Below are 72,089 nucleotides of genomic sequence, written 5' to 3' on the forward strand. Positions count from 1 at the left end.
CTATAACTAATAGGATCTTAATTTTAAAATAAGCACATCTTATCAATTCAATTTCCTTCTTTAAAATCTTCAATGATTTCCTCTGTCCCTGTAATAATGTCAAATTTTCTAAGACGCTACATGGTCTACCCTTTTCCTACATCTCAAATCATCTGAAACTTCTTTCTTTGCCTTACTTACTTCTCCCTTAAAACACAACATGAGCTTCCCCCTTAAAACACAACATGAGCACACAATGAGCTTCCTTCACTTCTTCAACAGTGCTAATGTTTTCTTTCCTCATCTGAATCTTTAAACTTCCCTCTGTCTACGGAAGTTTTCTCCTCATCTTTCTTTACCTAGGTAATGACTACTCAACCTCAGATAGTCCACTTATTCATCACTCTCCAGGAAGCCTTCTGGAAACCAACCAGATTATGTGGCTCCTTTATTGCCTCCATAGCACTCCTTGTCTACCCTCGTAATAGCACTCAAATCTCTAAATCATAATTATCTTTCCTTTTGTGTTCCCTACTAGACTCAGTTCTTTGAGGGCATATCCTGTGTCTGATAAATTTGTCACTGCATCCTTAGGACCCATCTTAAAACAAGGCACAAATTAGAAGTTCAACACAGATTTTTTAAGTGTGTGCCTACATGAAAAAATCAAATCAGAACAGAAATGATTCATAAACAAAAACAAGGCAGTTTAAAGGGGTAAAACAGGAAACAATTTTAGATAAGGTAGTAAGAGAAGAAAACTTTAAGGTATTATTTGAGCAAAAAGACTTTAAAAGGAAAAATGAGCCAAGTGGATACTGAGGAACAGAGCCTTTCAGGCAGAAAGAATTAGGCAGAGTTTCTGAGGTTCAAGGGAATGATAAGGAGGCTAGTGTAGCTGGAGAACATTGAGCAGAGGGAAGAGTGGTAGTAGTTAGGTTTAGATCACATAGTAATTTGTAGGCCAAAATAGACTTGAGTTTTATTCTGAGTGTACACAAAATGATTGAAAGGTTTTAAGAATACCTGTACAGAAACTAACATTTGTTTCTTAACTATTAATCACAACAAAGGACATTGAAAAACTGTTCTGAGATTTTTAAGATAATTCACCTGGAGGAATGAAGTTTAGAGACATTAAAGCTGTAAAGTCACAGACTGTTTTACAGATACAGAATTTAATTCCAGGCAGGCTGATTACTTTGCTAAAAGTTATGCTGAAAATATATGGCCAGCAGAGATGAGAAGCCATGACTTTTGACTCCCTGCCTGGTTTACTTTTATAAGGATGAAGAAATACATGTATTACTTGGGACCATACACATACAAGCTCCTAATGGCCATCATAGGTGTGATAAGTAACTTCAGATGTTATTAAACTTTATTACATTTTAAATATCTATTCATAAGAATTTTCAAGGCAACAATAGAGTTGCACTTATTATTTCTGTTTCTCACAGCATGTGCCATAGACCACCAACACCGAATGTCAAAGTGCAATGAATGTGTAGTTCACTTCCTTTGAATTCTTTCTAAAGGGATCCAAAAATCATTAATTTTTCTATCAGGTATTTCTGAGCCTCTATTTTATGTAAGGTATCATGTTGGGTACTGGCATGGCAAAGATGAATATGCCATGGCATCTGTCCTCAAGGAACTTGCATCTTAGGGAGGATGACAGAAATGGAGGATAGTCATCATTAAACACAATGTAAAATGGGGAATAATTAAACAAGACATTTTAGAGTTTATCTAATGCTTTATAGTTTAACAAATATAAGTATTATAATAATTTTTATTTTTACTTTTCACTTTCTCTACAATCGTTGCGTCTAATATGCATGCTCTTATTTAATTATCTTATGATCCTCTTATTATCCTGTGGGCCATAAAATTTGCCCTTTTTTTTTTTTCATGAGAAAACTGACTGCAAGAAGGTTCAGTAGCTTGGTCAAGGTCAATCAGTTTGTAGTAAAGCTTAGAGTCAAACACTAGCAGTTTGACTTTAGAAGCTACACTTTCAAAAACTCACATATTTTTTGAGAGACACTGGCTTATTTTTAATTTAAAATCTATGAGTGGTTATTTATTTTCTCACCGTTTCATAGGCAAAAGTGTTGGCTCAAAGGGGTTCAGAAACTTTTCAAGGTCACCATTGAGCCCACATTAAACTCCATGTCTTTTGATTCCAAGTATCATCTTATTCCACTAAAAAATGCTTCCTCTAGTGTATGTTAGAGAACTGGATGAACATATTAATTTTGATTTGACTGGAGGTGAGGGACTTAATTAAGGAGGTGATACATCCTAAGTAGGACTACCTACTCTATTTTAAAATGTCACTGAAGAGGGATATTTTTCCACTATGAAATAGCAAGCTGCTTTTCCAGGTTAATTCTATTTCTAGAGAATGCAAATTCAGCTTTTCGTTGAAGCTATTACATTCCAGATAGTACATGCCAATTTATGTGATCATTATTTTCCCTATCATTGCCAGGCTAAACCTTCTCAAACAAAAATCTACTCCAATTCTCGTGCAAGCATAATTTTCTGACATTTACCTGAAAATCTAACTAAATATTGAATAAATGCAATTCTAGCTGAAACAGGCAAATGAAATTTCAATAAACTTACAGTAGTGTTTATCATTAAAAATAACAATAACAATATTATTAAATACATGTCCATTATTGCTGTATTTATTTTATATACATTAAAAATGCTAATCTTCATAAAACTCAAGAGATAGGTATCCCATTTTGCATAGGGCCTTAATGATTCCAGAAGTTAGATCACAGAGTTAAAAAGTGAATAGGGCAGAATAAATGGCAAGCAACATGGCAAAATAAAACATTTTAAGCCCTCTTCTCCCCACAGAAACACCAATTTAACAGCCAGCCACAGACAAAAATAACTTTATGAGAGCTCCAGAATCCAAGTGAAAGTCACAGCATACCAGTAAAGCACATAAAAAGAAAAGACACGTTGAAAAGAGTAAGAACACTTTACCCATGACGCCCCTTCCAAAAGCTGGCATGGCACAGTGCTAAGACAGATCTCCTTGGTTTGTGAATGATCTAATGGTGAATAAAGAGAATGAAGTGAGTATTTGGCTGCCTAACTTTTCAGGGCACTATCTGAGAGGCCTGTGTCTGTTGTACTTCAGCTAGAACACTGAAGAAATCTGCATGGCTACATCACCTAGAGGTAGATAAGAACAAAAATAAAGGGTTCAGGGGCTCTCAACAACCAGCACACAGATCTCAACAACAATCACACAGATCTCAACAGCAATCCCACAGACCCCAGCAGCAGACCCACCCAAGTATCTTACCAGCTGGCCTGCCCAGAATCCTTAACTGGGCTGACTGATGGAGGGCTTTTCCTGCCAAAAGCAATCTCCAAAGACAAGAAGAAGCCATTTCTTCTTCAAATGTGCAGACAATAATGCAATGCCACAAAGATAAAAAAAAAAAATCAGGAAAATATGTCACCACCAAAGGAAAAAAATGAAGTTCTAATAACTGATCCTAAAGAAATGAAAGTGATCCTATGAACTGCCTTACAAATAATTCAAAATTTTTTAAAAGATCAAGGAACATAAATAGAAAAATGCATGAAATCAGGAAAACAATACAGGAAACAAAAGAGAAATCAAAAAAATAAAGAGACCATAAAAAAGCAACAAAGTTCTGAAGCAGAATAATACAATATTTGAATAGAAAAATTTAATAGTGAGCTTCATCAGTAGATTGGATCAAGTAGAAGAAAGAAGCAGCAATCTCAGTGACAGATCAATTGAAAATATCCAGTCAAAGGAAAACAAAGGAAAGAAAATGAAAAAGACTAAACAAAGCCTATGAGACCTATGAGATACTATCAAACAAGCCAATTTGTGCATTATGAAAATTTAAGAGGGAGAAGATAAAGTGGGAGAAAATTTATTTAAAGAAATAATTGCTGAAAACTTCCCAAATCTGGAGAGGGAAGTAGATATTCTGGTTCATGAAGCCAAACATCACAAATAGATTGAATCTAAAGAGATATGTACTGAAACATTTTATAATTAAATTGTCAAAAGTCAGCAAAGAAGAGAATGATTAAAGCAGCAAGATAAAAGTGACCTGTAACGTAGAAGAGAATCTCAATAAAATTATCAGCAGATTTCTCAGAAGAAACCTTGTAGAGTAGGAAATATTGACATGATATATTTAATTGCTGAAAACATGTCAACTAAAATACTATAGTTGGCAAAACTGTCATTTAAAAGCAGAGAAAAGATATAAACTTTCCTAAGCAAACACAAACTGAGTGAGTTTGTAACCACTAGAACTCCCTTACAAGAAGTGCAAGGGGAAATTGTTCAAGTTGAAAAGAAAATACACTAAACAGCAACACAAAAGCATATGAAAACATAAATATCACTGGTAAAGGTAAATACAAAAAAAAAACACAGAATAATATAATACTGTAATGGTAGTGCATAAATCATTTTAAACCTAGTATAAAAGTTAAAAGTAAAGAGTATTAAGATGTTTATTGCGGCACTATTCACAATAGCAAAGAGTTGGAACCAACCCAAATGTCCAACAACGATAGACTGGATTAAGAAAATGTGGCACATATACACCATGGAATACTATGCAGCCATAAAAAATGATGAGCTCATGTCCTTTGTAGGGACATGGATGAAACTGGAAAACATCATTCTCAGTAAACTATTGCAAGGACAAAAAACCAAACACAGCATGTTCTCACTCATAGGTGGGAATTGAACAATGAGAACTCATGGACACAGGAAGGGGAACATCACACTCTGGGGACTGTTGTGGGATTGGGGGAGGGGGGAGGGACAGCATTAGGAGATATACCTAATGCTAAATGACGAGTTAATGGGTGCAGGAAATCAACATGGCACATGGATACATACGTAACAAACCTGCACATTGTGCACATGTACCCTAAAACCTAAAGTATAATAATAAAATAAAAATAAATTAAAAAAAAGAAAAGAGGCATCTAATAACCTTAAAAAAAGAATATCTATAACTACACAAATTTGTTAATGGATTCACAACATAAAATGAAGTAAATTCTGAAATTAATAACATAAAGTGTGGGAAGGAGAAGTAAAAGTATAGTTTTTATATATGACTGAAGTTAAGTTACTATACTAAGTTATCATTCTATAAAATAGAATATCATAACTCTAAGGAAGTTTTATCAATCATAACCCTAAGAAAGTTTTATCATGATAACCACAAAGACAAAGCCTGCAATAGATATTTAAAAAGATAAAGGAATCAAAGTACGTTGTTACAAAAGTAATTTAATCATAAAGGAAGACATGAGAGGAAAAGAGAAACAAAAGAATGACGAAACATTCAGAAAACATGTTTTAAAAATGCTACTAGTGAGACCTTACCTATCAATAGTTATTTTATTTTATTTTTTTATTATACTTTAAGTTCTAGGGTATGTGTCCGCAATGTGCAGGTTTGTTAGATACGTATACATGTGCCATGTTGGTTTGCTGCACCCATTAACTTGTCATTGACATTAGGTATTTCTCCTAACTCTATCCCTCCCCTAGCCCCCGACCCCATGACAGGTCCCAGTGGGTGATGTTCCCCTCCCTGTGTCCAAGTGTTCTCATCGTTCAATTCCCACCTATGAGTGAGAACATGCAGTGTTTGGTTTTCTGTCTCTGCGATAGTTTTCTCAAATGACGGTTTCCAGCTTCATCCACGTCCCTACAAAGGACATGAACTCATCCTTTTTTATGGCTGCATAGACTACACAGCAAAAGAAACTACCATCAGAGTAAACAGGCAACCTATAGAATGGGAGAAAATTTTTGCAATCTACCCAGCTGACAAAGGGCTAATATCCAGAATCTACAAAGAATTTAAAGAAATTTACAAGAAAAAAATCAAACAACCCCATCAAAAAGTGGGCAAAGGAATATGAACAGACACTTCTCAAAACAAGACATTTATGCAGCCAACAGACACATGAAAAAAAAATGCTTATTATCACTGGTCATCAGAGAAATGCAAATCAAAACCACAATGAGATACCATCTCATACCAGTTAGAAGGGCAATCATTAAAAAGCCAGGAAACAACAGGTGCTGGAGAGGATATGGAGAAATAGGAATGATTTTACACTGTTGGTGGGAGTGTAAACTGGTTCAACCATTGTGGAAGTCAGTGTGGCGATTTCTCAGGGATCTAGAACTAGAAATACCATTTGACCCAGCAATCCCATTACTGGGTATATATCCAAAGGATTATAAATCATGCTACTATAAGGACACATGCACATGTATGTTTATTGCGGCACTATTCACAATAGCAAAGATTTGGAACCAACTCAAATGTACATCAATGATAGACTGGATAAAGAAAATGTGGCACATATACACCAATAATTATTTTAAATGTAAATTGATTAATGTCCCTAGTCAAAAAATATAGAATAGCTGAACGGATAAAGCATATGAACCACCTATGTGCTATCCATGAAACTCACTCTGAATATAAGGACACACTTAGGCTGAAAGTGAAGTGATGAAAGAAGATATCCAACATAAGGGTAAGAAAAATAAGCTGGGGCTATGCTTATATCAGACAAAATACAATTTAAGTCAAAACTATCACACAAGATCAAATAAAGTCATTATATAATAAGTAAAGGGTCAATTCAATTGGAAGATGAAACAGTTACAAATATACTTTCTTTTTTGTAGTATTGTGTCTCTCAATTATTTCATTTTTTTAATTTCATTTCTAACTTTTAGGTTCAGGGGTACATGTGCAGGTTTGTTATAAAGTTTAACTCGTATCACAGGGGTTTGTGTACAGATTACTTCATCACCCAGGTACTAATCATAGTACTCAACAGTTATTTTTTCTGTTCCTCTCCCTCCTCCTGCTCTCCACTCTGGAAATATATTTTTCCAGCAAACATCAGAGCACCTAAATATACTAAGCAAACATTGGCAGATCAGAAGGGAGCAATGGACAGCAATACAATAATAGTAGGAGACCTCAATATCCCACTATCAATAAACAATAGATCATCCAGAAAGAAAATCAATACAAGAACAGCACATGAACACCACTATGGACCAAATGTTCTAGAATATATTACATGCTATGTTACAAAAGACAAAGGTCTTAACAAACTGAAGTAGACTGAAATCATTCCAAGTATCTTTTCTGAACAAAATAAAATGAACTAGAATTCAATAACAAAAGAAAAATGGGAAAATTTACAAACAGGTGAAAACTAAACAATATAATCTCGAATAAAGATGACTGTATTTCAAAAGACATGAAAATGAAAGATACCAAAACTTATTTGATGCAGTAAAAGCAGTTCTAAGTGGGAAGATTATAGCAATAAATACTTATACTTAGCAAAAAGAAAAATAATAAATATACAAATGAACTTTGCAGTTCTAGAAGGTAGAGAAGAACAAACTAAGCCTGAAGTTAGCAGAAAAAAAAATAATAAAGATTAGGGAAGAAATAAAATAGAAATTAAGAACAATAGAAAAAATGGCAAAGTTAAGAGGTGTTTTTTTTAATATAAATAAAATTGATAAACCCTTGGATAGGCTAACTGAATAAAGAGAGTGAAGACTCAAATAAAATTAGAAATATGAGAGAGACATTATAACTGATGCCATAGAAATATAATGACAATAAAGCATTACTATGAATAATTATATGCCAATAAATTGGGTAATCTGGAAGAAATAGATAAATTCCTAGAAACATACAATCTATCAAGACTGAATCTATAAGAAATAGAATCTACAAGAAATAGGAAAACCAATAACAAATAAGGAGATTGAATCAGTAATCCAAAAACTTCCAACAAAGTAAATATCAGGACAAGATGTCTTCACAGGTAAATTTTAAAAAACTTTTAAAAATTAAAACACATTCTTCTTAAACTCTTCTAAACAATAGAAGAAAGAACACTTCCAAACGTATTTTATGAAGGTAACATCATTCTGATACCAAAGTCAAAGACTAAACACACACACACACACACACACACACACACACACACTATGAGCCAATCAATGTCCCTGACGAACATAGATGTAAAAATTCTCAACAAAATTTTAACAAAATTTCACAGCACATTAAAAGTATTATACAGGGATTATACACTATGACCAAGTGGAATTTACCACTGGGATGCAAAAATGGTTGACCATATGTAAATCATATCAGTGTCATACAGAACATTAACAGAATGAAGAAAAAAAAATCACAAGATCATCTCAAAAGATATGGGAAAAACATTCACCAAAATTCAACACTCCTTATTAATAAGAACGCTCAACAAATTATATGCAGAAGAAACTTACCTCAACACAATAAATATCATATAGAAAAAGCCTACAGCCTATAATCATAATCAATGATGAAAAACTGAAATATTTTCCTCTAAGTTCTGGAAGAAGGCAAGGATATCCACTTTTACCACTACTACTAAACACAATACTGGAAGTCCTAGCTAGATCATTTAGGCAAGAAAAAGGGAAGAAAAGTCATCTAAATTGAAAAGGGAAAAAAATAACAGAGATAAATTTATGGTTGACATAATCTTTTAGGTAAAAAACCCTGAAGACACCACCAAAAAACTGTTAAGATTTAAGAAACAAGTTCAGGAAACGTGCAGAGTCAATATAGAAAAATCAAATGTGTTTCTTATAAGCTAACAATAAACTGAGAGAAAAAGAAATTTAAAAACCAATCCCATTTACAATAGTATAAAAATACTTAGGAATAAGTTTAAGCAAGGATTTAAAATAGTTATATGCTAAAAAACTGTAAAATATTGATGAAAAAATTGAAGAAGACACAAATAAATGAAAAGATAGTCCAAGTTAATAGATTAGAACTGATATTGTAAAATTTTCACACCACCCAAAGCAATCTACACTCTCAATAAAATGCCTATGAAAATGTCAAAGGCATTTTTCACAGAAATAGAGCTATTGTTAAAATATTCAAACTACACAAAGCAATCTACTTTTTCAGTATAATAGGTATCAAAATTTAAAGAGAATTTCTCACAGAAATAGAAAAAACCATTTTAAAAATCCTAAAATTTACATGGAATCATAAAAAAAAAAACTCTGAATAGCAAAGCAATCTTTAGCAAAAACAAAGCTGGAGGCATCATACTACCTGACTTCAAAATATACTACACAGCTATACTAACCAAAACAGCATGGTCCTGGCATAAAAACAGAACATATAGACCAATGGTACAGAGGATCCAGAAATATACCCATGCATTTAGAATCAAGCTATCATTGACAAAGGTGTCAAGAGCACACAATGGAAGAAAAATATCCTCATCAATAAACGGAGTTAGAAAAACTGTATATTCACTTGCACAGTAACAAAATTGGACCCTTATCTCACACTATATACAAAAATTAATTAAGGTAGATTAAAGACTTAAACTTAAAAACTAAAACCATATAACTGGAAAAAAACTTCTTGACATTGGTCTAGGCAATGATTTTTTGTAAATAATCCCAAAACTACTCTTAAGAAAAGCAAAAATTGACAAGTGGGATTATAACAAGCTCAAAAGCTTCTGCACAACAATGGAAACAATCAAAATGAAATGTTAACCTATAGAATGGGGGAAAATATTCACAAGCCATGTATCTAACAAAAGGCTAATATTTAAAATACATAAGGAACCCATACAACCCCAAAGCAAAAACAAAACAAAACCAACCAACCAAAAACGAAAACAGATAACCTGGTTTTAAAATAAGCAAAGGATTTGAATAGACATTTTTCCAAAGAACACATAGAACTGGTCTACAGGTGTATTAAAACAAAAAAAGCTCAACATCACTATTCGTCAGGGAAATGTAAATGAAATCCACAATAAGATATCACCTCACGCCTGTTATAATGGCCACTATAAAAATATATTTTTTAAAAAAGCAGAATATAACGAATGTTGGCCAGGATGTGGAGAAAAGAGAACTCTGTTGCACTGTTTGTGGTAATGTTAATTGGTGCAGCCACTGTGGAAAACAGTTTGAAGTTTCCTCAAAAAATTGAAAATAGAATTGCTGTATTATTTGCCAACCCCACTTCTAGATGTGTTGTTTTTATAAAAAAGAAATCAGAATCTCAAATAAATATCTGCACTCTCATAATCATTACAGCACTTTTGCAATAGCCGAGACATGGAAGCAATCTAAATGGTCATTGACAGAAGGGTGGATAATGAAAATATGGTAATACATACAATAAAATATTATTCAGTCTTAAAAAGAAGGTAATCCTGACATTCAGGACAATGTGGATGAACCCATAAGACATTATGCAAAGTGAAATAAGCCAGACACAGCAGGACAAATGCTACATGTTTCTGTATTTATGAGGAACCTAAGATAGTCAAAGTGGTAGAAGCAGAGAGTAGAGTGGTGGTTGCCAGGGGCCTGGGGAAGAGGGAAAGTGGGTAGGTATTAGTCTAAATGCAAAAAGTTTCATTTATACAAGATGAGTAAGTCCTAGAGAGCTACTATACAGCATAATGCCTATAGTTAGTAATACCGTATTGTATGCTTAAAATTTTTCTAAGAGGATAGGAAGTATATCCTAATATGTTATCACTAAAAATAATTATTGATAAAAACACAATATGTGTGTGTTTTCATACATATGTTGTATGTATAATAATAATTAATAAAGAATCCAGGAGGAAACTTTTTGAGGTGATGGATATGTTTATGGCATAGATTGTGGTGATGATTGCTTGGGTGCATACATACCTCCAAACTCATCAAGTTGTTGGATGTGTATTAGTGGCTGAACATATGATTAAATGAACATAGAGACTGTAAACTAGTTCAACCATTGTGGAAGTCAGCGTGGCAATTCCTCAGGGATCTAGAACTAGAAATACCATTTGACCCAGCCATCCCATTACTGGGTATATACCAAAAGGATTATAAATCATGCTGCTATAAAGACACATGCACACGTATATTTATTGTGGCACTATTCACAATAGCAAAGACTTGGAACCAACCCAAATGTCCAACAATGATAGACTGGATTAAGAAAATGTGGCACATATACATCATGGAATACTATGCAGCCATAAAAAAATGATGAGTTCGTGTCTTTTGTAAGGACATGGATGAAGCTGGAAACCATCATTCTCAGCAAACTATCACAAGGACAAAAAATCAAACACCGCATGTTCTCACTCATAGGTGGGAATTGAACAATGAGAACGCATGGACACAGGAAGGGGAACATCACACACTGGGGCCTGTTGTGGGGTGGGGGGATGGGGGAGGGATAGCATTAGGAGATATACCTAATGTTAAATGACTAGTTAATGGGTGCAGCACACCAACATGGCACATGGATACATATGTAACAAACCTGCACGTTGTGCACATGTACCCTAAAACTTAAAGTATAATAAATAAATACATAAATAAATAAACAAACATAGAGGTTCATTCAACCTCTAAACATAATTCTTTTTTTGAGATAGTCTTGAAAGCTAAACTAAAAACTACTTTTCTAAACTTCTTTGTAACTAGGGTTCTGAATGTAAAGTAGGTTTTATCTATCAGATGCATTTGCCTGAAATCTGAAGTCAGAGTTGAGACAGCATTTTTCTACTCTGTTTTGGCTGTGTCTGTGTAGGCACATGCGAGAAGAAGTTTCTCTGCAAAGGTGCTCCTTGCCTAGCTTCCTGGATTGTTGGGAGATGCCTCTTGACCTAATTTCTCTTTTCCTGGTCTGCAGATAAAGGCTTATGTGTTCCATAGTTTGGGTGTCTGCAATGGGGGAAGCAATGGTGGCAGGTTTTTGGGTATGGAACAGCTCCAGAGATAGCCCAGGATTGGTAGCTCCCTTACGGATCAGCTGGATTGTTTGAAAGCCTTTCCTGGAGGCCCAGGTTAGACTCCATTTCTATGTAATACATTTTTAAACCCCTGATTCCCTATGTTAAATCAATTCTTGCTTAAAATATCTAGAGTGTCACCTATTTTCTATATTTAATCTTGAGTGATACATTGAGTAATAATCTCTACTTGTGAAAACACATTTCTAAGAATCCATCTTGCAATTCTCTTTCAATGAGAGAGGGGAGTGTTGTCAAAATCGTACCCCATTCATCCACAGCAAAGATGTGGACCTGGGAGGCATGGGGACAGATCTATGGGAAGAATTCCACTACCACTGCACATAGTAGTCAGTGAACAAATTAGCAAATAAAAGATTTATGGCCAACAATGCTTTTGATTATTTTTGGCTTCTTTGGGTTTCCTTCTCACTTTAATTACTCATATAAAAAGCTCTTTTGGAGTACTTATTATATACCAGAAATGGTGATAGAAACTTTGATGAATTTTTTCCATTCCTCATGAGATCTTCGTAAGTATTTTTATCCCTTTAGTCATTTGTTTATTCACATGAAGAATCCCAGGTTCAGAGAGGTAAGTCTTATCTCAATTAACTCATTTTCATTCTCCTTTGCCTTTTATCGTAGAAAAACTTCGAAGGTTCCATCACCTTTACTGGCAGAAAAAAATGCACTTGAAATAAGAAGACTTGGTGCATGTACCGTTCCAAGATTTCCTAGCAGTGGAATGTGGCACAATCACCCACATTTTCTTAACCTCCATTCACTCACCAGTAAAATGGGCACACCAGCATCTTACCTGACTATTGATCAGGTTCCTGCACAACTCCATAGCTCTTTAAACATCCACTAGAATGTTGGAAAGATTTAAAAATATATACATTGTCCAAGAGTAAACATGAGGGCAAGTCATTTAACTCCTTACATCTATTTTCTCATCTAAATAATGGGTATGATGAGTGTAGCTCCCTCATTGTTGTGAATGTTAAACAGAATAACATAATTGAAGCGCTTAACATAGTTGCTGAATGCTAAGTACCAAATAATTTTAGCTTTTATTTTTATTATGAATAACAAATCATAAGTTTGTCTGAGGCATTTTATCCAAGTAGCTTCCTCTACATCCCTGTTCAACAGTTCGAGAGAATTTTAAAAGAAAAAAAATGTATTAGCTTTAGCAGTGCCCTGACTGTACTCACCTGCCAGGTATAACTTGTATCCTGAAGTGGAGATGCAAAGCCTCCTGCCAGTTGGCCCTATGCTCTGTTTGGAAAGCTGCTTTCTCCCTGTCCTCTTGGCTCCTGAGGTGGATAAGTAGATTTTCCATCCTTTGGTCAGTGCCAATGACTTGGGCCAAAGGAACAGATGTGAAGTGCAGCCCTCCAAGAGGGAAGTCTGATCAGATGAAAACTTTTCCTGGGACAGCTTTTTTCATGCCTGGCCTCACTGGCAAGCAGGAGAATGGATGAGAGACAGCAGCCATATGCCAGACCCATGGCAGACACTCGGCAATTACAAATGCTCTGCAAGGTAACTTTTTGTTTGCCTGTTTCTTTTAAGCCAGTAGGGGATATGAAGGCTATATAGAATCATAGTAAAACCCATGCCTAAGTGGGCATGAAATAGATCCCTGAGTGGGTATTTGAGAAGAATGTCTGATTCACTAATCCAGCAACCTAGTCTGAGAACCAGTCACTTATTTACAATGGAACAGGCTTTGTAGGTAGCTCTTGGCATAGAACTCATATTTTTTTCATGCCAACATCTCTCCCATCAACCAAACTACTGAGAAGAGACAGATCTGTTCTAGGAAGAGGCATTAGGCATGTCTGTGGGATACAAGAAGGATCCTCCTTGAGGCCAAGGGTTGCACAACAAGTAGGAACAAGTAAGCCACAGGAACAGCTAACACTGTAGAAATATGATCACTAAGGACTTTGTATCTCAAGTCTAAAGCTCAAGCAACTGTAGATAGAGAAATTCAGATTTTTTTTTTCAATCAGTTTGTCAACTTTAGTAAAGAAAGTCCAATGAGAGGTAAGGTAATACAGAATATAGTCAATGATCAGAGACGTTTAAGAAACAGTGCAAAAAAAGAAGGGCTTCTGTGCTGGAACAAGACAGTAATGTTTCCCTTAGATTATCTGGGCTATGGAATGCTCCAGTTCCCTTATGAGGGGATAGTGGAGTGAGGATACAAATCATAGTATTTGGTGATAGTAGTTTTTAAAATTGTTCTTTTTATGTATGTATATGTATACATGCTCAATTTGCTGTAAAATGCATCTAGTTATTCAGTAACATTATTATCAGGCCTTTGGAGGTTTTTTACGTAGTCCTAATGATGCCAGACAGGTGAGCCCCAAAGTGGGGCTTAGCCCATGTTGGTTCTTCACTTTGCCCAGAAAGGAATTCAAGGGCAAGACAGAGGAAGGAGAAACAGCTTTATTGAAGAGGCAGTGTTACACCTTTGTGACTGCTCCTGTAGAGCAGGGCTACCCCACAGGCAGAAGGTAGCATCTCAGGGATGTTTTGCAGTCATGTCATATTTAGATCTACTTTTAATGACATGTAGATTAAGGGGGTGGTTTACAAAGAAATTTCTAGGAAAGGGATAGTAACTTTTGGGCCATTTGGTTGTTGTCACGGAAAGGGGCAGGTGTTGCCTGCCAACTCCCAGGTGTTGCTGTGGCAATGGTAAACTGACATGGCAAAATGGTGGGTGTGTCTTATGGAAAGCTGCTTCTGCTCCATCCCTGTTTTAGCTAGTCCTCAATTTGGTATGGTGTCCAAGCCCCACCTCCAGGTTCTAGTCCCACCTCCACCTCCCACCTCACTAACATAAAATGATTCCTCCCACATTTCACAAAAAAAGTACATGAATCAGTTATACCCAAAGGGCAGTTTAGAATCAGGATTCTTATGCCCAGAGAGCAAGACCTTGCAGAACAAGCTTTTAAATTAGGCTCATTTTCTACTTGAGTGGTCTACAAGTTACAGAAATTTTCTGGTATCTAATTTTCCCTTGGGTTTCCTGGGTTCTTGAACGTCTCTGTGTACCTTCCTATGGCATTCTCCAAAGCCCCGGCTAAACAAGATTTTTATCAGTTTATTAAGTATATACACAGTTCTGAGTATTTTTAAAGAAACATTGAACTTAGTCATTCCAAAAAGCAAGTCATTCCTCATTGAGATGAAGTTAGTTCAAACCCAGCCTCAGTTCCCTGCTGCCCTCTTTTGATAAGGCAAAGAGCAAGTGGATCACAGCTGAATGATATAGGGGTCTAGAATTTTCCACTGAAGCAAACAAGGTAGGGAAAGAACATGATATACTGCTCCAAGGAGCACTCTGTTGGATGTGAAGAAGGAAATTGGGAATTAACACTTTTTGAGAGACTACACTATAATAGGACTATCTTAGTTAAACATGCCCTCTCATTGAAGTGTGAAAACAACACTGGAGCTACATATTTTTATTCTCATTTGACACAGGGAGGAGCTAGCACTCAAAGTGTGGAGTAATTTTCCCAAAGTCACATGGGCAGCAAATGGAAGAATAAGAACTTGATTCTTCCTGGATTTCAGAGTTCCCTAACTACTATGTCCTCCCAGGTCTGAAGTCAGATTTGTTTCTTCCATTTCTTGACCCTCTACCTAGTCAGCAACTCCAACAACGAAGAGTTGCCTATGTTGGATCTCTCCCGCTGACCTCTCATAATTGCTCTTATCTAGGTTTCCTTCCCCATTTCCTTTACTGTAGATCACCAACCATATCCTGAACTACTTGAGTCACCTCCTGCTCCCTCTTCCCACTGCTGGTTTTCACTAACAGCTACTATATATGGTGCTGCAAGATTAATCTTCCTAAGGTCAATTTGATACTTTCACTCTATAATGTAAAAAAGAAATCAGTGGTTCTTCATCGTATTTTTAATCAGGATTATACTCCATAACCTGGTATTTAAGGTCTTCTATAATATGGCCACAATATGTGCTCCAAGTCTAATCTTCAGCCAAGAGCTTACACCAAAGTATACATTATTCAAATAAGAGATGAATACTCGTTAAATAATCCTTGCATTTGGATTTTGCTCATGCTGTTATCTCCATAAAAGTTACTTTCCCCTATTTTCACCTATGTAAATAATAGTGCTCCTTTGAGGTCCATCTCAAATGCTACTTTCTCCGTAAGCAGTTCTTGATACTCTCAATCAAATAACACTTTGCTTTTATGGACCTATCCTCTTCTGTGCTGGACAGTGAAAGAAAAAACAAATTGAAGTTAACCGTGCACTAAATTTGTATTTGCAGCTTTACACATCTAATCTCATTTAATCATCTACATTAACTTAATAGAATCTGTAATAGTCTACATTCTACAGATGAGGAAACTGGTACCCAGAGACACTAATATTTTTCCCAGTTTCCTCAAGTTAATAAGCAATGGAGTGGAATAAAATCTAGGGCAACTAATTTCAGTGTTGTAAACTTTTCTCTATTCTACATGTGTTTACTAGAGGACCAAATGCTTAATCTGTTTTCAGATATATTTAGTTTGACCTATATGGTCTTTTGATATACCTATATTCGTATCTATATCTATCTATTGATTGAGCCATATAATTACTTTTCAACTTGAAAAAGGTTACATAAAACCTAGATTTTAGCTTCTCTTGAAAAAAGTTGGAAACTAGAGATACTTTGGGTTTACATTCCCCTATGACTCAGTTGGTTGGTTTGCTCTGTGCATTGATAACTCTCTTTATATGTCTAATGTCCTCCAGTTTGTGATGGTTCCCACTCCGCCTCACTCCAAGTTGTAGCATTCTGATGCCTGTACATTTGTTATAATTTCCCTGAGAGTTTATATTTTTAGGATGAGAATGTCTCTCTTGTTCAATTTTGTATTCTTTATCAGTACCTGGCACAGTGTCTCTATCAGGTAACAGTGAGAATAAAAGTAACATTTTAAAGCACAATTGTTTGGTTTCAGAGAGACTTTAGTTTGAGCCTCAACTTTATTCCACTAAATGTTGGTCCAATTCCTTAAAATCCCTTTATCTTAGTTGCCTCCCAGAGTTAGTGTGTGAATTAGATAATGTGCACAAAATAGTAATGTGGCTGGCACATAAAAGGTATTCAATAAATATTAACTCTTATTATGATGGCTATTATTTGTGAAACATAAGCAAAATGAAATTCTTTTCATTAGCATTAATAGAAGTAGCAAAATGAGAAAAACAACAATTAATGGTTTGCCCTCTTATTGAATGACTCATACAGAGCAATCTTTTTCTCTCCTTTTCCTCATTTTTCACAGGAGAAAAAGTCAATCAGAAGCTGCTAGAGCAGAGAAAAGCAAATCACTTTGGCACCTGAACAACAAAGCAATGTTAGTTTATTTTCTTTGTAAAAAGTCATCTGTTTGCAAACCTCTTTTATGAAATACCTGTCACAGTCCATTTTATTGAACGTTACTCACTCCACATTTTTTTGGCCTCAAGGTCATTCCATTATCAGTTCCTACTTCACCTTCAGTATTGGAAATGGACTGGGGGAGATGGAAAGGAAAACACACACACAAAAACACAACACACTCACCAGATGGACAGCTCAGATAATAAAGGTGATTTCAATCCATGGCAGGCGGAATTCAGATCTGCCCCTACTACAGATGAAACCAGCACCTGTGACACTTACTGACAGATCTGGAAAGACAGCTTGCTAGCTTGCTATCAAAGGTGCCTGAAGCAAGGAGCAGCTTTCAATCTGATCACCAGGTCTTACATGAGATAACCAAAATATGTTTTATGTGCTGTTTCTTTTTGTTAACCCATTTGTTCACTTCCTTTAAACAAAGAGAGAGAGAAATCAAACAACAGTGACCACAAAAATACTCAAATACCTCTCCACACCTCGAAGAATGACTCAAGATTCCCAGCACATTGTCCAAGTTTCCTGCCAAATTTTTGCTACTTTCTGCAATGGTCTTAATGGGGCTGGCCTGATTAACTTCTCCTGTGATAAACTGATCTTCACGTGGGACTGCCTAAAGGTAAATTTGGAGATAGATGGGTTTTATAATCTCCCTCTATTTCTGAACACTTCTTTTTCTCTCTTGCTGAACAACTAAGAAGTCTCCTTTCAAAGCATGCCCAAAGAACTAGTAGCTTGTTACAAATCAAATCTCTCATTCTGGCCTTCAAAATAAAGAAAAGTGTGCCAGCCAGCCTTCTGCATTTTAGGCAACAAATTTATACCGTACACATGTTCTTTCACTGAATTTGCAAGAAATCTTGTGATGTACAAATGATGATGATGACAACGACAGAGATGATGATGAAGATGATGAGAGGATCATGACGGTGATGACGATGGACTTTTTATAAATTAGGAAATTAGAGCTCACGAAGAATAAATAACTTCAGTCAAGATTATGCAGCTAGCAATTAGAGCTTCTGCACAATCACAGAGCTCCATTCACTGGTCTCCAAGCAACGTTTGTACTTTTCTATTTCTGCCTACCAAGCATCTCTGTTAGTTGAGATTTTTATCATAATCGTTTTTGGTCTTGTTTTTGTTTTTTTAGTGGTAAAGGGACTGTAATTGGTGCATACAAGTATAATTCAATTAAATTCAGAGGATAGGGAAGAGACTGACTTTCCAAGCTCTTTGACTATCTTCGATAAATGAAAGGACTATGCTTCAAGCTGCTCAAAAAGAGCCAGGTTATGGATACAGAATCTGCACCTTAAGGTTCCAGTTAGGTCTGGGATCTATAGGAATGATATTCTGAAAAAGTAGATTCACAGACTAAGACAGGTGTTATGTTTAGTTAATCCTTTCTTTTAAAGTTGTCATATTGACCTGATATAATAATTCTAAATGACTGAAATATATGTCCGCAGTCATAGAGAACCCAGAATGAAACTCTTTCATGTTGAAGATATTTATTGTTGCAAAATGAGTATCCTTCATATACAACTGATCCTGCTGTCTAATTAGTGCCGAAAAGAAGGGCTTTAGACCAACCATTCTGCAGTGAAAAGCTTCAGTTTGGGCAGGTATCTTAGTTAATAGGCTTGGCTAATAATCCTAACAACAAATCAACTGCTTTAGTTACCTGTGAGTACATTTTACGTGAAGGTGTCCAAGAATATGAATGTCTCCTATTCAATTACCAATCTTGTTACTGATTAAGAGAAAGCAAATTCCAGTTCTCTTATTATGTAAATATAAAACTATAGTCATTTTAAAAACAGAAGATGCCTGACTATGCCTGCAATGTTTGTTTTCACTTAAATAATAATACAACTTATTTAATTTTTAAAATCTTTTGTCTACTTTGTCCTGATTTGGCTGTAAAAACTGCTGCAGTAACCCAAAGTAATATTATTTTCATAAAGTTCCCAGCAATTCTCAGTGGGACACTGAGACTTGAGCAAGCACTTAGAAGGCTTTCTCCAATCAACTGCTAATGACAATGAAACTAATGTTATTTTATTTAAGGAACACTTTAAAGTTTACATATTACTTTCACACTCATTATGTAATTGGAATCTTACCAAAACTGTTTTGGCAAGTTAAGTCATGTTATTTTTCTCATTTAAAAGACGAAGTAATTAGTGTTCAGAAGGGTTAAGTGTTTTACTGAAATGAATACAACTAAAGTTCATTATATATATATATATATATATTCTTTAATTTTTGGCATAATATATTTTTGAAGTAGTTTTAATAATCTAAATAAGGATAACTTCCAACTCTATAATTCTAGCCCACATGTCTCTCTTAAGATTGAGATCTGATCCAATTGCCTTTCAAACATTTCCATCTGGACATGCCATAGCTTCCCACTCAGCCTGTCCATAATGAACTTATCACCTTGCAAATCTGCTGCTCCTCTTGGGTGCCCAGTTTCAGGGATAGGTACCTCCAAACACGAAGGTATTCAAGCCACTGTCTCTTCCCATGCACTCCCTACCACTCTCATTCTAATCAATCACTAAATTAAGCCAATTTTATATTCCAAATGTCTTTTGAATCTTTTCATCCCCCCCTGCTTTTCTAGTTTACATCACGATTTTCTCTTACCTGGACTAATACAATTACCTTCCAACTGGTTCCTGACTTCCAACCATGCTGCAATTTCCAAGTGCCTTACAAGTAAAGTGTAAATATTTTATTCTTTATTTATTTTATAAAATGAAAATAATAGGGTCTGTATCTCAGGGTTATTGTAAGGAAGTAATTAGATTACAGTTGTAAAAGTAGAAGGCATTTTAATCATTATTTGAGAAAAGGCAAGGATTGTCTGGACCACCTGAATCACTAACATCCTCCAACTTAGATGATATTGTGTCCACTTTAAGTGTTGGGAAACTGAAATTAAGAACAGTGATAAGATCTGCTCAAGGTCAATTGATAAGTGATATTCCAGAATTTTTTCCGTGTAACTATTTGACCCCACTCCTGTGAACTTTCCTTTACCATAGCTTGGACTTAATTCTGTGTGAACTTGGGAACCAGGGATGATTTTTGAGGATGACCCCAATACTCAGAAGAGGATTTGATACATATTTCCCAGTAATACAATACTTCTTGCCTTGTGGGAACGCTTTCTTGAAGCCTAGGGTAGGTAGAGAGACTGTGAAGCCATAAGCAGAATGAGGTGAATAGGATACTTGACCTATTGTGTGAAAAATAAAGAAAATGACATCTCAGGGCTGATGCGGGGGAGCATATCAGCTCCATCTTTGGCTCATATGGGTCATTCTGACCTAAGCCATGCATCCATAGATTGACACAGGTGACGTATTGCTTGTGTCTCTCATCCTTCACGCTACATGGGACATTTTCCCATCATGGCAATGGCAGAGGCATATAAGAATACAAACCTAACCACAGAAGTGTTTGGTTTTGTTTTTTTTTTTTTTTTTTTTTTTTAAGTCTTTGATGAAATCATGTCTGCTAACACCTCATTGGCCAAAGTATGTCACATGAAAGAGTCCAAACTGAAGGAGCAAGGAAGTGCACCATGACCATGGAGTTGGTCAGAACTGCTGAGTCACATGGTAAAGGCTATGGACACAAGAAGGGATAAAGAATTGGCACATTTAATGCAAATTACCAAATGATTGTGACAATGTTACACAGTTTGTAAAGAAGTTGTAGAAAATTACACTCCCACCAGCACTGTATAACAGTGGCTCTGTATTTTTGTCAGTGGTTCTATATCTTTGTCAACACTTGATACTATTTGCCTTATTCATTGTAGCCATTTAATCATTACAAATGGTATTGCATTGCTGTTCTTTGCATTTCTCTAATGAACTAATAATGATATCTTTTGTAAAGTGACTATTCCTGTCCTTTTCTTTAAGTTTGTTGGTATTTTTCTGAACGATTTAGAAGAATAGTTTGTATGTTTTTGATACAAGTTCTTTTTCCAGATCTACATATTGCAAATGTTCCTCATACTCTGTGGCATGCCTTTCTAGTCTATTAAGAGCTAAACTTCTTAATCCAAATAGAATCTAATTTGTCAATGTTTTCCTTATGGTTAGTTTTTTTTTTAATGTTCTGTTCAAAAATGTTTTGACTATTCCAAAGTTATGAAGATTCTTTTCCCTTTTTTTTTTCCTAGCTGCTTTTTTGTGAGTGGTTATTGGTTTATTATTCATATTCAGATCTATTATCCATTTAGAGTTGATTTTTATGTGGTTAGAGGTAGAGGGTTGAAATTTGTTTTTCCATAGGTATACAAAATACACAATACCACTTATAGAAAACACTGTGCTTATTCCACTGCACTGAAATGCTACTTATGTCATAAACCTAGTGATTTTAAATGTGTAGATTTGATTCCAGGCTCTCTAATCCTTCTATTGATCTGTTTGTTTATCCTTGCAATAATGTTGTACTCTCTTAATTACTCTAGCTTTATAGTAGGCCCTCATAGCTAGTAGTATGAGTCCTTCAGTCTTGTTTTATTTCAAGATTTTCTTGGCTATGTAAATTTTTGAAACACATAGTTGATTACATTAAATGTAATGAAACATTTAGATGATTTCCTATTACACTTTGGGTAGAGGCTGAAATTCTTACAGGGACCTATGAAATCCTATCTGACCTGGCCCTATCAACCTCCTAAACCTTATTTTGAACCCCTGTCCATCCTTGATCTCTATTGCCTGACACTGTGCCTTTGGAGTCTTCTAACATCAGTAATCTCTCCTGCTACAGTGCCTTTGTACATGCTTTTCTGTTTCCCTGGAATGTTTTTATGTCAATGTTTCCCCTTGCCTTTTGATCCTGCAGCTATTAGTCTAGTTTTTATTTCTTCAAGAAAGTCTTCCCTGACCAGTCTGATTAATTGTTCTCTATTACATGTTTCCATAGCTGAATGGACCTCCTCTTGCTACTGGTGAGTGAACTGTGTGGGTGATTAATTGGCTAATCTCTATCTTCTCCCTTGGCTTGAAATCTATTTTGATCATTATTTTATACCTAGCATTTAGCATAGTACCTGTTGCGTAGTAGGTACTCCATAAATATTTTACTGAATTAGGGAAACTGTGTAGTGTATCAAAGGCTGTATGGAAGGGTGTGGGAAAGCAACACAGCCTTTTAGTGTTAAACAGACAGGTGTTTGAAACAAAGTAAGAATATAACCAGCAGCATTACCTTGAACAGGTACTTTGAGTACTCTTTCTGTACCTCAATTTTCCTCTCTAGATATAGGACAGACACCCTGTAGAACCCAGCACAATATGTATAGTAAGTCAGTGACAGTTTTTAGAGGGCAGAGCGTGGGCCCTATCACTGGCCTCCTGATTCCCGGTTCACTGCTCTGACTATCCACGTTCTGATGATTACTCACATCAAGTTCTGTTACGTGAAAACAAGGCCTGGAAATTTTCAGATGTAGAAATTCCCATTTGGAGGAAATTGATCACTAGGTTCATGTTCCCATCCATTTCTCTTCGGCTATTTTATTTTAAACCTGAAACAGGGAGAACCACCTTCCTGGAGGACAGAATCATCCTGAACTAGAGAAGGCTCAAAGTCTATCTTACTAGATTTTGGGTATTAGTGAGAACAGGGGCTAAGCAAAACAACCATGGTGGAGGAAAATTTTGTAAGAAATTGTTAGCTTTGGCACTTCCCAAGTTTATATCCTGTAAAAGTGTTTGTTTCGATGAAGTAATAAGAGATGGGTTAAAATAAGAATTTATGGGCTGTCTTTAGAAGCAGCAAGGAGATTCATAGCCCTGAAAAGGTTGGCTTGGGATGACAGACACACAAGGTTAGACTGAATGGTGACAATGTTTACCCAGATTGTCAAACTGAGATGACCCAGAGGATGTGAGCCCAGTGTGGAAGGCAACACAGCCTTGGGTGGAACCTATGTAATTCGCTGAACATGACTTTACATAATAATATCACTTTCAGACACAAAAGTCTACTCTGCCCCATTATTATATCATTTAGTCTTCAAGTGTGTAAAAAATGACATTAAGGTAGGCAATGCTTTTTATCCTCCCTTTTTAAATGTTCTGGACTCTAAAGCCAGGATGAAGTCATGAATACTTTTTAAATCAGATGAATTTTTTATTTTATTTTTCTGCAGGTCTTGTATAGCAAAACTCCAAGTAAGTGAACCAATTGTGGAATGTTTTAGAGAGATCGTAGTGAGAGAAAATCCTATCCTATATGAAAATTCTCTCACCTCATACTATAGCCCCCCTTCCTCTGTAGAAAGCTCATGAGCTCCTCTATCAGAGAGACCCATAAACAAAATGCTGACTTCTCTAGCAAAAGATACATATGTAAAGCTTATCACTGGTCTAGGGTGCTGCTCAGTGAATATCAGGGCCAAGGCTAAATCCTGCTCTGTAGACTACTACTAAGACTAGTTCAATGTTCTTAGTAGACCATGATGCCTGTAATTAAAATCTGAAAACTCTAAGAATTGGACCAGAAAATTGACGGGAGACAGTATTGGTTAAGCTCTCTTGCTCAAATCAGATTGTCTGTATTTGAATCCTGGCCTCATCATGTACAATCAAGTGACGCTGGACCTCTCATATAGTATATATGTGCCTCAGTTTGCTGAACTATAACTATCTATCTATCTATCTATCTATCTATCTATCTATCTATCTATCATCTATCTATCTGCCTATCTATCTATCTGCCTATCTGCCTATCTATCTCTTGTCAGCTAAAGGGCTTGAGAAAATGATGACCCAAGCGTAAATACTTCATATACATAAAGTTAAATATATTGTATCACATATGGCAATAACATAGATGTCCTCAAATCATATATCTTTCTAGGGTCAGCTTGTTCCATTATATTTGAATTACTTACAAAATAAATAAAATATCTTGAGAACCTTACCTTTACTGATAGAAAATAGTGAATAGCTGTTATGGGTTACTGAATGGGAAATGGAAAAAGAAAACTTTCTAGTTGTTGAAAATATTTTATATATTCACCTGGGGGATGGTTGTATGAGTGTGTGTGTAAAAATTCATCAAACTGTATATTTTAAAAGTGTTCACTTGACTGTATGCATGTTATACATCTGGTAAAATAAAACTAAACTTCCCTGAGGCTCCATCTCTAGCTCAGTGGGAAATGCAAACTTCCCCAGTCCACTGACTCCATGATTTTCAGGAAACTCATGTTTTTTTAGTCACCTCTTATTTCATATTTATGCTTCTATTGAAATCCCTGACTTTATCAATTCTCCCTTCAAGATGGTATTCGCATCTCTCCACTCGATGTTTTTTCTGTCACTTAAACAAGAAACACAACGACTTTTCCTTAATTATCCCAAAGCAGGGCTCACAAGTGGTGAGGGGCCAAAAACAGGGAAGTATGAGGGTTATAATGCACGACAGTACACAATTTAAAATTGCACACTAGGTGTTTATGCTTACAAAGTCCCTTGTGCACATCTGCCCCACACCTTCCTTCATTTTTTCTATCTAAATCTCACTTTTCTTTACATTTCCTGGACTTCTCACCTCTGTGTGGCCTGACTTCAGAACTGAAAACTTGTCATAATTTATCCTTCAAGATACTTTAACCCTCTTTGTTTTTCTCTAACTGCAGGTCTTATGCTTAAGGACTGTTTATCCCCAAAACATTATGTCAGGTGTTTTGTCAGGAAAGCAACAGATAAATATTTTTAGAAACCAATTTAATTACCCCCCACTCACTTAGAATGCCCTTATTATGATTGTGCTATTTTTAGGGAATGATTTCCTACTCTGGATCTACAATGACATTAATGATACACAACCCCAAACACACTCATCTGATCACTGTTTATGCCACATCTAATATCAGCTATACAAGACTATGTAGACTACATATTTGCTGTGTGCATGTGTGGATATACATATATATATAGTATACATATATGTTATGTGTGTTTATGTAAATGTGTATATATAGACAGACACACAGAATACATATATGTATTCATATATATATATATATATATCATATAGTTCCTTGATTTAAAAATACATATTTTTTACATTTTAAGGTATTTGATATTGGAATATGTTTTATAATTTTTGTAAAAAAGAAAAATGCAGCCACTAAGCAGAAGAATGTGTGGCAACATAACTTCTCTTTACCTGTGGACATACATGTGCTCCTATCTGTGTTCATACTATGTTCATACTACTGTTACCTGATTTGGATTACTTTGTTAACATGATATAAAATTAAAGTTTGACTTAAATTTTGATCCCCAATTGTCATTTAAAATGTCTTCAGAAAGATTATACAGTGCTAAAAAGTCCATTGAAATGAACAGTTATTGTGTATGCCAAAGACTGTCTGTCATGCAGCAGGCATTGCAGTTAGAGTCAGTAGAAACTGTCACATTTCTGGGAATAGATAATGGTATTTTCAGCCCTAGAAGAGGTTAGTATGACCAATTTATTCATCATGAAGGACTACCACTCAGGAATATAACATCTATCTGTCAAAAGCCTTTGGCTGACTTGCAAACAGAGCTATTTCACTTACCGTAATATGTAATCCAGTTACAGAAAATTTCAAAATGCTAAGTTCATCCAAATGTGAAAAATTCCAGGTTTTCTTTCTTTGTCTCAAAATTATTATATCAGCCTAAAATATGGCAAAGCGGCCTTGATGACAAGCAGAGATTATCGGGAACAGAAAACTGTCACCGTGATATTTTGCACACTAATTGGTGGCTAAAAGAGATTCATGCATAAGACTTTCTAGGCTTAAAAAGAAGGTTTAGTCTAAAATGTTGATGGTCATACTAAAGAAGAGTATTGCTTCCGGTCATGCAGATAAATGTATACTACTGTTGCTCCATTTTATAAGAATCATGTTTATTATCTATTCAATGTTTTTCCCTCTTCCTCTCTTCTAACCTGTGGTTAAATTGATGGTGCATTATGTTATCACTGACATCTTAGAATTAAGTAAATGAAGTTTTCCATATTAATGCTGAATACATGTTACATGGATTGGCAGGTTGTTGAATGGGTAAATGGAAAGGAGGGGATGAGGGAAGAGTGCAAAGCTGCTCTTTTATCTCTCAAGTTTTGATCAAAATTGTTTTTAACCAGTCATAGCTCTACTGAAATAATTCATGTTATCAGTGACTTCAGCTAAATTCACAGATTTGATGAAGGGCCTACACTGCCATAAAAAGTACTGGAATACAAACAATGTGTGACACATGACACTTGCCCATAGGGGCTAGCACACTGCTTACTGCTTGATTAATGGGTGGAAATGCAAGATTATTACATGGAAATCATCTATAGGAGAGAAGAGATTCGCTGTTGGCTATTGAGGTAAAGTGTCTAGGAGGAAGCTCTATCCAGAGACTGAATTGAATTTGGACATAAAAGGAGCAGTGAAAAGATATGGAAAATGTAGAGTAGGTACTATTAGTATGTCCAGGGCAAGAGGCAACCATCATTATGGTTTAAACGATTTGAACAGACAATAATAGTAATAAACTTCACTGTAATTAATCTGGGTCTATGTTTTGTTATTCCTGGCCTTGGTTCATAATAACAGCTGTTAACATTTATTATATGACAATAAGCCATTTAAGTGGCAAAACAGCCCTATGAATATTTAATATACCCATTTTATTGGTAAAGACACTGAGACATATTAACTCAGCCTGGGAAAGATCCAACAGAGAGTAGAGTTGTTTTGTATATAGCCTTCAACCCTATTCTGCATTTTTTTCCAGGTTTTCTAGACAAGTGCTCAAAGTCTGTGGTCTCAGGATGCTTTTACACTTTTAAAAATTATTGAGGCCTCCGGAAAGCTGTGGTTTTTGTAGGTTATATCTTTCAATATTTGCTATGTTAGAAATTAAAGCTTAGAATTGTAAAATAATGTGTTTATTAATGTATTATTTTAAAAGTCAAAATAAATAACACAATTTTATGAGAAATAACTAACTTTTTCAAATGAAAACAAAATACTAAAGTTGCCTTTAACATTTTCATTTTTTTATTGTTAGACTTAATCGAAGACAACTGAATTCTCAAATCTGCTTCTGCATTCAATCTGTTTCGATATGCTGTTTTCATTGAAGTATAGAAAGACAATACAGCCTCACAAATATATGTAGTTGGAAAACTGAGGAATATTTTAATAGTTTTTACAGATAATTGGTACTGCACCAAATCTTGACAAGTAGAGTTTTTTAAATAATATTTGCATTGTGGAATCTGCAAACATGTCAATGAATTTTTTTGTGTTACATTAAAATCCACTGGTCTATTTTACACTTTGATAGATCTTTTACCCATGCATGGTTTTATGTTATGCATTAGACATTTAGAAAAAAAAATTGATTCATTGAGTTATCCAGATCTTGCAAATGTTCACCGTTCTTTTTTTAATAAAACATCACAAAATTACATTTGCTAGTATCACCAATGATCTCAACAGAAAAGTCTTTTAGTATTGGGAAGCTGTCAAGCTTAGAGTAGTGAATACAAGTTTCCCAAATTTCTAATTTTCACTTGGTAGCTTGAATTTTATCACTGGCAGCAAATATTGTCATTGTTTCCCTTGAAATAACAGGTTCACTTCCTTTATTTTCAAGAAAATCTCTACTATATAACCAAGCCCAAATAACCATAATTTTGTTTGTAAACTATTCTTTCAAGTAAAAATGATTCCCCTTGAAAAAGTGGTTAGTTCAGCTCATAACTCAATCATACCACTGCTTTTGTTACTGAGTCAACCATCATATTTCAATTTGCAGCAGAATTGCTTCATATGAATATCCATTTCATCATACAGAATAATAAAAAAGAGTCTTCTATTTAAAGATTTAATAAAATTGATAATTTCTACAACTTTATCAATGATACTCTTAAATAAAATTGGGTTTTAAAAAAGTGGTGCTGAAAAATGCAATGACACTCATATAAATTGGTGCCTTTGCCCTAATTCATGCAAAAGGTCAACAATTTTACCGATCATTGATTTTGCACCATCAGTACAAATGTCAACACAGCTTAAAAGGGAAATATTTTCTTAGTACTATTATGGAAATAGTCTTGATATTATGAACCCCCTGAGAAGGTCACAGGGACACCCACATGTCTGCAGACCACACTTTGAGATGTTCTGCCTTACTGTAAATGCATCCTGTATAGCTCTGTTTATAAATGTTTCTGTTTTAAAAACCTTAAACGGAAAAAAAAACCAACAAATTATTTTTACAGGATCATTAAATGGCAGAAGTGTGAACCAAAAGACAACTAATGTGTTATATATGTACTTTTTAAAACATTAATTAAAAGTAAATTTTATGAGAAAAAAGACTTCAAAGATTAGAAGTGAGCCATTAGTTAGAATATCCTACAAAATAGCACATTTATAATTTAAGAGGTTTTCCTTTTTACCTATGTCGCAAACTATACTTTGAATCCATCAATATGGATTTCATATCTGGTATATAATTTTACATAGTTCAGAAAACACTGAGAGAAGATGTGAAACATCTGAACTATGTTCAGAAAACATTGGGATAAGTATTTCTGGTAGCAAAAGAAATTAGTTTCTGTAATATATAAATAATAAATGATATTAAGAATGCTAACAGCTATTATTTATTGTTTTTAATATATTATATACTTTAATCCTGCAGCATGCTTGTGACTCAAGAACAGAAGTGAAAGGAAGTATCGGTCTTCTGCACTATGCCAGAGCAAGAAAAATATGAGCCCAAATCCACCAAGTCCGCCTGACTCAAAGCCTAACCCGAAACACAAAGAAATCACGTACACTCATGCCTTCTTCAAACTTCACTTTTCAGATCTAGAAGATAAAAGTCGCAGCAACAATGACTACATGAAAACTGCTTAAGACCTTTCTTAAAATAGGCAGTGAAGTGGTTCTTCTTTGTAATAAGAGGATGAAGTAAAATATTCCATATTTAATTAGCAATCTTAAGAAAGTGAATTAACACCTTCCTTCTGAGGTGTTGCCAAACACAGTTGGATTCCCATTTTTTGGAGGCTTGGAGGCCTGTTTGGGAGAGGTCAGGGACAGTAAATTGCTAGGACACATGATACAAGGCATCACACAAGGAAATGTGGTGGAAGCTGACATTTTTCCACAAAACGCAAGAGAGAAAACAGAAGCAGATTGAATAGCAATGGTACTTAGTGTTAGCCCCAGCTTATAAATTCCTTTTGGGCAGGAGTGCTATATAATTCATTTTTGAATTTCCCTAATGGCAGAATGCTCAGGCACATTGAAGGCATTCAATATCTGTTTGTTATTTTTTAACAAAATTGAATGGGAATTGAAATTTAGTGTTATAAGAAAAGTTAACCCATGTATTTGACTGTTTATATTTTGTAAACCTTGCTCTAATCGTGCATCAAGCTGTTAGTAATTAGTAAATGCTCAAAGAACTATTTGTTGTGAAATTAGTAAAATTATTCTCTGAAACAGCATCTGATACCATAAATACCTCTTAAGACTTTTCATCAGTGTGCTAAGCTATGCTTTTATGCTTGTAGATTGTAAAAAAAAAAAAAAAAAAAAATCTGCTTCTGAAGGCTTTTTGAATTCTTTCTTCACATCAGAGGTAATGTAACGTATTTTCAAGGTTACATTAGTTACTATATTTATACATGAATTTGTGTGTACATGTATGTGTGTATATACACTCATATATTATACATCATATATTTACATATAACTGTCACATATATAAACATTTTAAATACAAAAGCATAATCTATACTCTATGTAACACTTCCCCACTAACACACATACCAATATAAAGAGTCATTTTACTCATTGCTAAACAAACAAAACATAGTTCTTGAAACCAACATCCATAATGTATACTTCGTGTTTCTTTGGTTATGCTCATCTAGAAAAAGTCTCTCTAAGTGACTCACACAGCCACAAAGAATCATTGCCATTAAATTGGCAGCAGTTTTCTGAAATGTGGCATCATGATGACAAGGGAATGAATATTTTATCTAATTCCTGCCTAACAAACATAAACTTTCAAATTTAATTGAAGATAGAAAAGAAAACACTCTGGGCACTATTTTATAAACTTAATACCTCCTTTAATTACCTTGGCAATTCCCTGAGTAGTGACATGGGGACCTTAGCTGCTCCCATCCTATCACTAAGGCATCTTTATTGTGCCTTCCAAGGTTAACACAAAAAGTATAAAGATCTGAAGAATTTCATGGAGTTTTTCTAAGAATTCCTGGAATTTTTTCTGAATCTATCCCACTCATATCCCATCAGCCAGATGTCACATAGCCATATGCAAGGGAAGCTGGTAAATACAGTCTTCCTATGTGTGTCCCAGGAATGAGGCCACATGGTAAGCCAGATTTTATCAGCATTAAAGGTAGCACTGTCCCTGCCATAGTTACTATTATCATTACCCCTTAGAGTTACACCACATCAACATTATCTTTTATGTTTTAGCCAAATGATTAACTCTACAGTGAAACCTTCCAATAATGTGCCCCACAGAATAAAAACCCAGGCACAAGTCAGTCATTCATACCAACTGGCTAACTCTGGTCACCTCAAAAACTTCACAATAGTGCAACCCTATATTTTATGTGATTAATTGTTTTGGACACAAGCTATAATGCTATGGCTAGTTTCTACTATATTTATAATACCTTTTTGAATGTATTAATAGTTCCCAAGTACAGTCAAATCTCTCCTCTAGTGTGAGTCACTAAAAATGATTATTGATGAACCTCAAGTTGCTGGAGAAGCTGAATTATAGTGTATCAATTTGTGATGATATATAAAGAATGAGAATGAGATGAAGTAAAAATACAGAAATAACATTCTGATTCCACCCCTTATTAACTTTATAAGTCTCAGTGTCTCAGTTTCCTTATCTATAATTTATATCTGTATAAAATTAAAAAATAGGACAAATAATGCTAACATTTTGTCTAGTATTAAGGAATATATATAGTCATGTTTAATTATTAAAATAACTCTAAAATGAACACAATTTCTATTCCTATTTTATGTAAAAGGAAGCTAAAGTTATATAACTTGTCCAACGTCACACAGCTAGGAAGTGTTAGAAACAGGATTCAAACTCAGATCTATATGATTCCAAAGTCCAGAATCCATCATGCTACTTCTTAAAGAGCTCTGCCATTTTTGAAATCAGCAGCAATGTTGATATGCTTTGGTTCTGTGTCTTCATCCAAATCTCATGTGGAATTGTAATTCCCAGTGTTGAAAGAGGGCCCTGGTTGGGTGTGGTGTGATTGAATCAGGGGCAGATTTCTCTCTTGCTGTTCTCGTGATAGAGTGCTCACAAGATCTGATTATTGGCAAGCGTGTGACACTTCTCCCTTAGCTCTCTCCGCCGTGTGAAGAAGGAGCTTGCCTCCACTTTGCCCTTCGGCCATAATTGTAAGTTTCCTGAGGCTTCCTTAACCATACTTTCTGTACAGCCTCTAAAACTGTAAGTCAAGTAAACCTCTTTTCTTCATAAATTAACCAGTCTCAAGTAGTTCTTTATAGCAATGTGAGAACGGACTAATACAGATATTGTTGTTATGGTTATAATTATACCATCAATCTTAGCTTTTCTATTTTGTCCTAGGAAAACTTTCTTCTTTAATCATTTAAACAAAGTTTTGCTATAAACCACTTAGAAAATAAAAAAGCAGATAGCTGAAAACATTGATAGAGTTTAAAGAATCACCAGAGATAGAGAGAGCATTTAATTTGCAATTCAAATGGCACTTCTGGTGTTACATATGTGAGATACTAATAAATACTGACTGCAGGTAGGCCTCTGCCTTGATTCCAGGTAGGCCTCTGCCTTGATTCCACAAGTCTTCAGTTTCAGGTGGTCCAAAATTCAAGGCGAGATCATCTTCCTTAGGATGTTAAGTAGGTTTATACTGTTTCCTTTTCTCTGTAAATTTGTTTTTGAAAGTCTTAGTTTTTAAGTCTTACTTTTTAATATTTTTTTACCAACATTTTCTCTCTTATACAATACTCATTTTATTGAGGGGCGTGAGAATGTGTTATATAAAGCCACTGTTTAAAAAAATCTGGTTCTGTGACATTGTATATCAACTCATTTTTTATTATATAAACATAGTTTTAAGGGAGAGAGAATAAAGTGAGAGTGAAAGAGATGCAAGGAAGAGAGAGAAAACGAGAAAGAGAGAGAGAGAGATCAAAGTGCCCCAGTCTTTCCCCTGAATCTTACCAGTTCATCACTTTTGTCTGCCTCACTCTAGGTGACATGTGACAGGGCAGCAGATGGTCCTCAAATCCAAAAATTGACTATTTCTAGGGGTGAAAATTGGTATAGTGTATATCACAGTCTGGTAAGATATTAAACAGCTGTACTCTGACATTCCTAATAAAGATTATTATGTAAAATACTCAGGGAATCATGCAGACACAATTTTTTGACAATAATCTTGGGTACTGGTACATGATATCTAATCCTTAATGAAATGACACATTTAGAAATTTAGAAATTTCACTAGTCTATAGAACAAAAAGGCAGAGAGAAGCAGTTTAAGAAAACTTTTACATGCTAAAAATATGGGGCTTTGACAGTTAATGGAAATATACCTTGCTTTACATAATAGCACAGGAAAATGGGAATCTCAATGTAGCTGCTTCTCAGGTGATTAACTGAGACTCAGATAAGTTAAGTGCCCTCCGCAGAAGGGAACAGAATTTCCACTCCTGACTCCCCACCCACAGGCCCAGCACTTCTCCCACCCAACTTTCAGAGTAGCCTGATCCAGCCCTGCTGCTGCAGCAAGCTCAAAAAGTCCCCATCTTGAAAAGTTATTTCTCATTTCTCATTTATATTACTAATATTTTTAGCTTCCTTATCCTCACTTCTCATTATTCAAAATATTTTAACAAATACATTTGTAAGTGTGTGTGCACATATCTAAACATATATAAAATTTTGTCCAGAGGAAATGTGTTTATGTAATAAGCTGCATAGGATGACTACTTGCGTGGTATTTCATTAAGAAAAAAAAAAAATGGGGAAAGAGGAGTTAATCCTAACTGCACAGGATTTCATTTGGAAAAAAGTGGAAAAATGAGAGAATCTTATGGATTAAAAAAAGTTGAAAAAGAATATGGACAACCCATAATCCCTTATTTTATTACAACATATTAAAAACTAAAGAAAGCAGCGTTTATGGAATATAGCCCATGTGTAAGCACTGTGCACAGCACTTTGCAGACCTCTGTCATTCTGTCTTGGCAACAAGCCTATAAGCAAGTATTTATTATGCCCCTTTTTGTAAACAAGGACACTGTCAATTGTACACTTAAGCAATACTTACATGGTAGAGGTGGGATTGAAACTTAGGTGTGTCTGATGCTTTCCAGCATACTGTGCTGTCTCTTCTTTCCTACATTTTTAAACTGGTAACCTTGTGGGGATTAATGAGCTCCTTGACTTTATAACCTGCTAGGTGAAGCAGCACATTCATTTAACTACCCTCAATCCACTGCTTTTGTGTGGTATTTAGAATTCTCTCTTTGAAGCAAAAAGGTACTATTTATTTCATCTATTTACTTCATGCATTTATTAATTTCAACCTGCAAATATCTGTAGTACCTTGATTTGAACTTGAAAGAAAACTGAGTGTTTAAATATAATGTGTGAAGAATATATGGAATTTGTATTTCTGTTAGATGAATCCCGATTTCCTGGGCTAATATTGTCAAGTCTTGATAATCTATGGTTCTAGCAAACAATAAAAAACTATAAATTAGATCAATAAATGCCATGAGTTTCAGTGAAACATCCTGGTTTAGGGCACTCGAGAAACAGGATATTATGAACAGGGCAGTGAACTAATTATTTCTGTATTTTATGAATGAAGTTTATGTTTGTAATTTTCTCATTTTTATTAGAGAGACAGATTGCATTTCATGATTTTTTTGTTGCATCTACTGCTCACCTACTGAGCTGTGGAACACAGTTAAGTTGAACCAAGAATTTGCTACTGAGAAACTCAGGGGAGGTATCACTAGTTTTCAGTTGGTTTTATAACAATGTATAAACAAGTGGGAATCAGGGGGAAAGAACTAACTAAGCTGGCCCCTATTGTGGACCAGATACATGGAGTCTGTCAAAGTCATTTATTTAATCCTCATAATAATTGTGTTGAAATTATTATTCCCACTTAATGGGTTGGTTCACAGCTATTAAATGATGTGTTCGAGATCATTCACTTTGTAAATATGCTTGGTTCCAAAATCAAGAGAACCTATGCCTTTAAAGCAGAGCTTCTGAAATGTCTCCTTGAAAGCTTTCCATGTTGGAGAAGCACAGATGTCTATAGCTGAGGTTCTGCAGCCACAGCCCAAAGAGGCAAACTAAAAATTCAACATGACTTTATGGTCTTAGTACTTTTCAGAAGTTTATTCCAAAATGTGTGTTAGATTCCATGTTATATCCACGTGATATGGTTTTACTGTGTCCCCACCCAAATCTCATCTTGAATTCCCATGTGTTGTGGGAGAGACCTGGTGGGAGGTAACTGAATCATGGGGGCAGGTCTTTACCATGCTGTTCTCATGATAATGAATACGTCTCATGAGATCTGATGGTTTTAAAAACGGGAGTTTCCCTGCACAAGCTCTCTCTTTGTTACTGCCATCCATATAAGATGTAATTTGCTCCTCCTTGCCTTCCACTGTGATTGTGAGGCCTCCCCAGCCATGCGGAGGGCTGGCGTTTTCTTTTGTAAATTGTCCAGTCTTGGGTATGTCTTTATCAGCAGCATGAGAATGGACTAATACAGTAAATTGGTACCAGTAGAGTGGGGTACTGCTGAAGATACTCAAAAATTGGAAAGTGACTTTGGAACTGGGTAACAGGCAGAGGTTGGAACAATTTGGAGGGCTCAGAAGAAGACAGAAAAATGTGGGAAAGTTTGGAACTCCCTCAAGACTTGTTGAATGGCTTTGGCGAAAATTCAGACGATGATATGGACAATGAAATCCAGTCTGACTTGGTCACAGATGGTGATGAGAGAGATGATTTACGGTATCTGGAGGAAGAAATTTCTAAGCAGCAAAGTATTCGAGAGGTGACTTGGGTGCTGTTAAAGGCATTCAGTTTTAAAAGGGAAACAGAGCATAAAGGTTTTAAAAATTTGCCACCTGACAATGCAATAGAAAAGAAAATCCCATTTTCCAAGGAGAAATTCAAGCTGGCTGCAGATATTTGCATAAGTAAGGAGGAGCCGAATGTTAATCCCCAAGACAATGGGGAAAATGTCTCCTGGCCATGTCAGAGATCTTCACGGCAGCTCCTCCCACAGACTCTGAGGCCTAGAAGGAAAGAATGGTTTCACTGGCTAGGCCCAGGGTCCCCATGCTGTGTACAGCCTAGGAAATTGGTGCCCTGTGTCACAGCCACTCTAGCCATGGCTGAAAGGGGACAACGTAGAGCTTGAGCCATGGCTTCAGGGGGTATAAGCACCAAGCCTTGGCAATTTCCAAGTGGTGGTGAGCCTGCAGGTGCACAGAGGTCAATAATTGAGGTTTGGGAACCTCTGCCTAGATTTCAAAAGATGTATGGGAACACCTGGATGCCCAGCAGAAGTTTGCTGCAGGGGCGGGGCCCTCATGGAGAACCTCTTCTAGGGCAGTGCAGAAGGGAAATGTGGGGCCAGAGCCACCACACAAAGTCCCTACTGGGGCCCTGTCTAGTGAAGCTGTGATAAGGTGGCCGCTGTCCTCCAGCCCCCGAGTGATAGATTCACTGACAGCTTGCACTGTGCACCTGGAAAAGCTGCAGACACTGAACACCAGCCTGTGAAAACAGCCTGGAGGAATGCTGTACCTTGCAAACTCACAGAGGGTAAGCTGCCCAATTCCATGGGAATCCACCTCTTGCATCAGCATGCCCCAGATGTGAGACATGGAGTCAACGGACGTCATTTTGGAGCTTTAGGATTTGACTGCTCTGCTGAATTTCAAACTTGCGTGGTGCCTGTAGCCCCTTTATTTTCACTAATTTCTCCCATTAGGAATGGGTGCGTTTACCCAATACCTGTACCCTCACTGTATCTAGGAAGTAACTAACTTGCTTTTTATTTTACAGGCTCACAGGGGGAAGGGGTTTGCCTTGTCTCAGATGAAACTTTGGACTGTGGACTTTTGAGTTAAGGCTGAAATGAGTTAAGACTTTGGGGGACTGCTGTGAAGGCATAATTTAGTTTGAAATATGAGAACATGAGGTTTGGGAGGGGCCGAGGGTGGAATGGTATGGTGATATGGTTTGGCTGTGTGCCCCTCGACATTTCGTCTTGAATTCCTACATGTTGTGATAGGGACATGATGGGAAGTAATTGAATCATGGAGGCAGGTCTTTCCTGTGCTGTTTTTTGTGATAGTGAATAAATCTCATGAGATGTGATGGTTTTAAAAATGGGAGTTTCCCTGCACAACAAGCTCTCTCTTTGCCTGCTGCCATTCATGTTAGATGCGACTTGCTCCTCTTTGCCTTCCACCATGATTGTGAGGCCTCCCCAGCCACTTGGAACTGTAAGTCCATTAAACCTCTCTTTCTTTTGTAAATTGCCCAGTCTTGGGTATGTCTTTATTAGCAGCATGAGAACAAACTAATACACCAGGTTTATTTTAATGTATAAAATGTTTTAAATTACTTTTTCTCAGTAGACTCCACAGGAACGGTCATCTTGTTTTTTTATGAATTTTTAAACCTCCCTTCTACAGGCAATCTCCTTATCCTGGCTCTTTTCTCTTCTCTATGAAGGGGTTGTATCTGTAGAAAATTCCCCCCAACAGCAGCTTCCTTCTGGTGGCTTCCAGCTTTGCTCTTCTCACAACTTAGGATGTTACAAAAATTCCTCAATGTCAGTCTCCATCATGTCATTATTCTTTTAGGTTCCAGCTGAAGCTGCTTCATGGCTGTCTCAGTCCTATTAAAATCATCATGTCCCTCTTTCTTTTATTAAAAGTCATTAAGTCAGGGTTAACTCCAGGAGACTTAGCATTAGGTCAAACTTATATCTTGTACAACTCTGGCCTGGAAAACTATATTCTTTTTAGTAAAAACAACTATAACTGTGGCAGCTTTTAGATTGCTAAACACAATGAAGGGATTTTAATGTGTATTCATCACAAGAACTCTAAAATTGTCATCATTATCTCCATTGTCAGATTAGAAATCAAATAAAAACCAAAAGCTGTCACTTAGTAAGATTTATCACTTCCCAAGTTTACAGGCTAGAAATAATAAAAAAAAAAAAAATTAACAAGTGGTTCTTTATAAACACATGCCTACATACCTATCTGGATTTATATCCTGATACCCTGGCCAATAGCCACTGCTCATGCTAATCTCCATAAGTATGGAAGGAATTCTTAACTTGAACCCCAAGCTAATAGCTGAGCTTTCTTCTCTCTCTTTACCCATCCCCTCTTTACCTCTCCCTCCTTAACCACAACTCAGCCATCCAAGAGGCACCCTTAGATTTATTCTGTCCCAGAGGCTATCAGTGGTCTCGAATTCTGAGTTCTGGTTGCATAAAAAATCATTGGACATGATGATAATAACTAACAGGAACTCCTTTGAGATGTCAGTACAGAGGACTTTCACTCTTTTTTTTTTGAGTAGTTTTCAATGCCTATTATTCATGTAGTCATTCACTAATTCAATACACATTTATAAAGCACCTACAATATATTAGACTATACTAGTGGCATCATATTCTACTTTCAACCTGTGTTTTCTTCAGTAGATATTCCTAGGTATCCCCTCTACCTTGCTTTCTTTAGACAGCCTTCAATCCAACAGGGTGCGAAAGGTTTTGACCTCTATCTCTGAAAACACACCTTGCTTGCCCACTAACTGGAAGTAGAAATATCACAAACAAGAGGCTGGTGTGGTGGCTCATGCCTGTAATCCCAGCACTTTGGGAGGCTAAGGCAGGAGGATCACTTGAGCCCAGAGGCTTGAAACTAGCATGCACAATATGGCAAGACCCTGTTGCTACAAAACATAAATAAATAAAATAAAAATAAAAAAATTAGTCAGGTGGTGGTATACCTGTAGTCCTAGCTACTCAGGAGGTTAAGGTGAGAGGATCCCTTGAGCCCAGGAGATCAAGGTTGCAATGAGTTATGGTAATGCGACTGTACACCAGCCTGAGTGACAAAGCGAGACATTTTCTCAAAAAATAAAAAAAAAGAATATCATCAACAGCATTCCTCTCATTGACATCATTCAAAATGTCATAAAAAATTTTTAAAAATACACTTGTGATTCCATTTTAAATTTAAGTGATTTAACACAAATTGGGTTAATTCACACATTAATCCCATTTCACAAATGAAAAGAAAGCTTAACTTTAACTCTGCAAATCTGTGCTGAAACAGAGTTCCTAGTCCAATTCTAGTATTTTTCCCTTGCACCAAGCTATTATAAATAACATATAAACCAATTTTCCTTAAAAAGCACAAGAAATATATTAAATATATATACACACACACAAACACACAATGCATGCTAAAAGGGTAATAAAAATAAATAGTAGAAGGTAATAAAAATACTCTAAAAACAAATAGAATTACTGTAATTGATAATAAATTTTGCTCTGAGTTTTCAGCAGCCAAGATAAACACAATTAGAATTTAATGAAAAAAATATATAGTTTTAATTAATTATTTTAAATTGACAAATAAAAGTTGTATATATTTATCATGTACAACATGTTGTTTTGAAATATGTATTCATTGTGGAAGGGCTACATCAAGCTAATTAATACATGCATCACCTCATATATTTATCGAAAATATATATTTTAAGTCATTTAGGGAGTGCTGGTATTTCTAAAACACATTGGATAAAAATCTGTGAATTGATATTCTAGGAACCTATCAACAGTAAATCACATTTCCCAAGCTGTGGTCCCAGTCTCAGGCACTGAGAACATTTCATGAGATACCTGAGTGGGGCTCCCATTCAGAGCCCCAGTGAGAGGCACTCAATTCAGGGGACAGCTCACCCATAGCTTCAGAGACAGAATATATCAGACAAAGAACTAGAATACAGCAGCTAAAATTCTACTCAGAAAGGTTTAAGACAAGAAAATTTATTGAAGACAGTTTATAAAAATACTCAAGGTTCAAAAAGAAGCAATGGGGAAAAGATTCCCTATTCAGTAAATGGTGCTAGGATACTGGCTAGCCATAAGCAGAAGATTGAAACTGGACCCCTTTTTAACATCATATACAAAAATCAAGTCAAGATGGATTAAAGACTTAAATGTAAAACCCAAAAGTATAAAAACCCTCGAAGATAACCTGGGCAATACCATCCTGGACCTAGGAATGGGCAAAGATTTCGTGACAAAGACACCAAAAGCAATCACAACAACAGCAAAAATTGATAAATGGGATCTAATTAAACTTAAGAGCTTCTGCACAGCAAAAGAAACTATCAACAGAGTAAACAGACAACCTACAGAATGGGAGAAAATATTTGCAAACTATCCATCTCAAAATGGTCTAATATCCAGCATCTATAAGGAACTTAAATTTACAAGAGTAAAACAACCGCATTAAAAAGTGGGCAAAGGGCATAAACAGACACTTTCCAAAAAAAGACATACATGTGGCCAGCAAGCATACAAAAAAAAGCTCAATAGCACTGATCATGAGAGAAATGCAAATCAAAACCACAATGACACACCATCTCACACCAGTCAGAATGGCTATTATCAAAAAATAGCAAATTCTGGCAAAGCTGCAGAGAAAATGTAGTTGTTGGTGGGAGTGTAAATTAATGCAACCATGTGGAAAGCAGTATGGTTATTCCTTAGAGAGCTAAAAGCAGAACTACCATTTGACCCAGCAATCCCATTATTGAGTATATACCCAGAGGAATATAAAGCATTCTATCATAAAGACACATACACTCAAATGTTCATTGCAGCACTGTTCACAATAGCAAAGACATGGAATCAACCTAAGTGCCCATCAATGACAGACTGTATAAAGAAAATGTGGTACATATATACCATGGAATATTATGCAGCTATAAAAAAGAATGAGATCCTGTCTTTTGCGGGAACATGGATGAAGCTGGAGGCTATCATCCTTAGCAAACTAATATGAGAACAGAAAACCAAATACTGCACATTCTCACTTTTAAGTGGAAGCTAAATAATAAGAACTTATGGACACAAAGAAGCACTGGGGTCTACTTGAGATGGGAGGGGGAGAGGAGGGAAAGGAGCAGAAAAGATAACTATTGGGTACTCAGCTTAATACCTGGGTGATGTAATAATATGTATAATAAACCCCCGTGACACGTTTATTTATGTAACAAATCTTCACATGTACCCCCAAACCTAAAATAAAAATAAAAAACTGTCAAAGTTAAAGAGAACAAAGTTAAAGAGAACAAAATATTGAGGTACTCAGAGATGGGCAAGCAACAGCAAGAAAACTTCCCCACAATTATGCCTGAAAAGTCACAGGGAGAAAAGGGGGTCCTTAGGACCTGTGAGAGCCAGGGTCATGAAGGAAGTTGCACCTACCAGCAGCTATAGTCACAGAGAAAGAAGCTATTACCAAAAACCAGAAGGAAGGGGAGAGACATACTCCAACTTTTCTCTCCATTTACCAGCATGTTTCTTCTTGTCACCTCCCATCAGCCAAACCCTACCAGAGAGCAGAGGGCAAGGAACCCCTGAAGACATCAGGAGGGCCAGACTTCAGGTCACAGGACCGAACACTGAAGCAGGAGAAAGGTGGTAAAAGACTTCAACCAGCACACCAGTGTTTTCGAGTCTTGGCTTCTGTACTCACTATGTGAAACTGGGCAAGTTACTTGCCCTCTTCGAGTCTTCCTCTCCTTAAGGTGGGCTAAGTGAAATAATAGATAAGGATTTAACATCGCGATTATAAACATAATGGATGTTCTGTAAACATTTGCTGAATATAAACCTAAATGAAAATAGTAGTGCCTTGTGGCACTGGGTTGAAAGAATTTGATTTACAGTTTTGTAGGCAAGGTGAGAGCCATGAATGAAGCCCAATTTCCCAAAGAGCTAAGCTAAATATAGTTATGTTCCTTAGAAGCTAAATTATGGCTTCAGATCTAAAGATCAAGTCAAACCTCAACGTCTCTACAGCCTTAAGTGGTCATTTAGTTGGAATCTCAAACAACATTAAGGGTTTTAAAATATATTAACAGTTATATATTTAATATTTGGTGCTGAAAAGCCAAAGAAGGTATTTAAGTGACATACTGCTTACTGACTCATGTCAGGAGACTACAGGTTGGTGGTAGGCTGATCTTGGGAAAGCTGCATTTTTTAGAAATGGTCTCTAGCACAATAAGTGAGTCATACTCCACCAAGCACCCAGGCACAGTAGCCTGACCCAACCAGAATTAATCTAACTTCTTTTTTTCCTAGAGAGAGAAATTGAATTCTCTAGGCACTGAGTGAAACATGTTCATAGCAGCTTTCCAGAGAAGGAAGCCCAGGCATTTCTGTTACTGAGACTCCTAAACAGCCATCGACTCCTGAGTCTTGAGTTGTTTACTTCTCTTTCCATAACACAAGATACTACAATACTTTCTAATAACTTTTTTTTAAAAAAGTTTAAAGTAGTTACTAACAGTTTTTATTGTTAGCAACAACAAGAACTTAAGATAATATGATATTTTCTATCTTCATTTATTTAAGGTTTCTCCCTTGGACCTATTCACATTTTGGACAATTGTGTGTTGTAGGGGCCTGCCCTGTGTGTTGTAGGGGGATTGGCAGCATCCCTGCCCTCTACCCATTAGATGCTAGTAGCAACTCCCAACTGTCACAATCAAAAATGTTCCAAGGCAGTGCCAAATATCTTCTGGAGAGACACGATTGTCCCCAGTTGAGAGCGGCTGATGTGGGCTAACAGGAAGCTACAGGTGGATAAGAAACATTACTTATCTTTGTATACTGTTTTCAGGTAGGAAGGTCCTAGGTTTAAAATAGTGTTTTAAAGTTGATTCAAATCAACCTTATGTCTTAAATCCTAGTTCTACAACTTGCTATGTGACCTTATATAAATTATTTAACTTAAGTCACTGATTCCCCACTTTCAAAATGAAGATGATAATTAAACTGTGCTAATAATTGCACAGAGTTAATAGGATAGTGTATGAGTACAAAGGGTCTGACACATAGTAGGACTTCAACTAGAGCTAGTATAGGTCGCCTTTCCTCAGCATTAGTGCATTCCACTTAGAAATAATTCGGTCATTCTTTACTAAATAAAGAAATGGTTTAAAAGCCTGTAGCCGTGTATATGCATACATATATGGTCATTTCCAATACTTCTGCTTGCTTATAACAAAATTTCAATTAAGCAAGAGAGACAAAACTCTTGTTTGCTCACAAATATCAGGGTAATTAATAATGATGGGAAACAAATACCCTGGTGTTTAATAGGAAATTTAGCAAAGTATTATATTTTCCCTGTTTGCTATATGTAGACATGGTCTTCTAGGCAAACACAAAGTTGCATGCAAATCACTTATGTGCCGAGTTCTTAAAGTAACAAAGTCATAATCTTCCCAATGCCTGTGCAACTCCCAGCTAGTAGACTGCATACAGTGATGACTTTCAGGCTTCTTAGAGAGTAGAGATTCTACTGAATTGTTCTCCTAAATTAGACTTTTTTCCCCAATTTTACCAACAAATTTATTAGCACTAAAAGGGTCCCAAATGATAACATTGGTGGGAGGCATTTGGCATGTTGATGGGATGAACTTTAGTCAAATTTTGCAACGGAAAAAGCCCAGAGGGAAGGGTTTTGCTGGATTGTTAACCTGAAAAAGCAGCAGAAAATATTCTATTTCCTTATCTTTCTACTTTGCTCCCTCTGTTTTTCTTGAATCTTTGAGAAGAAAGGGAAACCATGATTGATATTTTGAAAAGAGGAGGAAAAAAGTCATTGTTCCATCACTTCAACATCCATTGTGTACCTGCTTTATGCTGGTCATTCTTTAGGTGTTGGGAATATAACAATCCTATCAGCTCTGATGTCCCAAAATCACATTACTATTAAACCAGTGCTACATGAATTTCTCTGGTAGTTGTATATTTCTCTGTCTCTTTCTCTAGGGATAGAGATTTCTCTTTTTTTCTATTTTAAAGTTTTTGGGGTAAGGAAGAGGTCTAACTTATAATTGTATGCCTACATCTGAACACAGTCTAGCACAGATCTGTGCTGGGATTTAAGGCATATTAAGGCTCTTCTGTTTAAATAAGTGAATACATATATTTGGTACTATTCCTGACACATGTGTATTTTAAACCCTTGTATATTAAGTAATCATTAGATAATTTAAACTTAATTTAATGCAATAAATATATGTTGTCCACTATTCTTCTCTATGTGGTATGAGGTAGGAAACAAAGATAAATTTAACAACTACCTTGACAACAACAAAAGACTGAAAAGAAAGAGCAGGCAGCAAAGCAGCTTTCTGAAAGCTTAGGGTTCCTGCAGGGACTCAAAGCTGTGAAATAGGCATTTAATTTACACTAATTTGGCTAGTTCTGCAGTATAATAGTATCTCTTAATTTTGGACAAAGCTGTCTTTGATATCAATAGCCATACCAGGGGAGACTCTATACAGCCTTCATTATCAGCTCCCAATATTGGGGCCATTGATTATGTCTTTCATTTTAAAAGCCATGAGGGAGAGAGATGTCTCATCTCTGCAAGTATCAGCATAGTCAAAGGAACTTGCATCTTTTGACTTATCCCTTTGGGATAACTACTTGCTTTAAAGATAGTCTGTAACCCACTTTGAGCAGCTTGATGTTAGAGCAGAGCTTGGCAAAGTGCTTCACTCATATAGACGAAGGTGCCATCCTCTTGCTTCTGCTCATTTTCATTTCACAGGCCCGTTTCTAATCTGGTAGGAGAAGCGGACACAATTGCTCAGTCGGGTTTCTTTCTCCCTCTAGAGAAGCATTTTACTTTCTATTTAAGCAAAAATAGACACTATAAATGTCCTCTATAAGCTCTCTTTCTGCAAATATAATTGCTGGCTTTTAAAAAAAAGTCCATTTGTAGGGTAGATTTATTCATTAAACTCATTTATTACGTAATTTGCTCGCTAAGTAATTTATTTATTCAGTCCAGTTTCTATGCCAGCCGTAGCACTAAGCATTAAACCTCACGGAATAGAGGTGATGGTGGAGAGGGGCTGGTGGGACAGGGTCTGTGAAGAGAGCACCACATAAGAAAGGGAAATGGCTATGCAGAGTGTAGAATGATCCCAGTGCTCTGGAGTTTATAGAAATAATGTGAGCAATAACAATAGAGATATAAACAGGGAACTGTTCATCAAGGAATGGAGGCCATGTGAAAGAGACTGGATTTTGTATGGAAGATGGCGGAAAGCCAGGGAAAGCTAGGTGTTTTTAAATGATTAGTCTGTCAGCACTATAGCGCTACACTATGTAATATGGCAGCCAATAAGTGGAACCATGGGTGTCTACCAAGCACTTAAAATGTGGGTAGCCTGAATTACTATATGCTGTTAAGTGTAAAATACACACTGGATTTCAAACACTTAAATACAAAGGAATATAAAATATATTACTATTAAGTTTTATATATGTAAGAAAGATATTTTGTATATTGTGCATTAAGTATGTTATATACAATTAATAGCACTTATTTTTTCTTGTTTCTTACTTTTTTAATTTGGCTATGAGAAAATTCAAAATTATATATGTGGCTCACGTATTTCTCACAATGTATTTTAAAAATTCCTGGTCTAGATGAGAGATGACAGACACCTAGACAGAGCAAATGATACAAAAATGAAGGGAGAGGCAGGGCGCAGTGACTCATGCCTGTAATCCTAGTAACTTGGGAGGCTGAGGAGGGTGGATCACCTGAGGTCAGGAGTTTGAGACCAGCCTGGCCAACATGGCAAAACCCCGTCTCTACTAAAAATACAAAAAAAAAAAAAGTTAGCCGGGCATGGTGGCAAGCGCCTGTAATCCCAGCTACTCCGGAGGCTGAGGCAGGAGAATCGCTTGAACCCTAGGGGCGGAGGTTGCAGTGAGCTGAGACTGTAAGCCTGGGTGACAGAGCGAGACTCTGTCTCAAAAATAATAATAATAACAATAATAATAATAATAAAGGGAGAGTAGATTATTTTACGTTTATTTGGAATTGTGGACCTAAAGTTAAAATATATACATATACTTAGGCAGCCAAATACATCTTCAAGAGGCACTAAGGTAATGCAGGTATTTTTGCCACAACTTACATGTAGATCTTTCCTAAACCTCAGCTGCTTATAGCAGCTATTACGGTTGAGGGAAACATGAAATAAGTTTTCTTTTTCTAATTTTCCTTGAGAAAACATACTTTTCTACCAAAGAAATAAGGACATCTTACCCACCCTAGCTTCCATAAGGTGCACTGCTCCAGCAGGAAAAAAACCTCATGGGCTCCAAACAAAGGACAACTCAAAAGATTACTGAAGAGATGTGAAATTGAAGGGCCAGAGTCTGGGTAATAAATCCTTCGGCAATGTGGTTGTCTATTCTTTGTTTTCAAAGTCATTGAAGAAGGACTTAATAAAACTGTCAACTGATGAATCATTAACAATATTTTTTGATGAAAGATCACACTATGATCTTTGGGGTATTATTCAGAAAAAGATAAAAAAATTGAAGAAATTTTCTGTGACAAGCTCTATCCATTCTTATCCACTTATATATGTGAAAAAATTGTTTAGTGTTTACATTTAGAAAGCACATAGAAAAATAAGGATAGAATTGATATTGAATCTTGTTTTATTCTATCCATAGGTAATAGTCATCCATGAATATATAAACTAATTTTAAAAATCATTTCTCTGATTGAGATACATTTCCAGTAAAATTTTGCTTTTTATGTATTTACTTTTCTATTTAATTATTTGCTTTTATATTTAAACATTTACTAAAGTTAAAAATATAGGTATGTGGTTTTGATTAATGTATACATAATAAATATAGTAATAATTGCATCTAGAAGAAATAAATGAACACTTAAGGTTTTAAGTTCCAAGAAAAGGAAAATATCTAATATTCATATATATATATATATATTTCTTTTAGAGACATTTGATAGGTTAATCAATAAAAGCTTTCAAGCATAAAAATAAATTACATTAGGATAAAATTCTGTAGGGGAAGTGAATTGGAAATTCACGTTCAAGGAGAAAAGGTAGCAAGTAAGACTTCTTGTTGTAAAAGAGCTTGTTCATGTATTTTTAAAACGGATGATGGTGGGTATGAAAATCACCCTAGTATTTAGATTCCATTGAATACATTTAGAAGAGTGATGTAACAGTTTTACATTTAAATGCTAGTTTTTACAATGTGCTGTAAAGTGCATCCCCCGCAACCATTTACATTTATCACGAAAAATTGTAGATACTGACTAAAAAATGCGTGAGGGGTTGTGCAGTTATTTTTTATAATTCTACTGTAGGCTGTGTGAACCCAATGGTTTGAAGACCACTGATTTAGACGACAGATTCAAAATGGGTTTGGTGACCTATTTAGCATGTGGTGAAGAAAAAAGCACCTGCCGTGAAGGAGATGGGACCTTGAGCATTGCTGGGCACTCCCCAGAAGATCAGTCCTGATTGAAGACACATTGGTGATTTCCTGTGGTGCACTTCCTCACTCCAAGCAACTGTGCTATATACACTCCTGGCTTCCTGGCACTAAGTACCAGTAGCAATTTCTTTTTCTCATCAAGACACCTCAAAGTGCCTCACACATTTCTAAGCAGTGCCTTCGATGGCAATCTTTGCCCCGGCTAATAACCACTACAGGAAGCATTTGCACACCTGTTTCAGCAGAAGCATTGCAGAGGCCTTCAAGGAAGATGTTGGTACTGTTTTTGGCTCCAGCTTGGTTTGTCAGGGGGTCTGACTCTGCATCACTCTGTCACACCAGAACCCTAATATGACATGAGAGAGATGGCTCCAAGTTTCCATCCAGATAATAGTGGAATTATCCTCCTAAAAGGGACTTAGAGCTCAGACCATCATTTTGTCTGCACCCCAGGAAGCACACTTGCTCCACCCATCAATATTTGATGGCTATTGAAGGGAAGACAGAACAGACATGCTGTCAGAACTTATCAAGGAAAGCGCAAGAAGCAAGCTTGAACTTGCACTGGAATTGCCCAGGGGAAGTCTGAGTAATTGGGAGATTGTTCCCTCTTCGTCTAGCAGAATCTGATGTAAGCGGCCAGTGGTGGGTGAGGGAGATCTATGGATGAGCAGGGGAGGTTGGAAGACAGGGAGAGGGTGATTCCACGTGCTATAAAATCAGGCACAGGGAAAACATGTCTAAAATAATATGCCCAGCATCTGTGATTTCTCTGTCTCGAGTTTCAGCAGCTACAGCTCATTTCGTATGTTACAGTTAATAGAGATTGCTGGCCCTTCCTCTAGGTTACTTTTCCTGACACCCCTATTCACCCGAAGCTGGTTTAGGCATCCTTCTCCTACTGTACTTCAGATCACTCTCTGATTCCTTTTATAATATCCGTGTTTACACTCTTGGTGTGTGGCCAGTCTGCAGGGATAAAAGAAAAAGGTAAAGAAAGAGTTGCTGTAAGATCAGAGGTAAAAGTTGGAATAGAATTCAAAGCCTTTAACTCTCTCATGTGCTTTTTCTCTGTGGCTTTCTCATCAGCTTGCTCTGAACTTATGTTCTGTTGTTTTTGGTTATTTCTTGATACATGTCCCATCTTCACATGTAATTTACATGTGTCTGTAGTTGTGGTGGTAGTGAATACAGCTATCCAGCTGAGTATTTTAAAATCAAGGAGTTTGTGGCAGTGAACATCTATGCTGGGCTCAGTGCTCTCTAGAGACCTGTGTGGAAAGGAGGGAGTCACGAAACCACCCATCAACATTCTCATGACACAAACTGTGTGCCAGGCTAAGCCTGTGCTAAATACAGGACATTAACAAAGAAAAGAATGTGCTATTCAGACAGAAGCTCGTGACAGGGAAAGACAACATAATGAAGAGCTCTATAAAATAACACATCTGGAAGTACCTACAAATGAAATAAAAACTTAGCATAAACCTATGGAGAAGCTTAAAGAGGCAAAGAATCAGACACATTTAGAAAATAAAGTAGCATTAAAGGCATTTTATGAGATATTTAAGAAGCATGCGTGGTCCATGTCTCCTTCTTGGGAAGGGCCTCCTTTGTTCATTTCTGACATGTTTATGTCCAGTGATTTTTTCGCCACCAAGCCACAGATTCGTGGGTACCTGATTCAAGCTAAGCCAATTAGAATTTCTCCCTTCTCAGCACTGGAATTAAAAGACAAAAATGTAAACAAAAGATTCTGGGAACCGGACCCATAAGGCCAGGGCAAATCCAGAGGTGGTAGACATTTTCTGTCACTGATCACTAGGTGGTGAAACCAGTCTGCATAGAGAAGGTACGAATGGAGGAGAGACAAAGAATGGCAGGGGTGAGAGACAATGTGGCCCCAGACACACACACACACACACACACCCCTACACACAAAGGTTTAAGATCTGAGGTTCAGCTATGTTGCCTGCTATTGGGGTCTACACATAGGATCCCTGGCTGCGACAGTCATGTCATCCCAATCCCTTATCTTCAGTGGGGAAACGGTCCTACAGAAAAAAAGATGATATATTTACACTCTAATTAATGATTCAGACCAGGCATACAGATCTGAGTTGTCTATGCTACTAGCTGGGTTTTATAGTAACAGAACAAGCAGTTTCAAAAGAGGTTGCTGGTGTTTCTCCTGATTCCTTATTCCAGGTCCAGGAAAGCACATCCCAGTCAAAGAAACTTACAGAAGACCACTGTAGTCCAAGACTCTGAATGGATGCCGAATCGCCAAGTAATTGGGGAAAAATGTGTATGTTTATGTGTGTGTGTCTATATTTTCACCTACTTGATTTTGCAATTTGGCATTTAAACACTATATCTACAGGTCAAATATTATTGCTTTCGGTCACAAGTCACAAAGTTTAACATAAAAAGACCACTTATTCATTGCAAATGCTCCGTTTAATTCCTGGCCCAATATCTGATCTATTAGAAACCCAGCTTCATGACAATCTGCCCAGGAGAGTCTTTTTTCCCAAGTCTCACTAGATCTCCTAGATCTCCTACTGCCTATATTTAATCCAATCTGTCTCACTGGCCCCAAACTGAAATTGGGTCCTGAATTGCTCTCTACAGAAATAATAGGAGCCTTTATCCTAACTTAGACCTCTGACTGCTCTGAACATCCAGCTCCTCCTGGGAGTCTGCAAACCAGGTAACTGTCCTTGCTCAACCAGAGTTTCCAGGATCTCCTGGCAAATCTCTGTTCCTCTCTGCTGGACTTTTAATCACCTCTGGGCCTTCCTTTCTCCCTTGCTAAGTCTGAGTCCTGTAGTTGATCATCTAAACTCTCCTCCCTCCAGCATCTTCGACACTCTCTCATTCCTGTTATTCTGCTACTCCTCACTCATAAAACCCCAAGCCTAGCAAGTGTTGTTTTTTCCATGCCTTCATCTCGGCAGCTGAGTCCAGGTGTTTGGACTGGCACTAATGCACACTTAAGGTGATAATCTCAGCTGGCTGTTTGGCAATGTCCGTTGGTCCTTTTCCTTGTGCTTATCAGCAGCTGCTATCATTAAATCCAATTGAACGTACTCTCAAAACATGACTGAACCTCCTATATTATCAGGGATACCCGATGACTTCACATCCCATTTACCTCAATTCTCTACTAATTCCTTACTCCTACCACACTATCTGTATCCATACTGGGTGACATGTCTTCCAGCCCACAGAGAAAGTGATTCTTTTTTCTGCTTAAGGACAGCCCATTCAACTGGGCCCCCTCTTAAACCTTTAATCATGGGAGAACCACAATATTTCAGTTATCTCAGATCTGGGATAGTTTTAGCCTCTTCTTTCCTATTGATTCACTGTCTTGAGCCTAAAAACAAACTCAAGTCTCCTATAGCTGAACTCAGTCAATTTCTGAGAGAATGAAGCTCAATGCCTCAAAGCATCAATTGCATCTAATGAACTAATTTTGCACCACTGCATCTAAATGGAAACTGTGCTTGCTAGGTTGCCCACAACCAGAAACCTATTAATAGATGACTCTCCAAGAAAAAAAGCATTTACCAATACCCATGGTATAAATACTCCCACCACGGTTGACTTCAAGCCACCAATATGATGTTACGAAACACAGAATTGGGAAGAGATGTGGACACTATTATATAATATTTCCACCATCAGATATAAGAGGCATAAATGACCTTGAGGTCATACATAGTAATAAAATGTATGAAAATAATTCAGAAGTGATGAGTTTTGACTATTTATTACCTCTTTTTAAATGATTAATTTTATTGTAAGTTTATACCATTGGATTATTAATCATAGCTTCCCTTAACAATTGACTTGCAAAATTCTAAAACTTTAACAAGCAGCTCTAACAAGCCAGTAGCAATAACTCTAACATACCATTGAGTCAGGCTGTTAATGAACTTCCTTCTTCTTGAAACCTGATTGCTTCTATGCATCCTGCAATTCTACTTTGTCTGCAGTCTCTTCATGTCTTTTTAGTGGTGTCTTTTTTGTTCTCTGTGAGCTCTTTCTCTGCTCTCTGCCTAAGAAAATCGGCGCTACTAAAAGTTCTGTATTCAATCAACTGATCTCACATTGTATACACTCTTTGATAGTCCTCCTTTATTCCTATTTTAACTTTGGCTAATAGTACCATTATTCACCCAGATGATTAAGACAGACCACTGCAAGTCATCGTTGAACATTTCCAGGTCTTTCATATCCCACAATCATATCTTATTTTACATCCTAAATATACCATGTAGCCTTTCCTCTGCTTCATTCCTGTGACAGTTGTTCTAATGCAGGCCCTTATCTTACTGAAACAGTTTTCAAATGAATCTAGATTTCTCCATTCTTGTCTATTCTCAGCAGCTACCATAGTGATTTAGTAAAATTTATATATAATTATGACATTCCTTGATTAAATCCTTTCAATGGCTCCCCATTACCTACTGGATAATTACATTACAACATAAATCCATTCTTTATTTGGCCTCTGCCTAACCTCACCAGCCTCATCTTTCACTACTTTCTTCTTTATTTATATTTAATGCTTTACCAATATCAAAATGATAATAACTGCCTCCATAACCAGCTCCTGCCCACCTCTATGATTTAACTCAAGCTACAGAATTTTTGTTCCTGGAATACCTTGCCCCATCAGTTTTCATCTGCCCATATCTTTATCCAATTTTAAGCCTTAGATCAGATACCACAATACCGCATCTCTTCCAGGAAAACATTCCTAATCCCCTATTATGGACTAAGTGTCTAGGGCAGCATGAAAACGAGACAGTCACATCACCTGCTCTGGGGCATATGATGGACTGATGGCCCCAGATCCTGTCCCTTTGGATTCACCAGTGTATTCCTGTTGAGGTCATGTCCTCTGCAGGTTGCTACAGGCCAATTACAGCGTACCCTGGAGAAACTAAGACACTCCCATTCTTACGGGAAGCAGTATTCCTCCAGTGAATGACTTTGATTTGCCCTGGCTGAACTTTTCTGGAATTACAGTGCAGTCTAAGATACTTTATTTTCCAAGTCTCCTTCCTTCCCTCTCCTTCCACAGGTGTAAGACCTGTATTCTCATCTAAAGACATATCTGTCTTCTCCTAATCTCCTAAATTTCCTGCATGCCTAATACTGTCTTGATGCCCCACTTATCTAAGGCCTCTAATTGAGGCAGTGTCCTACCTTCCTAAAAATTTGTATCAATTTTCCTACAAACTGTATTTTAATTTTCTGTTTAAGTATGTATATATATGTATACACATATATGTATATATGTCTGCGTCAACATGTCTGTGGGTGTCAATGCCTGTCTATGTATGTGTGCGAGTGTGTGTGTTAAGATGAGACTGAAATCTTGAAGGCAGAAGCTCTGTTATTCATCTTTGCATTATAGCATCTAGATATATCCTAGTTGATCAGTAAATGTGCATAGAATGAATAAATAAATTTTATGAAAATTTCCGCTCTGCAAAGATATAGGCGCACTGTGATTCTCAGAGTAATTTACTATGCTAGAGCTTTTCAGAGCATGAAAATATGTGATATGTCAGAAATATGGCAATTTCATAAAAGGTATTAAACCACTATATCACCATTTCCTGTTAATTGCACAATATAAAATAACTTTAGCTCTGAATGTGGAAGCAGCCAATATAAAAACAGTGACTTAAGATATTTTTCACAATGCTGTGTCTTATAGTAATTTATTTCTTCTAAAATTGATCTTGAATAAATGCTAGTTAGAATTATCCCCAGGAACTTTTGGAAATAATAAATGAAAATAGAAAATACTCTCACTCAGGAACTCCACAAATATACATGAATTTAGAAAGTAGCATACAGCCGAGGGAAATCTCCCTCCATAACTTCAAGTGTACCTGTTTTATTTCACGTATTTTCAGAGGGTATGCACTGAGTGTTTCTGTAACAAGCAGTGTTTGAAACATGAAAAGAATTAGCATATATATCCGTATAGTTTGTGAAAATTCTTGAGAGTCTCTGAAATAAAATGTGATAGAAAATATTGATCATTTTTGGTGACTACATGGTTCCATTCCCTGAATATTATTTTTAAATATCTAAATGTCATTGAGGACTTATAACATATTCTAACAAACTAAAAACCAAGTGGATAAACTGTTTCTTTGTTCATGAAAGAATGGGCCTCTACAAAAAATTAAAAGATAAGAAACCTCTAGCACATTTTTATTATTAAACACATTTTAAGTTTGACATATAGATATATTGCTGCTACTGCTATTATTTTAGCTTTTCCTTTCCTTAATAATTGAGAAGTAGAAGAGAGGAGAGAGGCTCTTGGAAGTTTATATTACTGATGTGTGGGACAGAATATTGAGCCTAAAATGAAATTCTGAACCCATATAACTTGTGAAGATATAAAAAAGGTCCAGGAAAACTAAGTCACCCAAGTACACTTAGGAAGTTAATAATAGAGTACACATCAATTGACTCATTCGTTCATCCATTTGTGTCTTCCTGCACTGAAGGAAACATCTGTGGACCACTTGGGATGTCCCAGGGACTCTGCCAATCCCGAGGACATAGAGGCTACAGCAAGGACCCAGATTTCAAGGGGCTTACGGTCCAGTGATAGATAAAACGTAAATGTGTAAAGGAATTGTTATACAATGGCAAGAGTGAATAAGCTGGAAGCAAGAACAAAGTGCTTTGGGGACACCCAGAGGACAACAACTTACTTTTAGGAGACTTTAGAAAGTGTGTGCCTTTTCGGCCGGGAGCAGTGGCTCCTGCCTGTAATCCCAGCACTTTGGGAGGCTGCGGCGGGTGGATAACCTGAGGTCGGGAGTTTAAGACCACCCTGGCCAACATGGAGAAACACCGGCTCTACTAAAACTACAAAAATTAGCTGGGCATGGGTGGCGCGTGCCTGTAATTCCAGCTACTCGGGAGGCTGAGGCGGGAGGAGGTGGAGGTTGCAGTGAGCCGAGATCGTGCCACTCACTACACTCCAGCCTGGCCAACGAGCGAAACTCCGTCAAAAAAAAAAAAAAAAAGGAAGGAAGGAGGAGGCAGGCAGGCAGGCAAAAGAAAGTGTGTGCCTTTTTTTCTACTGGTTTCTCTCCAGAAAGCTTTCTGGTTCTCCAATTAGTCCTGTCTTCCTGGAAGATACTCTGGGACCACAATCTTTCCTGAATCTCTTTTTTTTGGGTGGGTGTTGGGGGCGGGGTGGCAGTAGGAAGGGCTTGTCTGTCCAATCTCAAGTTTAGAAGAAACTTAGCATGCCTCCCATTGGAGTGAAATGGGTGTACGCAGATAATGATTAATTTGAAAGTAGAGCAAATGGAAGACAATGGAGAAGCATCCAGAGTTACAGACAATATCTACTCCAGCATCTATACACATCTGGATTTTAGAAGCTGTTTGTTTTTGCCTAATAAAAAATGTATTTTTTCTTGAGTCACTTAGAGATAGTTTTAGGAAAACTAGGCTCAAGAATTGTCTTTGACAAAAGGCAGAGGATGTGTATACAAGTCAAAAATTTTAATCTTTGTAGCCACTAATAATCTTGTTTAAAGTTCTTTACTGAGTTCAGGGTTGACTGTGACTAAAGGGCCATTATTTAGCAAAAGGATAAAGTTCCTTTATGCAGACATATTTGGAATTTTTCTATTCAAGATCCTCAGTGCTGAACACCTCCCAGTCTTTCATAATGAAAATTCTTTTATAATCCTAGAGGCATTTGCCACTTCAGTCTTCCCACTCTTTGCACTTTACTGAATTTCTTGATGTTCCCTGAATGTGCTTAACTAGTTCTTATTTCTGGAGTAAAATATTTTACTTTCTGCTCCTGAAATATTTTTTCTTCTTTTTATCTGTCTAATAACTACTCATCTGTAGCTCTTACTTCTCTCAGGAAACCTTTGTGATTCTTTAGGCCTTCCCTTGTGCTTATGTCTTTTGAAATTCTAATCAAACTACATCAAAATTGCCTATTTACTTGTCTTTTAGACCAGCCCTGTCAACTCCAAAGAAAACATAAGCCACGTCTATGATTTAAAATTTTCCTGTAGCCACATTTAAAAAAAATTAAAAAGATAGAATTAATCTTAGTAATACATCTTAACAAATATATCCAAAATATCATAATTTCAATATGTAATCAACATAAAAATTATGCGTTATATTGCATTTTTTGTACTGAGTCTTTGAAACTGAACATGCATTTTATACCTATTAAATATCTCAGTTTGCACTGGAAATATTTTGATTACTCAATATGCTACCATATTGGAAAGCACAGTTGTAGACTATAAGTTCCATGAGGACAAGAATTCTGTCTCTTTAGGTGGTATAGCCTCAGGACCTAACAAACTTTATCCCAGGATTATTGCAATAGAAGGAGACACTATTTTACACGGTGGTTATGGGTTCTAGATCCAAATAGACCAGAGAAAGTGGCTCTGGCCACTTACTGTCTTTCTAACTTTGGGCAAGTTCCTTAATCTTTTTAACCTTTCTTCATCGATATAACCATAATCTAAAGCATAGATCCTATCGTGGTGATTAATGTCAAAAGGTATAAAAAGTACTTAGCTTATGAAGAGAATCAGTGTATGTCATGTTTTATAGTTATTGACTGCTGAATTAATATCATTCAACTATTGTTTTTCCAAGTTCGAAAACTTTCTTTAGCACTTGAAAGTTAAATCAATTATTAAATTTGTCAAAAATTAAATGAGTCTTGTGCATTTATATAAAGTGGAACAATAGCCATCACATCAAGAAAACATCACTAAATATATTTTCAATAAACTTGTGGTATCTCTCTTGTTTGGTATGGTTTACAGGACAGCTTTAAGATAAAGCTAAAGTTTATTTGGTTGCTCAAGAGGACTCCCCTTAAAAGCCCTTCATATTCTGGAATAGCTGAAATTGAGATATTCAACTGAAAAGTAATGTTATTGATGATTTGGCCAGACATTTAATATTTATTTATGCATCTATTGATTTAAAAAAAATATCATTTCAAATATGAGATACATAGGAGAAGTTACAAAATCAAATATTGTTAATTACTCCATGTGTTGAATCTCAGTTGAATCCTTGTCACTTAGGCAACTCTATAGGGATGTTGTAGGGTCAGTAGGTGTCCCTGGCCACTACCACCACCACCACCAACACACACACAGTGTCCACAGGAGCAGACATCATTCAGTGCAGTGGCTAGATGGGTACCTGACCCTTTTTGGGACAACTAGTACAATTTGCTGAGATTCTAAATAGCCGTAAGAAGGTCTTTGGTGATTGAGCCTAAAAGGGACAAAACTTAGGAATACACATATTCTAACATGTAAAGTAAATCTGCAGCATAAGAAAAAAATTGAACCAATTATCAGGGGGAAAAAAAGCTGAAATGAGAAAATCAGGATGTTGTTTGAGCCCTAAGTTCCAGTTCTCATGATGTGATTGCTCTATGAGGATCTGCACTATTCTTCTAAAAAATCCCTCTTTCTTCAAGCTAGATTTTGTTGGATGTTTTTCACTGAATCATATAGTTTTAGTTACCGAAAATGAACACTTCAATTATAAAATTAAAGGAACAGGAAGACTATAAAGAAGAAAAAAGAGGAAGAGGAAGGAGAAGAGAGGGGATAAGGAGGAGGAAATAACTTTTTGTAGGCCACAGTCTCTATATTTGGTACCTGCTGTAAGCCTAAGAATGGAGATACAATAACTTATTTGGTGACCTGGGAAAAATATTTAATAAGGCTAAAGTGTAAGATTAGGGTCCTTGAAAGGTACCTCCACATACTATACACACACACCCAAGGATACAATCACAAATAATTTTGAATTATGTATTAAATTTTGACTCTTTTCAAGCATTGAGTTATTTTTGAGATAGATAATTTTTCTGAAATGGAGACTAATATTCTGATTTTGCAGATGGAGAGACGGATGCTTCAACAGATGAGGCATTCTACTGAAAGCCCAAAACTGATGACAGAGCAAGAGCTTACACTCAGGTGCTTTGAACCTTCACTCCAAGGTCTCTTGCTCATTTTTGGGTCACCAACTCCCAGATATCACTCAAGTAGAAACTGGATGACTTTCTGGCAGAAGTGTTACTGAGCAGATTTACTCTAGGGGTGAAGGTGGGACTGAATGCCAGGTGGCTCCTCTTCTCAGTCTGTATCTGCAGGAGACACTTAGCCCTTGCTTCTGTACTGAAACCTACAATGGAATTCAATCCCCTGCTGCAGACCCTGAATAGTAATTGGTATTATAGGCAGGAAACATAACAATGAAAAACATTTAAACCTCCTGTTGTTAAGAATCTTTAGGTCAATAGCAGCATTTTAAAATCAATTTGAGGGTTTGCTAGAAGATACAGAAGAGAAACTACAATCAACCTAATAAGGTTAGATAACCCTGGTCATGTTAACAGCTACCTAAAACTTGACATCAGTTCCTTACGTTGATTCTCACTTACAGTTTACAAAAAAATAAGAAAAAATTAGGAAGGACAAGCATAAAAATAATCTCACTGAAGCATCAAATTAGTATAAATAACGATGAAGAGTAATTGCTGCTGTTACTGGAGAACACGTCGTAAATGAGGTTTTCAAGATATCTGCTGCTGATGAGAGGCTTTTGCAGTTTTGAAATTCAGAGAAGGAAAAGGGAAACTGGAATTCACGGCGCTAGATATAGGGTCAGATTTGTCCTCCCCCAGGAGTAGCTGCTTCATCAGATTTGGGGGAACTAGTGCCACCTGGTGACTGGCACTGTGCTAGGCATGGCAAGGGTTACAAAGATGGGCGGTAAGTATTAAGTTGGTGCAAAAGTAATTGTGATTGACTTTTGCAATTACTACAATTAGTTTTCTGCAATTTCTTTTGCACCAACCTAATAGAAAGCTGAGCCCAAAGTCACAATCTTGGGTTTGCAGCCTGCCTCCACCAGTTATAAAATTATCTGACATTGTATCTATCTCTATCTTCTAGCTATCTATCGATAGATATACATATGTAAAATATGAATATATGTTTATTATATATAGGAAATATATAGCATGTCATCACCTGACATTATGTATACATAAATGCATTACATATAAGGTATATTTTACTTAGTGATTTATATTCTGTCTTCTTACACCAGAGTGTAAGTTCCAAGAGGGGCAGAAGTATTGATAAGCTAACATACTGCTAGCTTCTAGAATAATAAAAAAGTATCTAGTACATAGTAGGCACTTGATAAATATTCATGGAATCAATTTCTTACCTGTTAAAAGTTCCTTATGTAATTTTCCCACCTTTAATTACTCCTTGATACTTTACCAACATCTGTTCTTTGCATTGTTACCAGAGTCACTGTTTAAGAAATAAATCAACTGACTTTTCTTTGTAATAAAAAAAGGAAAGAGATGTGGTAGGAAGTGAACGAGAAAGAAATTTTTCTAAAAATGAAAATCCGATGGTGTTGCCCCTCTGCTGAAAACAATGTAGTGTTTTCCCATTGCTCTTAGGATTAATTCCAACTTTCCTAACACAGCTTGCATGCTCCCCAGCTAATATTTCTCCTTCCATCTCATTTTTCTTTTTGGATGTTTCCTAAACATGCCATATAGTTTTTTTTGCCTTTTTGGCTTCATATGGATGGTAGTCTTTCTGCAATACCCATTTTCAATCTTCAGGTTGTTGATGGAATACTGATGGAGTACTAAAAGTTCCAAGTTAAAAGCTTCCAAGTCTGTGGAAATTTGCCAAATTCCCTTCAGGGCTATTTAGTCTCTTCCTTCTCCTCCGCAATGCTTCATGGCTATATTTTTGTTGGAGAACTTAAATTACAATATAATCTGGCCCCTCAAAAGACTCTGAGGTCATCACATCATCACCTGGTCATTAATACATCATCATCCAAGAAGGAGCACCAGTTCCTAGCAAAACAGAAGGTGATGTGTAAAGGTTTCTTGAATAAATGGCTAAATTTATAAGAAGTCAGATGTATGAGAACAAAACTATATACTAATATCCCAAATAGACCGATGGTTATAAAAGTGTAAACCTGTATATGACTGATTTCAGTGATTTTTGCAAATAACTGCCCTCAATAATGAAATCTGCTGTTATATTTAATTTTTGTTATAAAGAAAAACAACTCAAAATATCCAGAAGTCCCTGGTAAGGCAGAATGCGGCCAGATGGCGCAGGTAAAATAAAGACAAGCAGAAGAGATGAGTCTGTTCGGGCTTGGGTTTAGTGCCTCTGAAATAAATTTGTCAATGTTCTAACTGACAATAAGGGTCATAAGCTTTCCTTAACTTAATTTTACTTCCTGCTGTTTACACCAGAGTGGAGTTATGGTGTAAATTTCTGTTTTAATTATAATCTTGGTCATAAGAAATCATTCAGCCCAGAACTCCTAAGCATGAGTGGTTTTTTAAAAAGAGTCTGGATCTGGTGTCAAGAGATGTGGGTTTAAATCCCATCTCTGCCACCTAGTGTGAACTTGAATAATTCATTTCTATAAGCCTCAGTTGTCATATCTATAATAATTTCAGAGTTTCAGCTACAATTCAGATGTTTGTATGTAAGTGACAGTCTGGGGTCTGAGGTCTGGGTCTACTTGGGGTTAAGTTCATTAAGCTGATTAGCAGAGAAGCTTCTAAACCCACTCCATATCTACCGCTTTGGGCATAGAGAAAGGGCAGAAGAAGCAATATTACAAAACCTGTATCCCAAGTCAGTGATCCACCATTGGTGTCTTCTGAGGGCTTGTTAGAAATGCAAATCTTCAGGCCCCATCCAAGACCAACCCCATTATGACTTCTAGGGGATGAAGATCTGCACCTATGTCTTTAGCAAGCCCTCCATGTGATTGTGATGTACACTAAAATAGGAGAAACACAGTCCTGGAAGAAAGGTGGGAAGCTAGTTTTTGCTCTCTGAGTTTGGCTTCCTTGCCTACTCTCTTGGCCTCATGCTGAAGCCTAGTAGAGAGAGTGCAGGCAGAAACTGCAGGAGTGTTCACTCCAGCATTTCCCAACTACTGCTCCCTCTTTTTATACCTAAAAAATGTAATCCCCACTTTCAGTGTTTTATAAATATACATTAAGTTGCACCATAAAGCAAATCAGTGCAATAGTCCACAGCACTGCTTTGCCTTATTCCTTCTCATGACCTCCTGGAGATCCTTACATGCTCCATCCTAGGGAACCTAAACTTTCTCCCCATCCTCAACCCCAGAAACTCATTTATGTATTCTGAATACCTGCTCTATGCCTACACATTCTCATTTCATATTTACCATTACCTCTCACAATACTACAACCCGCTGGCCCAGTTCCATCCCAAAGGCCTAAAAAAATTACCAGACACTTGTAGTCTTTCTTCTCTAGAAGCAATGCAGTTTCATTCTGGGGAAATTTTAGGAGCATCCTTTTCATTTGCAAGGGTGGTTTGGCAATAACTATCTACTTTCTACGGGTCAGAGCACACAGAGGATAATAATACTATTTTCTGCACCTTTGTTTTGATTGGCCATGTGGTCAGTTATCACAAATAGCTTCAGATACACTCGAGTTATGAGTTTCATATGCCATATATAATAGCTCATTTGTGGTAGAGCCAGTCTCATTTGACTGCATTTCTTTTCTGGGTGGAAGTTGCCAGTGACAGTAAGGTATAAAACAAAAGGTATGGCCCAAACTTCACACTCATACAACCTAACTAAGAAGCAACTCACAGAATACAAAATCATATAATTATACCAATACCAATTCTGAATTACTGCTAGGCTTGGCACTACAGAAAGGCACTGCATGAAAAGAAAGGAAGCTGACGCTTTAAGTGATCAATTTATACTGTTTTTGGTTCTGTGTACTAAACATTAAACTGTAGCATTGTTTCTAAGTAATAAGTGCACACCACCAAATTGAGACATTTTTTCCTAAGTCATTCACTGTGAACAAATTGGTCACTGAGAGGAGCAACAAAAATACCCAGGACTGGCAGGTGGAAAATATAATCACCAATCCCAATTTACATAAGAGGACATCAGGGAACAAAGAAAATGGACTTGCCCAATACCAGGAAATTCCTAAGAGAAGTATGTTAATAGCTTCAAACTTCCCCAAAAAACGGGATTTGGAATTAGTTTTCCATACTGTGATCAATATAGAAATCTGAGATAAGCTTAGGAAACCTGTCTCCCAAGCATTCTCCCAGTTCCCACCTTGTTGCTCACACCATATGTCTGAGCTTTTTCCGGGTGTCTTCCTTTTGCTCCCGTTCCCATCTCTAGCATCAGAGCCCTTCATTGAGGCTTGACCTACTCCACTGGGGCTCACACTTTCCGGTCCTCAACTTCAAACCAGAAGGAGCAGCAGTAAAACAGATGCTGCCACATTGAGCAATGTCACTTTAAAAGAGACGAGGAGGAAAAGAAAAAGAAACACCTACATCCCCAAACAAGACCTGCCCTTAGATGTCAAAGCTTGTTCAGCTCAAACACAAGCTGCCAAGTCACATAGGATTGGGGCTGGTTTCCTTTAGACTCCGCACCAAGCAGTGCACCAAATGCTTCCCCTCGACTGAGCACACCACAGGTTTCCCTCTGAAGCCCAGCCAAAGTTCAACACAAAGAACATAATTATCAGTGACCACTGCTGTTGTCCAAAGGAAGAGATTTCATTTCCTTCTTCTGAAATTTATTTTTTTTAAAAACACAGGAATACACCAGAATCGGAAAGTTCTTCAATGATTTGTGAGATGCCTATTACAGTATTTTCTAATAAAAGATATAGAAATAAATTTAAAAGAAGTGACCAAAAATTCGGATCCCAAAGAACTGTCACTTGCAATATTGCCCTTACCTTTTAATGAAAGAAAAGATCAAGTATTATAACCACATCTCCTCAGTCGTTTAGCAAAACAGCTTCTGCCAAGAAAATGATTAATTGGCTGTTACTTATTTGACTCTAAGGACTAAGTTTCAGGGCAATCATAAGCATTTTGAATCATCGGCTTATTTCTTAGTACAACCAGTTTCAAACTCAATATAGGGCTTTCTGAAATGCTGGACAGAATGGCGCAGGTTGAAGGAGACCAAAAAAATCACCCAAAAATATACTTCTTTGACATTTTGAGATGGCTGTTCAGAGGGCCTGCAGACAGAAATAGTTCTACAAAGCTGTCTTTTGTGGGGGAGATGTGAATTTGTAGAGAAAATCTGCATTGATACAGCCGGCCTCTCTCTGAGGCCCTCCCTTGTCCAGATCTAAGAAAGATTAACCGAGAGTCTCACACCTTTAGAGGTCCGAAAAAGAACAACAACAACAATAACAACAGCAACAAACATTTACCATCTATTCTCTTGAGGGCTGCTACCTATGAGATTTCATCTACCAAACAAGACCCCTTTGTTAGGCCTTCTCTTCTCTCCCTTCCGTAGCCTGTCTTGACACCTGATTTACTGCCGTAACCTGTTTCTGATCGTACTTCAAGCCCTTATTCTTTCAGTAACCTCGACATGTACAAGTTTCTGTATCCCGTCATGGGGTGGGGTTATCACTCTTTGGTTCTCCCCTAGGCATGCTTATACATTTTAATGCCATTTCTCCTATTAATCTGCCTTTTGTCAGTTTATTTTTAAGCAGAACTTCAGAGGTTAGGAGGAAGTTTTTCCTTGGTCCCTACAAGGCACTGTCTCAGTAGCGGAGAGTTCTGGGTGTTTGTGCTTGCTCTGTTCCACACTCTGTATCACTTCCTCACTTTGGGACTCAAAATGAAGATGGAGTTGAAAACGTAAACAGATTTAAACTTCATTGATGGTGGGCTGGGTGCTGTGGCTCATGCCTGTAATCCCAGCACTTTGGGAGGCTGATGTGGGCAGATAGCTTGAGGTCAGGAGTTCAAGACCAGCCTGGCCAACATGGTGAAACCCTGTCTCTACTAAAAATTCAAAAATTAGCCAGGCTTGGTGGTGGGTGCCTCTAATTCTAGCTACTCGGGAGACTGAGGCAGGAGAATCATCTGAACCCCAGAGGTGGAGGCTGCAGTGAGACGAGATCACACCACTGCACTCCCTGCTGGGTGATGGAGCAAGACTCCATCTAAAAAATGAATTAAACAAAAAAATAAACAAACAAACTACATTGATGGTGGTAGGGGTGGCATTGGGCAATATATAAAAACAAATGCTCAGTAAATATTTGTGGAATGAAAGAAGGGAAGGGAAGGGAAGAAGGAAGGAAGGAAGGAATGAAGGAAAGGAGAGAGGAAGGAAGGAAGGAAAGAAGGGAGGGAGGAAGGGAAGAGAGGGAGGGAGGGAAGGGAGGGGAAGGAGGGAGGAAGGGAGGGAGGAAGGAAGGAAGGAGAAGGGAGGAGAAAGCAGGGAGCTAGAATAGTAGAATAGCTGAAACCCCTTGAAGTTCTCCAGGGTAGTGAAAACAGCATAGACCATATGTCATCTTTAACAGTCTCATTCCACAGTGGCAGTTCTCAACCAGCTGCACATTAGAATCACTTGAGTAACCTACAAAATCTTGATGCCATGACTGTACCTTAAACCAATTAAATCAGAACCTCTAGGGATAGACCCCAGGCCAGAGTATTTTTTTAAAAGCTACGCAAGGGTTCCAATGTGCAGCCAGGGTTGAGAATCAGGGCTCTCTAGACAGCATGCCTGTGGAATCAATCTCTGACTAATAACTGGTTGCCATGGAAATTTATCCACCAGCTGGGTGAGCATTGTCCAACCTCCAGGTTACTTTCAAAACTAAAAATAACTGATACTTTCAATCACTGGAATAATAAATCCTTTTATGACCCACAGAAAAATTAAAAGTATTGCAATATGACCCGCTCTTCATATACATCCGTTCGGTTCTTCTCAGTGGATCCCTCAGTTGAGTCCTAGTTCTACCTATAAACTAAACAGCATGAGAAAAACCACTAGACATTTGTTTCTCATTTGCTGAATAGGATCACCTGTAAGGGTGCAGTGGAGGATGTGTGCACCACAGACTTATCAGGCCTCGGTTTGTGTCTTGCCTCTGTCACTTATTAGTTTGTGACATTGGGGAAATCACTTAACCTGTAATAGGTTCATTTTCCTTATCTGTACAATGGGGATATTAATACAATGAAAATCTTCTTTTTCTTTTCTTTTTTGCAGAAAGAATGAGACGTGTTACTTTGTAAACTTCAACTGTCATATCATACCATATCTGTAATATGTATTTCTTCCCTCTGTTGGCATCAATAAAGATGACAGAAAAATCCATGTGTTACATTTTTCTAGGGATTGAAAGCAATTTTCATCTTGTGTCTTGCTAAATGCTAAGTGCCCTGATAGTAAGTTCAAGTCCCTCAGAGATCCTTCTTCTGAACAAATGATACAGTCTACCCACTGGGGTTTGGCAACTGAAATGGTTAGAATCCCCTTGTTCTGGTAGGGAGCATAACCATATCATGAAATCACTCCCTTGCTAAACACCTCCTACATATGATCCTGCAGTTGACAAGTGCACCTCAGTGTTGTTACAGATGCTCTGTTACCTAAAAAGAAAACTTAAAGAGAGGAAAGAAAAGAGCAAAACAATTCATTTTCTATCTAATTAAAGTCATTATAAACAGCCTCCTGGTGCTTAACCTTTTTCCTCCAAAATCCCAATGTTTCAGCTAGTTGCTCAGATGTGGAGCTTCATTGAGGTGTTTCTTAATTGCCTTTCCATCACTAATGGGATTCACTTCATTATTACCTCTGCCAAAAGCTGCCTCCAACTTTCAGCCCCCATGCTGGGCTATTTACATGCCTATTTACAATGCACATTTTCACTGAATGCTGAAGTCATGCCACCTCAAAGTTTACCAAGCTAAATTGGAGCGTGCCCCTTCTAAGTCGGAATAACCTACTTAAATAATACTTTCTTACATATCTGTCAACTCTCTCCAAACCCCTCCTCTGTTCATTCATGACCCTTATTTCCGCTTCTCACTTTCTTCCTGGATTTCCCCCTTCTTACTTAGTTTCCTTTCTCCCTTCCTTCCTTCCTGGATTCCTTTCTCCCCACTGTGTCCCCATTCGGTATCCATTTACTTCCTACACTCATCCTTACACCATCACAGAGCCATCTTACTCTTTCAACCACAGCGATAACATCCCCACCTCTGTCTTCAGTGAGCAGCTATTTTTCTATCGTATTTTATTTAACCCCAAGAAAATTCTGTGAATGAGGTCTAATGAATCCAATTTAAAGGTGAAGGAACTGAAGGTTATGAAAGGAAATAGGGTGACGAAGATCATGCAGTTTACAATGACCAAGGTAGAGCGGGACCCAGTTCATAACCTCTGGAAAAAGAACAAGACCACAGAAATCACGTGTCATATCACAGAAGGAGAACCATCCAGAGAGCAGCAGTGCTCAGCTGGAGTCTCTCTGTGAAGCAGAGGAGCAAAAGCAGCAGGAATCCAGATCTACAACTCCCCATGCCTTGTTCTTTCGACCCTTCTCTAACCAAACCTCTTCAAACAGCACATTAAGTTAGAATTATTGGAGTCTCCTCAAAGAGAATGAGTGAGTAGGTTCTCAGAAGAAGAGAGACAGTCCATAATACATGAATACGCATGGTCAGACAGAAGATCTGTTATGAGATGAAGCTGCGGGATTGGGCAGTGCTAATCCCAGTGCAATGCAGGAAGATGAGATTCCAACCAAAGGACATTGCCTATAAGCACCCCACTTGCAACAAAAGTAATAACAACAGCAAGAATTCCATATATTAAATGTTTGTTACCGTTATTCCTTTATTTAAAAAAAATCACATTGCTTTTTGTTTTGGAAAAAACAAAATGAAACAGGTATCTTATGATCAATGTGCACACTCAATTTAGCTAAGTTTCTTTGTGTCTGAAAAACTGCTAATAAATTTGACAATGCTCCTTATAACCAGTGACATTGAAGAATCAAGAGATCCTGACATGCCCAAAACTGTGCTAAGCCCTTCACATATGACACTTCTTTGTATTCCCACAACTCTATGAGATAGGTCATACTAATATTTTTATTTTACCAGTGGGAAAACCAAGGCTGAGTAAGGATCAAATATTTGATAAATAAAACATGGCTAGAAGTGGCAGAGATGAGAGTCCAACCCTGGTTTATCTAATTCTACTATCCATGCTTTAACCACTTTTCTCCCTTGACTAAAGTGGGATAGAGAGCCTCAGGCAAGAACATAACTTAATATCACAGTTTTAATTGTCCTTGTTCTTTTCTCTTTTCAATAATTATCCTTTTATTAAATATTTTATAGGGTGTCTCATAAAAAGACATGAGTTTGTGGGATGATTTATGCTGACTTGAACTTCCAGTAGTTGTGTCTTTCACTGTGGATTAATACAATGGCATTCTAATCTTATACATCAATCTCCATGAGTTTTGTTAATGTGAATCTCTCTGAGAGAAGGAGCCATCTTCCTAGACAATGAAGCCAGCTAGGTGCCTCTAGGAACCGCCTCTTGCCTCTCCTCTAGTTTTAGGCATCTGTTTTCAGTTCTGCAGTTCTAATTGCACTGTGCCTGGGACTTGGCCTGACCAAGCGGGGAGCACATCCACGTGTAAGGATGGACACAGGAATCACACTGATTTGTAAGCGTGCTGAGAAATGTCAGCACAAATAGACTCTCCTAGCTAGCAGAAAAAGACTCATTTTCTGATGAAGAAAAATCCGGAGGGCAGCTCCCATTAGTGTGGACATCTATACGAGGCAGGGATCAAGACGTCTGTTCAAACTAGAGCCTCGGGTGCTAGCCCCTTATAGTAGCAGTCTGGGTTTATGCTGCAGCAGAGAGGGCAAAGTCTTTGATGACCATGTCAGGCTGCTGGGAGCCCACCCTGCCATTTGTCTTCCTGTGCATTCTCTTGTCCTCTGCCAAGACTCTGCCTATGTGATCAAATCTAGCTGGTGGACATGAGCAGCCCCTAATAGCCAATGAGCCACATACAAAAAATACAACGTGCACTGATGATGTGCCACAGGGGTCACTTCTCAATAATATGACTGTGGCAATCATATACTGCAGGAAGGAGTTACAGCTTATGGGGAAAAGTACTGGATCAAGAGTTCTGAGAAGCAGCATGACTCAGCCAGGCTTATGAGTCAGGCTTATTGGGGTTCAACTCAGCTGTACCACTCACTCTTTGTGTGACCTTGGACATATCCTACACATGTTTTTGTTCTATCATCTGCAAAAGTAGATAAAATAAAGCCTAGCTATTCAGGTTAATTTGATTGCTACATGATTAAAATGCATAAGCTTCTGGATTAGACATATGTAAGCAAAAAATCTTTGTTTCTTTCTAAAATCTCTACTCAACCCCACCTCATTTCTTACATGAGAAAACTAATGCCCAGAGAGGGCTTTCTCAAAGTCACACAGTCCATTCCTGGTAAAGAGTGGTGCACCAGATAGTGCACTGGATTTGGAATCAGGAGAAAAAAGTTTGAATCCCAACTTTACTTTTTCATGTGACACTGAGAAAGGTTACTTAACTTCTCTAAGCCTCAGTTTCCTGGTATATATAAAGGGGAGTAGTAATGCTGCTCTTCCTGATTCACTGGTATATTTTCATCTTGTGTGCCATTAAGAAAGAAAAATGTCCAAGTTAAGGAGTCTAATGGAAGCCACTCACATAGGTCTGGAATACCAAAGGGCTATGCCCTCAGTGTAAGGGAAATAATGAGAGACATCCAGGAAATGTGCTTGTCTCAGTGTTGGTAGTGATGTGGGAAGGTGGTCTCTCTTAAGAATTAGCTGCAGTTACTCTGGAGGGAGATGTCAGAACTGCTTGAGCCCATGAGCTATGATTGTGCCACTGAATACCAGTCTGGGTGACAGCGAGACCCCGTCTTACAAAAAAAAAAAAATTGAGCTGTAAGTTTCCAGGCCAGCTTTGCCTTCTGTATTTACACTGTCAGTATGTACCACCTCCCGACTTCTGCCACCAAAAAAAAAAAAAAAAATTCTCAAGTAGATAATTTAAAGCGGGCTCAGGTTGATAGTGCCCCCACGTGACTGGAAGTAAACTTCTCTAGAAGAAGTTTAATAGCAGCACACAGATCTGATTTAGGAATTTGTAAGATTCATTCCAAATTTAATGATGTTAAAAAGTATAAAAAGATGTGCAGCAGCCAGGCACAGTAGCTTACATCTGTAATCTCAGCACTTTGGGAGGCCCTGTCGGGAGGATCACTTGAGCCCAAGAGTTCAAGACCAACCTAGGCAACATAGTGAGACCCCATCTCTATAGAAAATTTAAAAAATTAGCCAGATGTGGTGGTACACACCTGTAGTCTCAGCTACTTGGGAGGTTGAGGTAGGAGGACTGCTGAGTCCAGGAAAGACGTACGTCTTAGAGTTAAGGAAATATGGTAGATATGGTTGTACCTCTTTCATATTATTTTAAGGAATAATGATAGCATATATGTAACACAGTGCCAGACAAATAAATAAATAAATAATAAATAAAGAGGCCAGCTCTGCCTCTTCTCACTTATGACCTTGAGTGGGTCACTTAAACAGGAGGATGAGATCTGTGCTTCCTAAAGTCCTCTCTACTCTTGCTTTAATGATTCATCTTAAAATAGTCCACATGCCTTTATTTATTCACAATTATTTATTTCTGTCAGGTTTCACGTTTAAATTAAGGCACATTTAATTGTACTTGAAGTGTGTCACAACAGTTTAATAGCTCACTTTTCAACAAGTTGAGTGAAGTCAAAGTTTCCATGAAATTCCTCTTTATCAGCTAACATTTTGTTTTAATCATCTGATATTGTTCATTATTTCCTTTAACATTGAAATGTATGACTATGCCAACATTCTCCTGCTTTGGAATGTAGTCCTAGACAAAGAAGGCAAAGGTATCCCAGAGGAAGCCATTTTTCCATGCCCAAATTCTAATAATGAGGATGGTAATCAGTTTGCCATCTTTTGTTTCATACCTCAGTAAGAGATTTCTGGAGGGTTTCATTTATTAATGATGACAAAAGGGGAATATCCACGTTTCCTCACTAATTATCCATAACTATTTAGGGAAAGACAAGAGGTGTTTTTGATGAAGGAAGGAGAGCAGAGTGCTGAGGAAGAATGAGGACTGGGCCAGTCTGCAGAAGAACAAGATGCCCTCCCATTCTTTCAGCACACCAGTGCTTCCTTAGGAGGCTATCTGCTTTCCTATTCCTTTGCCAGGGTGGGTTGGCAGGACTAAAAGCAACACATGAAAGCATGATTAGAGTTTGCATGGAAGTCACATTCAGAGAAACTAATCTCAAAATCTTTCAACCAATCACACACGACCAAATACGGAAGTGTTTTTTCTGAAAGGAAGGGCCCTAGGTAGGAAGCAGATGAATGAAGTATAATGGTGTAGAAATTCACATTTAGCCATTTACTCATCCAGAGTATGAGTCCACTGTTTGAAATTCTACTATTACAGACCTTGATGATGGTTTCATCATTCAGATTCCTTCTACCAGATTTTAAATACTCTTAGTTGGTTACACCATGTGATATACACAGAAGGGACTCGACGCACCTTCAGTTGAACCCCAGCTGTCCTACTGACCATCCCTGGGGTCATAAAAACATTGCTTAGCTTTTCTGAGTAGAGAATCATCAGCAGGGAAAACGACTACCTAAAACAATGCCTGGAATATACAAGATACATGGAAAAATTATATTTCCAAATCTTCTATCATGTTGAGACCAGAAAAATATAATTTTTTTTTTAAATTTCTTTCAGGAAGGAATACCCTTGTTAGGAAGAGTGGCCATTAAGAAAGATGTAGTAGAACAGAAAAAGGTAGATAGAGGTGCACTGTGACTGTGTCACCTGGGTTTGGCCACTTATTCTTTCTGAAACATGTAAACACAGGTAATTAAAATACCAGCACGCTCACTGAATTTGGGACATGCTGCTATAAACATTTCTGGGTAGCTTCTTCAATATCTATTTTCTTCTTCTTTGCTAACAAACCCCTAATTAAGTTCAGGGTGGCCATATGCCCAGCTTGAACAACAAAATTCCCCAGCCACCTTTTTAGTCTGTGACACAATTCTTAATTAAATTCTAAATGAAAGTCACTCCTTGGAGCTTTGGAGAAAACTTTTCAAATGCAGACCAACTTAGCTGGCATTCACCCTTTGTTCTTAGATCTTCTCTTCCTTCTTGTCTGGAATGTGGAGGCAATGATGGAGACTGAGAGCCATATTGCAGCTCCAGTGAATCCTGGAGCCAGCATATCAGCCCTGGAATGCTCCCAGTTGCAGTAGAAAATTGAAACTGCAACTTGGTTAAATAGCAGTTTTAAATTAAAACTGCTACAGTGGTTAAACCATTGTAGTTGAACTTCCGTTGCAAAAAACTAAATGCACATCATAAGTGACATAAGGTCTTTATGAAATAATAACATTCTTCTGCAGCATCTGACGTTCAGCATCAGACCTTAATAAATGTTACTTCCTTCTGTTTTTCTTGCCAGTACAGAGAACACACACAAGGATTCAGGACAGAAGTTCTACTCAGGACTAAGGGTGCTCTGCAACTATCTCAATTATGAACAGAGCAATAGCCAATGAGTGTGCAAAGCAGGAGATAAGAAGTGGAGGCCTCAACACCAGGGGAGTGGCAGTGGTATGCATCAGGTCCTCCATTTCACAAATGAGGAAACTGAAATTCAGCAAGGATAAGTAACTTACTAAGATGAGATGGCCTGAAAATAGCAATCATTTAAGATTTAAGATGTAATCCTAGTGCATACTGATTCTGATGACTCTGTACCCTTTTCACCGAGCCCTTCAGGAAGGGTACAGGTCCAGAAGAGACATGTATATTTTGTTTCTCATCATATGCTTTAGGTTTCTTTAGGACATTCATCTTTTAGTGAAATATGAAAAAAGAGACAGAAAATCTTTGTCTTCTTCATTATGTCTCTTCTGAAAATTTTCAGGCACACAGGAAAAACACGCTCACAGTTGTCAAAGAGAAAATTAGATGCAGACAGTTTTTGCTAGGCCATGGGTCATCATAGCTGTTTGGGTGCTCAAGAACCTGCAAGGGATGGTGCCAACAGCACACATCTAGGGAAAGTATTCTGGCCTGGGCTCTCAAGGTGGACCACTGAGGCTCAAAAACATAGCTCTCCCTTTTTTTTTTTTACCAGCTGTTTGATTAACCTTGGGTACATGTTACTGAGCCTCTCAGTGCCTCATTTTGCTTGAATGTAAAATAGAAATAATACCTAATTCATAAAGATGGCCTAAATAGTAAATAGATTAATGTGATGAAAATGTTCAGTCTAGGCCAGGCACGGTAGCTCCTGCCTGTAATCCTCAGACTGTGGGAGGCTGAGGCATGAAGATTGCTTGAGCCCAGGAGTTCAAGACTGGGCAACGCAGCGAGACCCTGTCTCTACAAGAAGTAAAATAAAATAAAATTAGTCGGATATGGTGTCACACGTCCATGGTCCTAGCTACTTGGGAGGCTGAGGTAAGAGGATTGCTTGATCCCTGGAGGTTGAGACTACAGTGAACCATGATTTTGCCACTGCATTCTAGCCTAGATGACCGAGTAGAACCTTGTCTCAAAAAAAAAAGAAAAAGAAAGAAAAGAAAAGAGAATGCTTAGCCTAGTTCATATAGTAGGTACTCAGTGAACCTTAGCATTATTTTTAGCCTTTACTTTTCTAGTCTACCACAAGAAGTATCAACAGATTTTCAATCAGAAAAAATAAAACCATATTATAAATATTCAGGAGAAAATCAAAACTATGTGTCCACATGTTTATGGAAAAAGAATGCTGTTGAAAACTAAGCATCTCAGCTGTTTCTGAGTTTTT

The sequence above is a fragment of the Hylobates moloch genome, unplaced genomic scaffold (assembly GCF_009828535.3).
Source record: "Hylobates moloch isolate HMO894 unplaced genomic scaffold, HMol_V3 SCAFFOLD_11, whole genome shotgun sequence".
In the NCBI taxonomy this organism is placed as follows: domain Eukaryota; kingdom Metazoa; phylum Chordata; class Mammalia; order Primates; family Hylobatidae; genus Hylobates; species Hylobates moloch.